The sequence below is a fragment of the Papaver somniferum genome, chromosome 3 (assembly GCF_003573695.1).
Source record: "Papaver somniferum cultivar HN1 chromosome 3, ASM357369v1, whole genome shotgun sequence".
Lineage (NCBI taxonomy): Eukaryota > Viridiplantae > Streptophyta > Magnoliopsida > Ranunculales > Papaveraceae > Papaver > Papaver somniferum.
Genome location: NC_039360.1, coordinates 72,357,820 through 72,429,908, shown reverse-complemented (window position 1 = coordinate 72,429,908; position 72,089 = coordinate 72,357,820). Strand labels below are relative to the sequence as shown.

The following is a 72,089-nucleotide window of genomic DNA, read 5'->3' as shown; positions in this document are numbered from 1 at the left end:
ATTTAAGCCAAGTTTTAATCTTTACAATCAAATTTAAATCATTACCTAACAGTAATATATCATCAACATAAAGAGATATCATAACAAAAGTACTCTCACTGTTCGAAACATAGATACAAGGATCGTAAGCATTAGCTACAAAACCATAATTAGTGCCAGCATCATGAAAAGTCAAATACCATTGAGGAGATCACTGTTTCAGCCCATAAAGAGATTTGTTTAATTTATAAACTTTATCTATATTATTTTTATCTATGTAACCTTCAGGTTGTTCCATGTATATGTCTTCCTCTAAGTTTCCATTTAGAAATGCTGTCTTAACATCCATTTGGTGTATTTCTAAATCTAAGTTAGCAGCAATAGCTAACAAGATTCTTATGGATGTCAATTTAGCTACAGGAGAATATGCCTCTGAATAATCTATATGCTTTTCTTGTGTGAAACCTTTAGCTACTAGTCTAGCCTTATATTTGTCTAGTGACCCATCATCCTTAAAGTTCTTTTTCAAAATCCATTTACAACCTATAACATTCTTGTTTTCAGGTAAATCAACAAACTGCCATACATCATTTTCATTAATTGATTTTATTTCTTCATCTGTGGCATCTTTCCATTTTGAGCATCAGGCAATTTCATAGCTTGTTTAAAGTTTAAGGGATCAACATCAGATGTGTCCTCATCACAAGAAAAATGTTCATCATCATAAAATTCATTCTCATCCAAAACAACTGCATAATCTTTTAAATAAGAAGGTGGATTCCTAATTTTAACAATCTTAGTAATTGTATCATGCACTGGAGGGGACTGAATCAAATTTTCATTATCTAAAGAAGGTGTCTTATCTTTAGGAATTTCAAACAAATCAACCATACAATTATTAGACATTGGTTCCAAGTTTTCTTCAATGAAATATGCATTTCTACTTTCAATTACACTTATAGATCCATCAACATGAACAACAAATCTATAACCTTTAGAATGATCAACATAACCAATAAAAATGCATTTAACAGTCTTAGGGTCTAATTTAGATCTATTTTTATCTAACACCCTAACATGTACATTTGCTCCCCAAATTCTAAAGTGACTTAAGTCTGGTTTTCTACCACTTCACAGTTCATAAGGTGTGCTGGATACAGATTTAGATGGCAATCTGTTCAAAATGTAAACAACATTAGATAAAGCTTCACCCCAAAAATGAGTACCTAATTTTGAGTGACTAAGCATGCTCTTAATCATATCAAGAATAGTTCGATTTCTACGTTCAGCCATATCATTTTGTTGTGCCGTATTAAGCATAGTAAATTGATAAATAATACCATGGTTCTTACAAAAATCACCAAAAATTTCAGAATTATATTCATCACCTCTATTACTGCGTAGAACTTTAATTTTCTTCCTAACTGATTTTCTACTTCATTTTTATATGCGGTAAAAATATCTAAAGCATCAGATTTCTTAGACAACAAATAAACATAACCAAAACGAGAAAAGTCATCGGTAAATGTCATAAAATATGTCATACCTCTATGAGTTTTAACATTCAAAGGACCATATATATCACTGTGAATGATATCTAACAAATCATTTGATCTAATAGCTTTACCAAAAGTTTTCCTAGACATTTTACCCATCACACATGGTTCACATATGTTAAAATCAATTTTAATTTTAGGAATTAAACCATTGCTAGACATGCGAGATAGTTTATCTTTATTAACGTGACCCAATCTCATATGCCACTTAAGCGAATCACAAAAATCAAGAGAATTAGAACACTCATAGGAATAAGCAGAAGAATTAACAACTTTATTAAAATCAGAAGATTTCTGGTTCAAGCGATACAGACTATCAACTTTAGTTCCCCGAAATAAAATTCTATCATGCTTTCCTACAGACACTTTTCCAGGTCGAATTATAACCTCAAAACCCTTATCATCAAGACACGGTACAAACACTAAGTTTCGCCTCATATTAGGAGCGAACAATACATCAGTAAGGACTAAGTTATTTTGACCAGGAAAAGACAGTCTCACAGTTCCGATGCCTAAGACATCACAATAAGTATTATTACTTTGTGTTCGCCAATTTTGATCTTCTTAATGTTAACAAAACAATCCCTAGATTTTGTCACATGTCTTGATGAAGCCGAATTGATCCACCATGCATCTGTATCACAATCAACTAATAGAGATTTTGAGACAACACAAACAATATCCTTAGACCCACTACCACTAGACTTAGAGTTGCTATTCTTTTCTGGGAAGTTGGATTGATAATGTCATGGCTGCTTACAGTAATAACAAGTAATAATTTTTGCATTAAAATTCTTCTTCTTGTTAAACTTGGTAAAGTTCTTCTTAAATGGCTTCTTATTGGGTCCAAAATTCTTGTTCTTGTTAGGTTTGGCAACTTCTTCAGTAACATGAGATTGTGATGATTCACCTCTTTTTTCACGATGTTGCGCTTCAACACTCAACAACATAGGTAAAATAATCATATTGACATCTCTACCAGACATATTAGTAGCTACCACTACAGATTCCCATGAACGAGGAAGACTATGCAAAAGAGTAGAAACTTGCATCCTATCAGGTATGGGGTTTCCTGCAACAGCTAGTTCTTTTGAAATCACAGTCATACGACTGCAATGATCAATAACAGACTCATTTTCTTTCATACGAGTAATATTAAATTTCTGAATCAACAATTGTATATACGTCTCAGACTGTCCCCCATAGTATTGAGTGAGAGCCTCAAACATAACTTTTGCTGTTTGGTAACCTTGATATATAATTTCTAAATATGGATCCATAAAAGTTAACATAGTTGATCTAGCTAGTCTGTCATCCTCTAGAAAACTATCATAACTACGTCTAACAGCGGGACTGGGATTAACAGGTTCTTCTGGAGTAGGAACATCAATAACATATTCTACTTTGTCTTGAAACAGTATATGCCTAATGCGTATTTTCCAAGTTGAAAAATTGGAACCTTTGAGACGTTCAGTCTTACTTAGCTCATGACTTACTGCCTTATATGCCATTGAACACTAAACAGATAATAGAACAACACAAAATTCAGGCAAACCAAAAGTATTAATCACCGATAAAGTTTCTAAGGGGTACTGACCTTTAATTTGGTAGTAAACAAATAAGAGAAGGAAAACCCCAAAAATGGATCTTACTGTGAATTGATAAGTGAGCAAGCAGCAGGTCGGACTCCTCCAATCGATCAACAATGGAATAATTTTATGAAGGAATTAAATAAGCAGGATCCCAGTTGATTCAACTGAAAAAGATTAATAACATCCCCGAATTGAAATAGATCACGTCTTTAGTTAATTGATTGAATCAGCCCACGTCTTGTTATGAGAAACAAAATTAAAAAAAACCCCAAATTATTGTAGCCCACGGATTGATTTGCTTTTCCCTCTTTGAAAAATCAACGAACCATACCAAATATTAAATTGAGACTAGTTGTGAACTTGAATTAATTAATTGGATTCCGTTTCACAACTTGATTTGACTTTGACTACTCTCACAGATTAGTTAAACCTGGCTCTGATATCAATATTAGGTCTAGAGATCTTTTCTAACGGAGAAAGAAAAGTAATCAAATGAAAATACAGAGAAGATAAGAAGCAAAATAAAGAATTGTATTAATGGCGGAGAGATGAGTTACTTTTGATTACATGGTCATTTGCTATAACAGAAGCTTGGGTTCTTATAGAACTACCAAGACGATATACGTTCAACCCACTCTGCCAAATATTTCTCCCATTCCTAAAGAAGTGGTATAACACATAACAAATCTATACCAGATCCAACAACTGTCATAAACCTTCCATATTGTTTATGTTTTGGGCACCCCCTTGAGTTTTAAGGGCACCCCAGTAGTTTTGTTAGATAGTTTTAAACGGAGTTAGATAGTCGTTAGTCGAATTGTATCAACCACACGTGTGTTGTGCACGTTATTCCTGTGAAGGAGTGGTTTTAGTCTGTAGTCGTCTCTGTATGATACATTAAGAAGAATTAATCAAATTTGCTTTTCTCTCTCTCACTTTCTGTTCTCCCCAGTCCAATCTATATCCTTAGAGATTCCGAGTTGTTTTTGTGCTAATTTGTAGTGTAGATCACTACAATTGGTATCAGAGCACTCGATCCGAGTGTTCCCGTGTAATCATGGTGACTCAGAAGGAATTTGATGCCCTAAACAAAAGAGTAAATGAATTATCCAAGGAGCAGAGTGAAGGTTTCAAAGGTTTGAGTAAGAAGATGGATGAAGCTCAGAGTACGATCTTTTCAGAGCTGCTAGCAGGATTTGGGAATTTGTTTGATACTTGAATGGCTTCACTAGAGGCTAAATTTCTTAACCATCAACCGACGGGAGGTGGAATACTTAATACACCAAACAAACCTTCATCTCAATCAGCCGGAAAGGGTTCAGAACCGGAAGGTAACACAGATATTCTCGCTAATCAGATCTCACATTCTCATAAGACAAAAGTCGAATTTCCTAGATTTGATGGGAATAACCCCAGGTCTTGGATTAGAAAATATAACAAATTCTTCCAGCTACACTTGTTAGACGAAGAGAAGAAAGTTATGATGGCCTCTTTATATTTGGATGGTAAAGCAGATGTGTGGTATCAAGACTACCAAGTAGGTAGAGAGGTGATTTTGTGGGAAGAATTTTGTACTGATATAAATTTTAAGTTTCAGGAATTAATCCATGATGATGTAGTGGGTGAGTTTAACAAACTGAGTCAGGAAGGTACAAAGCTAGAGTATCAAGAGATCTTTGAGGAGCTTAAGGCTCTCATGATAGCTAAGAACCACTACCTCACTGAATCTTACTTTACATCAAGCTTTATCAGTAGATTAAAGGAGGAGATTAGAATGGTTGTTCATATGCATTCCCCATCCACTCTCAACCAGGCAATTTACTTAGCCAGAATGCAAGAATCCCTGCTGGAGAAAACGGATAGAAAAGCTAAGTATATTTCCAAACTTCCTCCCTTAACTATATTTGGGAGAAGTTCTAGAAGTTTTGTGACTCCTCGTAAGTCAAACTCTCCATCACCTAGAGGGAGTAGTAGTTCAAAGATACCCCACATCAAAAAGTTGACATATACTGAGATGAGAAAAATGAGAGAGCAAGGTTTGTGCTATAACTGTGATGAAGTTTATCAAAGGGTTCATAAGTGTGTTAAACAACAACTCTACATGCTGGTAGGAGAGGAGGAATAGATGGAGGCAACTAATTCAGAGGAAGCTTCACCAAACAGTTCCCCACTTATACAAGAGCTGGAAGAGCAAGTGGAAATTTGATTACATGCCTTATCTGGTAATGTAGATCATAATACCATTAAGATACAAGGGTTCACTTGGAATAATAGAGACATTACCATTCTGGTAGACGGTGGAAGTACCCACAGCTTCTTAGACCCAAGAATAGTAGGCTGAGTGGCTCAATCATTGAGCCTACTACTGATCTGCAAGTAGTTGTAGCTGATGGAAATAAGGTGTTGAGTGATTCTAGATGCCCACAATTCACTTGGAAAATTCAAGGGGCATAAGTTTGTTTCTGATGTTAGGCTTGTAGACTTAGGTGGGTGTGATGTGGTACTTGTAGTAGATTGGATGAGGACTATAAGCCCTATAAAGTTTGATTTCAAATAGATGACTAGCTCATTCTTTAGAGATGAAGAGAATATTGAGTTGAATGGTAATAATGAAGAGGTGAATATTTCTGCGATGCCAGTTAAGGCTTGCCAGAGATATATCAAGAAGAGCACAGATGGGATTATGAGGCAATTATAGTGCATCACAGCTAAGGAGTGAAAAAGCGGGGGTATAACAACCACACCCAATATTTCGTTTGGAAATCTGAATAGACAAACTCCAATATACTTTCAAGAGAATTAACTAGACAGTTAGACTCAATCTAGAGAAAAGTATATCAAAGAGTTTTATATCTCTATCTCGCAATTCAATCTACAATCAACAAATAGGAATTTTCGAGCCCGATTGAGTATAAGAGAAATAACTTGAACAATACCAAAGACCAATGTTCAAGGATCAATCAATTTCAATCAACAACCAAAGGTTGGATATACTAATTCGTCGATTAACGCGCAACCTGTGATATTTCAATTATATAACAAAATATAATGCGAAAAATAAATAACACAGACACCAGAAGTTTTGTTAACGAGGAAACCGCAAATGCAGAAAACCCCCGGGACCTAGTCCAGATTTGAACACCACACTATATTAAGACGCTACAGACACTAGCCTACTACCAATGAACTTCAGACTAGACTGTAGTTGAACCCTAATCAATCTCACACTAATTAAACGTACAGTTGCACTCCTTACGTCTCTAATCCCAGCAGGATACTACGCACTTGATTCCCTTAGCTGATCTCACCCACAACTAAACGCTGCTACGACCCAAAGTCGAAGGCTTGATAAAGAAATCTGTCTCGCACAGAAAAGTTTATAGGAATAGATAAATTTGTCTCCCATAGAAATACCTACGGGTTTTGTTCCGTCTTTTGATAAATCAAGGTGAACATGAACCAATTGATATACCATACTTATATTCCCGAAGAACAACCTAGAAATATCAATCACCGCAAAATAATCTTAATCGTATGGTAGCGAAACAAGATATTGTGGAATCACAAACGATGAGACGAAGATGTTTGTGACTACTTTTTATCTTGCCTATCGGAGAATAAATCTCGAGCCAATCTTAAAGAAGATAGTACTCAAACACGATAGAAGATGCAATATCATATCACGCAACTACAGAGAAAATAGTTGGGTCTGGCTTCACGATCCTAATGAAGTCTTCAAGTCGTTAACCTACAGGGTTTTGTGAAAAACCTAAGGTTAAAGGAGAATCGACTCTAGCTTATGCAACTAGTATCACACATAAGGTGTGGGGATTAGGTTTCCCAGTTGCTAGAGTTCTCCTTTATATAGTTTTCAAATCAGGGTTTGCAATCTAAGTTACCTTGGTAACAAAGCATTCAATATTCACCGTTAGATGAAAACCTGATTAGATTCAAGCTAATATCTTTCAACCGTTAGATCGAACTTAGCTTGTTATACACAAATTAAATGTACCTTCATTTAGGTTTATGTAGTCGTACCTAAACGTGTACACCATGTTGGCTCAACAATAGTTAACCAAGGTTAGCCATATTATTAATCTCATATCAACCTTATTCATCTTAACCATAACTAGTTCAAATGACTCAAATGAAACTAGTTAAAGAGTTGTTCAATTGCTATATTCTCATAGAAGTATAAAAGAACACAATTGAAGCAAAATCGGTTTGATTCACTCGAATCACTTCATGAACATTATAGCCACCATTTTCTAAGAATGCATTCCTTATTATATAAATGTATTAGTTCATGTACATAACCGAATTTAGAACTTTAACCTTCAAGTATGCAAGAATGTACACAGACTTGAAATACCCAGACTGAATTTGGGTTTCGCCAGTATGGGAACGGGTACGCATACCTCCAACCCCAGCAGAAAATATTGGACATGAACCTTACGCCAGTACGCATACGGGTACACATACTTAGGTTCTCGGACTTCTCAAACCAACAAGTACGCATACGGGACACATACTATGATTCCCGGACATGAACAACATATGTGCAAGAGTATACAACATATCATAATCCAATAATGGTTAAGTGTTCTAAACTCTTATTTCAATCATTGAAACTTTCTTAGAGGATGACAATAGCCGTTTTCACACAGTATTAACATCAAAGCAATTTTCAAGTTATTGAAATAATCATAACGAAACATTTCAAGTCTACACACAAACCATGTAAGATGTTACTCGGCAATTTTCACATGATCATCTTTTGACTTTCGTCAAGAATATAAGATGAACTTGGTCGAAGCGAAAGATTTCCAACACATATTTCGAGAAATATGTAAGCGAGTTAAACTCAGCTCGAAATCTCAAATGTATATAATAGAAAACTATATTGTAACACGACTTATATCTCAATATAGGAGATATAGTAGAAATAGACTTTCCAAGTGATAGATGAGTTTCAGTCTCCACATACCTTTTAGTTAATGAAGTTCCACAATCACTCCTTAGTAATTCTTCGTCTTAAATGATGAACGTCGTGAAGTCTAATGCTCAACTACACAATCTATCCTAGTCCGAGTCATCTATAAGTAGACTAGAAATCAAGACTTCTAGTTTTGATCACTAACATTGACAAACAAGCTTGAGATAGCAACGCTTGCGAGTTCGACCGAGCAGTGCTCTAACAATCCCCCCCTTTGTCAATTTTAGTGACAACTATCAATACATATGGATTACAAAATAAATAAACTTTGTAGCTTCTCATCCAAATTGTTGATCTCCTTTGTTCTTCAACATTACTCGAAATCTTCGTCACTTTTAAGTACTCCAATGATTCCAAATATGTTCAACTCAGATCATAGTTGTTGAAGATCCATAGCTATAACAATGAGAAAACAGTTGCTCTTAACCATTGTTATACGACGTCATAATATCATTATACATCATCAAAGTTCAATTGTATCACAACTTTAACAATAATACTATGTGAAAAAGCGTGGGTATAATAACCACACCCAATATTTCGCTTAACAATCTGTATGGACAAACTCCAATATACTTTTAAGAGAATCAACTAGACAGTCAGACTCAATCTTAATAAAAGTATATCTAAGACTTATATCTCACTTTATCGATTCAATACTTACTCAAGCAAATAGAAATTTGCGAGTCTAATTGAATATAAGAGAAATCACTTGAACGCTACGAAAGACCAATGTTCAGGATCAATCAATTTCAATCAACAACCAAAGGTTGGATTTCCCAATTGATCGATTAAACGCACAATCTATGATATTTCAATTATATAACCAAATATAATGCGGAAAAGAAATAACACAGACACCAGAAGTTTTGTTAACGAGGAAACCGCAAATACAGAAAAACCCCGGGACATAGTCCAGATTGAACACACACTGTATTAAGCCGCTACTGACACTAGCCTACTACAAACTAACTTCAGTCTGGACTGTAGTTGAACCTCAATCAATCTCACACTGATCCAAGGTATAGTTATGATCCTTACGTCTCTGATCCCAGAAAGATACTACACACTTGATTCCCTTAGATGATCTCACCCACAACTAACAGTTGCTACGACCCAAAGTCGAAGACTTTAATAAACAAATCTGTATCACACAGAAAAGTCTACGATAATAGATAAATCTGTCTCCCACAGAAATACCTACGAGTTTTTGTTCCGTCTTTTGATAAATCAAGGTGAACAAGAACCAATTGATAACCCGGACTTATATTCCCGAAGAACAACCTAGAATTATTAATCACCTCACAATAATCTTAATCGATTAGCGGAAGAAGATATTGCGGAATCACAAACGATAAGACGAAGATGTTTGTGACTTCTTTTATATCTTGCCTATCAGAGAAATTAATCTCAAGCCAATCTTACGATTGTACTTAATACGATAGAAACAACAAGATCAGATCACGCAACTACAGAGAAAATAGTTGGGTCTGTCTTCACAATCCCAATGAAGTCTTCAAGTCGTTAACCTACAGGGTCTCGGTAGAAACCTAAGGTTAAAGGAGAATTGACTCTAGCTAATACAACTAGTATCATACAGAAGGTGTAGGGATTAGGTTTCCCAGTTGCTAGAGTTCTCCTTTATATAGTCTTTCAAATCAGGGTTTGCAATCTAAGTTACCTTGGTAACAAAGCATTCAATATTCACCGTTAGATGAAAACCTGATTATATTCAAGCTAATATCTTTCAACCGTTAGATCGAACTTAGCTTGTTATACACAAATGAAATGCACATTTATTTAGGTTTGTGTAACCGTACCCAAACATGTACACTTAGTTGGTTCAGCAGTAGTTAACCAAATGGTTATCCATATGAGCACTTTCATATCAACCATTATTAGAGCATAGCTCGGTTGAACCCACCAAGCATTAGTATGTAAAGTTTGGTTGTCATATTTTAGTGAATCAAAACTCATTTTAAGAGTCACTTGATTATGTACTAGAGTCAACTTCGTATAGGTTAGCTTGAAAATATTAGGATATGAGACATTACAAGTATTGCGAAGACTTGAAGAAGTGAAGAAGTAAGAATCTACAACGACAACATAATCCTTCCACTTGAGGTTAGTGATATTTGACTTGAACTGTTTCATTCCCTAACGTATCTTTCAAGTTGTGCATATTGAAAACGAAACTGCGAAGCATAAACACTCTAGATAGACATAGTATTAAGGAATACAATATGAAGTTTATTGCTTAACCATTAAACTTTGTAAATAAGACATCGACATAATCGTTTAAATGCTATTGTGATTATGTATGGGTATTAGGTGAGTATTTCATCCTAGGAAACAATGTTCTACATGTGTTTTAAGGAAGTAAGTTCATAAACTTGTTTATGAATCGAAAAGGAAATCGCCAGGCGTTATTGGGATTGTTATTCATTGCATATCTTGTGAACATCAAATATGTGTAATTTAGTATAACCGCTCACGACTTGTTTGTGTTCTTGGTAAAACTATTCACAAAGGCCTGACTTATGTATTGGTATGACTTTTATTAGTGAAGCCGATCTTAAGTAATCACCTGAGATGGTATGATCGAGTTTGTGATTTGTTGGACCGAATCTGGGTAAAGGGGAACCGATCCTATGAAGAGGTGCAACACATCACAAAAGGGAATCGATCCTTGTATGAGGTGCAACAAGTTTGTAGCAGAAAGGGAAACCGATCCTATGGGCATGTGCAACACGTTTTTAGGCAAAGGGGAACCAATCCTATGGACATGTGCAACACATATAAGTTAGATACCATATATATGTGGGCAACCGATCCTAGTACCTAGTCAATCGAATTTTGGAAAGCTAGTGTGACTATGCACAATACTCACATGGAGGTAGAACCGAAACTTGTTTTGGTAGAACCGTTAAACCCATGATTTGTGATTGAGTGTTCTTGATCAATCACATAGTTCTTGAAAGTCAGATGAACCAATTCTAAACTTGTTTGGAAGTGTGGTAAATAAGTTTCAAGGTTGTAAGTATGAAAGCGGACTTACAAAGTAAAGATGTCGACATACTTTGAATACGTACGGTAATGTTTATCTTTTATTGTTCAAAATTATTCCTTAATAGCTACAGGAAGAAAATCCCAGGATCGAAATATAAATAAGTTAAGAATCTTTTAATTAAGGCTGCTAATTTTATTTTAGGAAAATGAGAATTAGTAATGTGCATTTACTAGTTGAGATTTTCCAAAGAGATTTTCGGTCATTATTTTGGACAGAGCATTTCCAGGAATTATGGAAACCGAATTTGGAATATATTGAATATCTTTGAGAATATTTTCAGTTTTGGAAATTCCTCGGTGTCCAAACTTCCTTGTCTATAAATACTTGAAGTTTGCATTTCTAGCAAACTAATCCTTCGTGACAACAAACTTCCTCGGTTGTGTTGTTACTGGTGTAGCCGCCTATTCGGAGAGGAGAGTAACCTAATTAGGCGAAATCTCTTACGATCGCTCAGTTTAAAGTCTTCTTTGGGATTGAGAATCTCTACGAGTACCGTTGGTGGGAAACTAGATAATTACGGTTTATCTTATGTTTTCGATTGATTTGATTGACTAACGATGGTTGAACTTTGATTGCACCTAGTTTGTTTATGCTTGAGAATCTTCTCTTCTGATATAAGATTCACTCAAACTAGATCGAAGTTTCGAAAGGGATCTTTAGACTGTTGTTAGTGCTAAAGACAATCTTGTGATAATCCATTGTTTACAGATTCCGTTCTATGCGTGATTGATCACAAGAGATTCAAGTTGTTGTGTGCAAGTGCTTATTGAAGATCTAAGAAGATTTGAAGACAAAAAAGATATTGAATATTTCTGATTTGGGGTCATAATCTTTGGTGTGCACAATACTTGTTTCGGTATAAGAGGATCCAACTATAATCGGTTTATCCTTGTGGTAGATTGGATTGATTAGTTGTGTAGATCGACATCAATACAATTCTTTGTGATTAAAAGTATTAATTGCAAAATGTTAACAATTACCTTCGGTAGTTGAACATAAGATAGATCTAAGAACCTGACGAAGGAGTTTATGTTAAGATAAACAGAAGAGCCTTTGTCGAACTCACATTACTTGGTTGAAGAGAGTTGATACCAAACAGATTTGTTGTTCCTTTACTGTTTGGAATACGAACCAAAGGAATTGTTCCAAGTACGTGACTTATTCATAAGTTGGAGGCATGGGAATACAGACGGAAGTAGGTGAACTATAGGTTTGGTTGCTTGGTCTCAACTATACGAAGTTGGTTTACTTTTGTGTAGCGGCTTAATCCTGAGAGTATTCAATTCTGGACAAGGTCCCGGGGTTTTTCTGCATTTGTGGTTTTCTCGTTAACAAAATCTTGCTGTGTCATTTACTTTTATTTTCCGCATTATAATTGTTTTATTATAATTAAAGTAAATTACACAAACGTTAATTCCTATTTAATTGATAAGCAATCCTATTGTGTTTGGGTATGTCCTAACCTTTTTATCAAGTAAACATACTTCGTTGTTGTATTGTCTCGATCTCGTATCCATGGACAATCACACAAAGTGTGAACCGATTAGTTGCATTGTCTCGACTCAGTCCATAGACAATCACTCTCGGAGACAGGACTTATAGGTAGGAAAAGTTTTAGCTTGAGGTATATTTGGGTACCCTCGCCTTTTCAATTGGTATCAGAGCGCGCAAACACGAAAAGATCTAACATTCTGTGTTTGGTGCGATCCAACCTATAAGAATTGAGTCTAATGAATGATTCTATTAACATAAAGAAAGAGGTAAAGAGTTTTGAATTAACACTTGATGATGGCATCTACGATTCAATATCTGAAGAAATCATTTCTACAGATTCTACGAGATAAGTTAATCTTGTTAATAATGTAGAAACCGATGACGACTGGAAAATACGTCTACAAGAAAGGTTAGATGAAATTTCCGATGATGACGACTCAGATTTTGAACAAGAAGTAGAAGAGAATATCTCAGAATACTCTAAACTACTGGAACCTTTGAAAAATGAAAAGCTGAGAACTTCAAATTTTCTTGGTTTTATGACTCCTCTTTGAGAACAAGAAACTGAGGAGGGTTTTTCATGGATATTGTATTGGTTACCGCACCGGTGATTATCTTCTTAAATATCGTACAAATGAGCTAAATTCTAAGAAATTAGAATGTGAAAATCTTCGAAGAGATTTCTTTTTGTCGAAAAAGAAACTTGTTGAATCTGAAGCAAGGGTTAATCTCAACCAGAGAGTTTTGAAGAGAAAGAAGGTGTATATCTCTCACGAGAAAAACACCTTAAGGCTGATCTAGATGGTGCTCTTGATAAAATTAAGACGTTGGAAGAAGAAATTTTGGACCTTAAAAAGTTCAATGTTAGCTCAAACAATTTAACATCAATGTTAGAAGCAAGTAGAAATCATCGTGATACACGAGGATTGGGTATAAGGGAATAGATGCTTCAAATATTAGCAAAGAGGTAAATTTATTAAAGCTAAAAATTCTTCTAAACCAGAGGCTTCCACTGATGAAAAATATGCTCACATTTCTTACAAATAAGAAAAGTCTGTCAAGCCTAAGAATAGTGTTCAACCAGCAGTAATCAAAGAAGGCATTTCTGCTAATGTCAAGAAAGCAACAACGTTGAACAAAGACAAGAAGAAGAAGAAGAAAACTCGTCGAACTCCAATGCAAGAGGATCCGCAAAAAGGTAACATCAAAACTCATACTTCGTATATTTATACTAAGCATTGCTATTATTGTGGTAATAAAGAACACTTGCAATGGGGATGCAAAGTTCGTAAGATGCAAGATGCACTTTCTTTTGTATCAAACGAATTAGCTAAGTTTTCTCCTCATAAGAATTCAGATCGTTATTGTCCTAAGTTTAGGCAAAAGAATTATTATAATGATAGTACAAATTTTGCATATGACTCGACAAGGTCATCTCATAAAATACCCAATTATAGAAAGAGACATGACATTTCAAATGCAAAGACAAGATCTGATGTTCCAAATTGGAGAAAGGATGTTTCGCAAAGTACTCAAAAGGACAATCGTCCTAATGATATGAAGGAGAAATCCACTCCTGCGAAACCCATCTCTAAACGGGTCCCGAAGTCCTCCATAGCCAAGAAGGAACCAAAAGTTAGTCACAAGAATGACTCTCAGCTGTTAATTGGTGGTGACAATAATTACAAGAGTTTTCTTGAAAGACTAAAGAAAGAAATTTTGTCTGAAATCTCTTGTACTAGTAAAGGTTGTGATAATGACACTCTTCATCACAAGTAAAAGAAGAAAAACAAGATATGGAACAAGAGAAAACAAACCAAGCAAGAGGTCAAGAATGATGATTTTATCTTAGTCACTCATGACGAACAAGACAAGGATCAACTCAACACAACCTAGTTGTGTTAGAATGTGCACATTCACCTTGGTGCTCAATTTTTTGAAAGGTGAGGAAGTACATGAAACTGAGCACATGATCTCTCGGTTATTATATGACTAATTAACATCTTTAGGAGATTTCTTTTCTTCTATACTCATACTTTCTCTCTCTATATTTGAGCTTTTGATAGAAACGGTAATTTTGAGTTTAGGATGTTGATATCTACTGATCATATATGTGTAGCTCCTGTTTTTACGGTTAAAACGAGCCAAAAATCACTGAATTCGGACATTGTATGCAAAAGTTATGTCAAAAACAGTTTAGTGTTATGATCCGTCACAACTAACACTTGGGCTACCGATCCTAGTGATAGGTGCAATATGGGGAACCGATCCTAGTGAGAGGTCCCCACACGAAGAAGTGTAAACTGTTTTTCCCATAACTTCTTCGTCCGAACTCGGAATGACCTCATTATTTTTGTGTTGTTTTCGCAATTCAATTCCCTACCAGATAGAGGTAATTGCAATACTTGATTCTTTATTGAATATTTATGGTGTATTGCATTTGTGTTTATAGGATGTTTGATTTCGGTTTTATTACCTTGATATTCGATCTCATAATGTTGTGAACCCGGTTTGGGTGACTTTTTGATTTAGCAGGATTAAGTTCTAGCCCATGTTGGTAGGATTTATCAAAGGATCATGAGGGGTTCTGGTAGAAACAATATGTAAAAAAGTCACAATATGTTGAATCGGTTTTGGTTTTACATAAAAGCATATGTGTTTCGACGGTTTTCAACTTTTGCTTGCAATTGTTAAAACCGGTTTTCAACCTTTCTCTGGTAAAGGTTGGTTGTTGTTATTCTTTTTTTTTGAATAAGGATGACAACATAATGATATTTCGATATCAATTCTCCATGGAAGATGCAAACATATTTTAGAAGTGGATGCGAAATTTGAGGTAACAATGTTGTTAGTTAATTGCTTTCCTGTTTAAGAAAAGCCTGATTTTATTTCATATATATTTTGGTTTTGCTTAACAAAATTTCGGTACAATTGATGTTTTATTCTATTATGAATGTATGGATGTGTGTGTAATTCAATTGGTTCCAGTTAAGAAAAACTATTGTTATCTTGCTTTACTGTGTGGTATCAATTGCTTAGGCTTACAAAATTTCGGTGCAATTGCGGTGTTGTAATACTTATGTTGATTCAATTGTTTCCGGTTGAGGTGAATAATTATGCAAGTTGATTTATTTGGTTTGTATGAATTATTTATGGCTTAACGAAAGAAAAGGTTTACGGGATGGATTGTTTAGTCCAATTCGATTCCGGATAAGAGAAGCTAAGTTTATCTTAGTTAAACTTATCAAAGTGGAGGTTTCGGTTATTCATGTCTAATCGAATGCCTTAATAAGAAATGCTAGTTAACTAACCTAGTATTTGTCTTGTTTAAAATTTAAAGGTCTAAGTTATATGGAAAATTAGAACCTGATGAGAAAAATAGAGTTATCTTTATTTTGGTCTTATCGAATGAAGCGGTTGTATTTGTACAATCGATTTAGCAAAGGGACTAAGGCGCTTAATTGATTTTGGTTTGCAAAACTAAATTGGGAAAATTTCTTCAGACAATTGTTTCCTTGATAACATATCAAAACAAATTACTTTGTAGTTTCGGTTTTGATATTGGTTATCAAAAATGGTGTGTGGAACCCTCGTGCTTAATTCTATAGGTTTGCAAGTCTATTTTGAGATTTGTAAGATTCTTTTCGTGTTATCCTTTATTTTTTCGTTTCTTTGTCATTTTGTGACAAAAAGGGGGAGAAATATATGGAGTAAATAAGTGATTCTGGTATTGATTTTATATTGATTGGTATCACTAAGGAAAAGAACAATTGTGCTTAAACGTTTATCTAACGAAAGAGTGAAAACATAGACTAAGGGGGAGTAGCATATCATATTAATTGGCATAACAAAGACGTGTGGATTGATGAAATCCACTTATCTCACCTTTAGGGGAGTATTATCTTTGTTATTATAATGTCAACAACGACATTTAAGGATTGAATGAATGCAGGTTATTGTGATGTTGTGTAATGAATTCTTGTAATTTGTTTATCCATATGATTGTAATAGTTTTGTCACTAAAATTGACAAAGGGGGAGATTGTTAGAGCATAGCACGGTTGAACCCACCAAGCGTTGGTATGCCAAATTTGGTTGTCATATTTTAGTGAATCAACACTCATTTTAAGAGTCGCTTGATTATGTACTAGAGTCAACTTCATATAGGTTAGCATGAAAGTATTAGGATATGAGACATTAAAAGTATTGCGAAGACTTGAATAAGTGAAGAAGTTAGAATCTACAACGACCGCATCATCCTTCCACTTGAGGTTAGTGATATTTGACTTGAACTGTTTCATTCCCTAACGTATCTTTCAAGTCGTACATATTGAAAACGAAACTGCGAAGCATAAACACTCTAGATAGACATAGTATTAAGGAATACAATATGAAGTTTATTGCTTAACCATTAAACTTTGTAGATAAGACATCGACATAATCATTTAAATACTATTGTGATTATGTATGGGTATTAGGTGAGGATTTCATCCTAGGAAACAATGTTCTACATGTGTTTTAATGAAGTAAGTTCATAAACTTGTTTATGAATCGAAAAGGAAATCGCCAGGCGTTATTGGGATTGTTATTCATTGCATATCTTGTGAACATCCAGTATGTGTGATTTAGTATAACCGCTCACGACTTGTTTGTGTTCTTGGTAAAACTATACACAAAGGCCTGACTTATGTATTGGTATGACTTTTATTAGTGAAACCGATCTTAAGTAATCACCCAAGATGGTATGATCGAGTTTGTGATTTGTTGGACCGAATCTGGGTAAAGGGGAACCGATCCTATGAAGAGGTGCAACACATCACAAAGGGGAATCGATCTTTGTATGAGGTGCAACAAGTTTGTAGCAGAAAGGGGAACCGATCCTATGGACATGTGCAACACGTTTTTAGGCAAAGGGGAACCGATCCCATGGACATGTGCAACACATATAAGTTAGATACCATATATATGTGGGGAACCGATCCTAGTACCTAGTCAACCGAATTTTGGAAAGTTAGTGTGACTATGCACAATACTCACATGGAGGTAGAACCAAAACTTGTTTTGGTAGAACCGTTAAACCCATGATTTGTGATTGAGTGTTCTTGATCAATCACATAGTTCTTGAAAGTCAGATGAACCAATTCTAAAGTTGTTTGGAAGTGTGGAAAATCGGCTTCAAGGTTGTAAGTATGAAAGAGGACTTACAAGTAAGGATGTCGACATACTTTGAACACGTACAATAATGTTTATCTTTCATTGTTCAAAGTTATTCCTTAATAGCTACAGGAAGAAAATCCCAGGATTGAAATATAAATAAGTTAAAAATCTTTGAATTGAGGTTGTTAATTTTATTTTAGGAAAATGAGAATTAGTAATGTGCATTTACTAGTTGAGATTTTCCAAAGAGATTTTCGGTCATTATTTTGGACAGAGCATTTCCAGGAATTATGGAAACCGAATTTGGAATATATTGAATATCTTTGAGAATATTTTCGGTTTTGGAAATTCCTTGGTGTCCAAACTTCCTTGTCTATAAATACTTGAAGTTTGCATTTCTAGCAAACTAATCCTTCGTGACAGCAAACTTCCTCGGTTGTGTTGTTACTGGTGTAGCCGCCTATTTGGAGAGGAGAGTAACCTAATTTGGAGAAATATCTTACGGCCGCTCAGTTTAAAGTCTTCTTTGGGATTGGGAATCTCTACGAGTATCGTTGGTGGGAAACTTGATAATTGGGGTTTATCTTGTGTTTTCGATTGATTTGATTGACTAACAGTGGTTGAACTTTGATTACACCTATTTTATTTATGCTTGAGAATCTTCTCTTATGATATAAGATTCACTCAAACTAGATCGAAGTTTCGACATGGATCTTTAGACTGTTGTTAGTGCTAAAGACGATCTTGTGATAATCCATCGTTAACAGACTCCGTTCTGTGCGTGATTGATCACAAGAGATTCAAGTTGTTGTGTGCAGGTGTTTATTGAAGAACTAAGAAGATTTGAAGATAAAGAAGATATTAAATATTTACAATTCTTTGTGATTAAAAATATTGATTGCAAAATCTTAACAATTATCTTCGGTAGTTGAACATAAGATAGATCTAAGAACCTGACGAAGGAGTTTATGTTAAAATAAACAGAAGAACCTTTGTCGAACTCACATCACTTGGTTGAAGAGAGTTGATACCAAACATATTTGTTGTTCATCTACTGTTTGGAATACGAACCAAAGGAATTGTTCTAAGTACGTGACTTATTCATAATTTGGAGGCGTGGGAATACAGACGGAACTAGGTGAACTATAGGTTTAGTTGCTTGGTATCAACTATACGAAGTTGGTTTAATTTTGTGTAGCGGCTTAATCCTGAGAGTATTCAATTCTAGACAAGGTCCTGGGGTTTTTCTGCATTTGCGGTTTCCTCGTTAACAAAATCTTGCTGTGTCATTTACTTTTATTTTCCGCATTATAATTTTTTTATTATAGTTAAAGTAAACTGCGCAAACGTTAATTCCTATTTACTTGATAAGCAATCCTATTGTGTTTGGTTAAGTACGAACCTTTTTATTAAGTAAACATACTTCGTTGTTGTATTTTCTCGATCTCGTATCCATAGATAATCACACGAAATGTGAACCGATTAGTTGCATTTTCTCGACTCAGTCCATAGACAATCACTTTCGGAGAAAGGACTTATAGGTAGGAAAAGTTTTAGCTTGAGGTATATTTGGGTACCCTCGCCTTTTCAACCATATTCATCTTAACCATAACTAGTTCAAATGACTCAAGAGAACTAGTTAGAGAGTTGTGTTAGAGCACTGCTCGGTCGAACTCGCATGCGTTGCTATCTCAAGCATGTTTGTCAATGTTAGTCATCAAAACTATAAGTGTTGATTTCTAGTCTACTATAGCTAAGTGTCGGACTAGGATAGAAAGTGTAGTTTAGCTCAAGAACTCCATGGAGATCATCATACAAGACGAATAACTACTCAAGGAACTGGTGGAACTTCATCGAATAAAAGGTATGTGGAGACTTGAACTTATCTATCACTCAAAAGTCTATCTACTTTATCTCATATCTTGAGACAAAAGTCGTTTTGCTATATAGAATTTGATTATATACATTTGCTATTTCGCGCTGAGTTTATCTCGCTTATCTATTTATCGAAATATGTGTTGGTAAGCTTTCGCTTTGGCCAAGTTCATCTTTACCTAGTGACGAAAGTCATATTATGTTTCAATCACTTGAAAATGGCTTTGACGAAAAATGGTTTGTGAATAACAACTATATAACGTCCTTTAAGAATGTTTCAACGATTAAAATGAGAGTTTATATTATATAACCGTTGTTGGATATAAGCATTGTGTGGTAACTCATACATGTATAAGTCCTTATTCCTTGAACCAAAGTATGCGTACTTTGCTGCTCAGGAAAACCGGAACAGAGTCCGCGAACCCAGTCCACTACCCAGTCCGCGTACTGTCGGAGGTTCTCTTCCCGAGAAAATCTGCTGGAGTTTGTGAACTATTTACAAACTTATTCCAGGTACTTAAGTACGCGTACGTAGTCCGCGTACTTAGGTTGGTTATTTTCTAAAAACGATTATTCGTGAATTTATACTTGTATTAACTAAGGAATGCAAGTTTTCAAACCGTGGCTATAAAGTTCATTTCGAGTGAATCAAATCGTTTTTGCTTCAATTGTGTCTTGTATACTTCTATAAGATCTAAGCAATTGAAAAACTCTCTAACTAGTTCATTTGAGTCATTTGAACTTGTTATGGTAAAGAAAAATATGGTTAATATGAAAGTGATCATATGGCTAACCTTTTGGTTAACTACTGTTGAACCAACAAATGTACATGTTTGGGTATGGTTACACAAACCTAAAACGTGCATTTCATTTGTGTGTAACAAGCTAAGTTTTCGATCTAACGGTTGAAAGATATTAGCTTGAATCTAATCAGGTTTTCATCTAACAGTGAATACTGAATGCTTTGTTACTAAGCTAACATTGATTGCAAACCATGATTTGAAAGACTATATAAAGGAGAACTCTAGGAACTGGGAAAGCTAATCCCCACACCTCTTGTGTGATACTAGTTGTATAAGCTAGTGTCGATTCTCTTTTAATCTTAGGTTTCTACCGAGACCCTGAAGGTTAACGACTTGAAGACTTCATTGGGATTGTGAAGCCAGACCGATACTACTTTCTTGTAGTTATGTGATCTGATCTTGCTGTTTCTATCGTATTGAGTACAATCGTAACGATTGGCTTGAGATTTATATCTTCGATAAGCAAGATATAAAAGTAACCAAAAACATCTTCGTATCATCGCTTGTGATTCCACAATATCTTCTTTCACTGCGTCGATTAAGATTATTGTGAGGTGATTGATATTACTAGGCTGTTTTTCGGGAATATAAGTCTTGGTTATCAATTGGTTCTTGTTCACCTTGATTTATCAAAAGACGAAACAAAACTCGTAGGCATTTCTGTGGGAGACAGATTTATCTATTACCGTAAATTTTTCTGTGTGATACAAATTTGTTAATTAAATTCGTCGACTTTGGGTCGTAGCAACTCTTAGTTGTGGGTGAGATCAGCTAACGGAATCAAGTTTGTAGTATCATGCTGGGATCAGAGACGTAAAGAGCGCAACTGTACCTTGGATCAGTGTGATATTGATTGGGGTTCAACTACAGTCCAGACCGAAGTTAGTTTGTAGTAGACTAGTGTCCGTAGTGGCTTAATATAGTGTGTATTCAATCTGGACTAGGTCCCGGGGTTTTTCTACATTTGCGGTTTCCTCGTTAACAAAACTTCTGGTGTCTGTGTTATTTATTTTCTGCATTATATTTTGTTATATAATTTAAATATCACAGGTTGTGCGTTTGAATCAATCAATTGGGAAATCCAACCTTTGGTTGTTGATTGAAATTGATTGATCCTTGAACATTGGTCTTTGGTACCGCTCAAGTGATTTCTCTTGTATTCAATTAGACCTGCATATTTCTATTTGCTTGAGTAAGAATTGAATCGAGAAAAAGATATATAACTCTTTGATACACTTTATTAAGATTGAGTCTAGTTGATTCTCTTGAAAGTATATTGGAGCTAGTCCATACAAATTGCTAATCGAAATATTGGGTGTGGTTGTTGTACCCCCGCTTTTTCAAGTTGTTCAATTGCTTAGATCTCATAGAAGTATACAAGACACAATTGAAGCAAAAACGATTTGATTCACTCGAATCAATTCATGAACTTTATAGCCGCGGTTTCCAAGTATGTATTCCTTAGTTTATATAAGTTTAAGTTCACGAATTATCGTTTTTAGAAAATAACCTACGATACTGGTACGCGGACTTAAGTACCCGGAATAAGTTTGTTTTCAGTTCACAAACTGCAGCAAAAATTCACGGGGTGTGAACTTCCGACAGTGCGCGTACTGGTACGCGGACTTCAGTTCCGGTTTTCCTGAGCAGCAAAGTACGTATACTTTGGTTCAAGGAATAAGGACTTACACATATATGAGTTATCACACAATGTTTATATCCTTTCAAGGTTATATTCTAAACTCTCATTTGAATCATTGAAACATTCTTAGAGGACGTTATATAGTTGTTGTTCACAATCTATTTTTCGTCAAAGCGATTTTCAAGTAATTGAAACTAATATGACTTTCGTCACTAGTAAAGATGAACTTGGCCAAAGCGAAAGCTTACCAACACATATTTCGAGAAATAGATAGGCGAGATAAACTCGGCTCGAAATAGCAAATGTGTATAATCATAGTCTATATAGCAATACGACTTTTGTCTCAAGATAGGAGATAGAGTAGATAGACTTTTGAGTGATAGATAAGTTCAAGTCTCCACATACCTTTTAGTCGATGAAGTTCCACCAATTCCTTGAGTAGTTCTTCGTTTTTGTATGATGATCGCCATGGAGTCTACAGCTCAACTACACTTTCTATCCTAGTCCGAGATTTAGCTATGAGTAGTCTAGAAATCAAGACTTATAGTTTTGGCAACTAAACTTGACAACAATCTTGGGATAGCAACGCTTGCGGGTTCGACCGAGCAGTGCTCTAACACTATGGTGATATGTATTACTCCCCCTTAGTCAATACTTCATTTCATAATGAAAATAACTTACCCTTACATAATGATCTGTAAACCTATTTGTAGTGTGAACTACACATTAATTCTCTCCTTTTTTGTCAATAAAAATTGGCAAAGGTACGAAAACTAGTGGGATCCTCATGAAATTTTCATAGAGATACTTCATGACCAAAAAATAACAACATATCAACTTGTTTAGATGCCATCATATAGCCGAAGCTAAATGCATTCATCAAGGAGTTTATAAAGATACAAGATAACCCCTACAATATTCCACAACCGCACTCCCCACAAAGATTTGGCATTTAAGCACAAGTTCAATTAAGAACTCTCCCCCATAAAATTTCATTCCCGAAAGAACAACAAGAGCGACCTTACTTTTATAAGAAAATAAGGATTTAAATGAACGACACTAGGATACCTAACAGAAATTCGACTACTGAAACAAATGCAGAATTGAAATAAACTGGAATTCCAAACTCAATTGCCCAACAAATCGAGATAAGTGCAGGGGCAAGAGTTTATGAAGGAATAATGAACCAAAGCAACACAAATAGACTGTCGTAAGTGTTGAAAAGTAGCAGTATCTAATGGTTTGGTGAGAATGTCAGCCAATTGTTGTTCGGAAGGCACAAATTCCATATTTATGATACCATTTTCATATAGATCTCGAATAAAATGATACCTTATATCAATGTTCTTAGTTCTTGAGTGCTCAACGGGATTCTCAGTGATTCGAATCGCGCTTGAGTTGTCACAAAAGATCTTCACTAATCCAGTATCAATTCCGTAATCAGCTAGCATTTGCTTCATCCAAAGAAGTTGAGTACAACATGAGCCTGCAACAATATATCTGCTTCACATGTAGACATGGATTGTGAATTTTGTTTCTTGCTATGCCAAGCCACAAGATTCAATCCTACATAGTAGAAACCCCCTGATGTACTTTTTATGTCTTCCACACATTCTGCCTAATCAGCATCTGAATAGGTAGAAAGATCAGTGTTACTATCAAAAGTGTAAGATAGACCATACCCGACAGTGTGATTGACGTATCCTATGATCCTTTTTGCGGCTGCAAGATGAGATTCCTTGGGATTTTCCTGAAACCTAGCACAACAACCAACACTAAAAGCAATATCAGGTATAGTAGTTGTAAGATATATAAGACTTCCAATGATAGATTGATAGAGTTTTTGATCCATATTTACACCTTTCTCATCTCGATGTAGTTTACCCATGGTAGGCATGAGAGTCAGTTTTGGAGTGGACTTATCAATACCAAATCTTGTGACAAGATCCCTTGCATATTTTTCTTGAGATAAGTAAATTCCATCCTTGTGTTGTTGAATTTGTAAACCCAAAAAAAAAATTAATTCACCAACATTGCTCATTTCAAACTCCTTGCCAAGAGAGACTTGAAAATCTTTTGCAAGTTTCCCAGATGTTGATCCATATATGATATCATTTATATATACTTGAGAAATAACAACATATTTCCCACTCCATTTGGTAAATAATGTTTTATCAGCTCCACCTCTCGAAAAACCTTTCCTAAGGAGGTAAGTAGTCAATTTTTCGAACCAGGCACGAGGTGCTTGTTTTAACCCATATAGTTCCTTATTAAGCTTAAGGACATGATCCTGGGAAGTCAGGGTTTTCAAATCCCTTCGGTTGAGCGACATAGACCTCTTCCTTTAAATTTCCATTTAGGAAAGCAGATTTAATGTCCATTTGAAATAGCTTAACCTTTAGAAAACAAGCATGAGCTAATAACAATCGAATGGACTCAAGGCGTGCCACATGAGAAAAGGTTTCGTTAAAGTCGATTCCTTCAATCTGTAAATATCCCTGGGTGACAAATCTAGCTTTGTTCTGACAATGGTGCCAAATTCATTAGACTTGTTCTTGCATATCCATTTGGAACCAATAATATTGATATTGGGAGGACAAGGTACGAGTTTTCATACATCTTGTCTTTGAAATTGGTTTAACTCTTCATGCATTGCACTCACCCAAAAGGGATCACTAAGAGCTTCATCAATGTTTCTAGGTTCTACTTGCGATAGATAACAACCAAAATTTCAAATATTTTGAAGTTATCCTCTCGTCTTAGCTGTAGAATCTCTCCCACTAATAATACTGTTAGTATCATGATTCCTTTAAACCCACAGATGCCATGGAGGTGCGCGTTCTTGTTCAACAGGAATATCCTTACTAGGGCTTTTCTCCTCATCACTAGAAACGTCAGGATCAGTAACTGTTGGAATAACTTCTACTGATTCTGGGATTTCTTTGATTTTCTTAATTGTCTCGGTAGGAGGCAATTCAGCAGGAGAGTCATCATGACGAAAATTACTTAGATCATCAATGATAACATTTGCAGATTCCATCATGACTTGGGTTCTGAGATTAAATACTCGAAAACCACGACTGTCAGATGCATAGCCAAGAAAAATACCTTCATCGCTTTTCGAGTCAAATTTTCCTTTATGTTCACGGTCTTTTAGAATGTAGCACTTACTACAAACACTCTGAGATAGTGTAAGTTGGTTTCTTACCGTACCACAACTCATAGGGAGTGTTTAAGGTCTTTGACCTTAGGTAAACACTATTGATCAAGTAGCAAGCTGTAAAAACCGCCTCTCCCAAAACTTCAACGGTAAGTTTTTGTTATGAAGCATTATTCTTGCAATTTCCTAAATGTTCACACTCTTTCTTTCTGCAACTCCATTTGATTGTGGAGTAATGGGTGAAGAATATTGTTGAATAATCCCCAGAGAATCACAGTATTCAAACACTTTGGTGTCCTTGAATTCCGTGCCACGATCGCTTGTAATTTTCTTTAGTTTGCGATCCTGTTCATTCTGGATTCTATTAACAATAATCTTGAATTCATTGAGGATTTCATTCTTGTGATCCAAAAAAGCTACCCAAGTGAATCTGGTGTAATCATCTACCATAACCAAAGCATACTTCTTTCCACCCACAGTGGTTTGTTGAATTGGGCCGAAGAGATCCATATGAATTAAATCAAGTGGAGCTTTAGTGAGAATATCTCGAGATGATTTATGTGGAACTTTCGTTTGTTTACCCTTTTGACAGGCGCCACATACACCTTCAATCTTAACATTGATTTTGGGAACACCTCTAACAAGTTCTTTGTTAATGATCTTAGTTAGAAGACGATAATTGATGTGACCAAAACGTTCATACCAAAGATGTGTAGATTACACCTTAGTCAAATTGCAACAATTACTGAACTGAGTATCCAACATATAACAGTTATTTTTGCCACGTGATCCTTGAAAAATCACTTTTCCATATTTGTCTTCAATGTTACATCAATTAGCATTGAAGACAACCTTATGGCCTCTGTCACATATTTGACTAACAGAAAGAAGATTATCAGTCATACCTTTAAAGTATACTACATCCTGAATTTCAGGAACACCAGGTAATTTGATCGTCCCCTTCTTGCTTATGTAGCAGCATCTTCCATCGCCGAATGTTACTGGACCACCATCAAAGTCGCTTGTGTTGACAAACCACGAGAGATCTCCAGTCATATGCCTGCTACATCCACTATTAAGAAACTATTGAAAGGGTGATGTTGATTTTAGAGCAAAAGCTCCCATACTATAGCACTACTAACCAAATTAGGCTTTCTTGTTAGTATTGATTGTCTTTTAAGAGCAGACAAAAGTTGTACAACATTCTTGTGAATATTACGTGCAACATTTAATATTTTTCTAAAAGACAAACATACATATCTAGAGTGATCATGAGAATCACAAAACACGCATGTACCAACATCTTTATTCTTGTTCGAAGAAGTCTGAGCACTTTCAGTTTTCACAAAGCCTAAACCTCGTTTATCACCTGGCGTACGACAATTCTTCAACGAAGAATTAGTGGAGTTGCTCAAATCCATTGAAGATGATTTTACAACAAGATCAGAGTTGATCCGGATTTGTTCATCCAACTTATTTTGGAGATCAACAACCTCTTCAGAACGTTTTCGAAGCTCAGAATTTCTTATATAAATATTGCAATGAAGTCCATCAATTTTCCTTATCAGACGACGTTTCTCTAGACAAAGATTATTGATGATTTTTTTAAAATCAGGATTCTCAACCATATCGATGGTTTCTAGAACATTCTTAAAGTTGATTTTATCCATTTCTGGTGAAGCGTTTTTAGAGACAAGATCGTCCATATTCAGATCGCTACAAACACAGACTTATAAGGTCTTTAACGTGTTTGCCTGCTCTGATACCAATTGAAAAAGCGGGGGTACAACAACCACACCCAATATTTTGTTTGGTAATCTGAATAGACAAACTCCAATATACTTTCAAGAGTCAACTAGACAGTTAGACTCAATCTAGAGAAAAGTATATCAAAGAGTTTTATATCTCTATCTCTCAATTCAGTCTGCAATCAGCGAATAGGAATTTGCAAGCCCGATTGAATATAATAGAAATAACTTGAACGGTACCAAAGACCAATGTTCAAGGATCAATCAATTTCAATCAACAACCAAAGGTTGGACTTACTAATTGATCGATTTAACGCACAACCTATGATATTTCAATTATATAACAAAATATAATGCGGAAAAGAAACAATAAAGACACCAGAAGTTTTGTTAATGAGGAAACCGCAAATGCAGAAAAATCCCGGGACCTAGTCTAGACTTGAACACCACAATGTATTAAGCCGCTTCAGACACTAGCCTACTACCAATGAATTTCAGACTGGACTGTAGTTGAACCCTAATCAATCTCACATTAATTCAAGGTACAGTTGCGCTCCTTACGTCTCTGATCCCAGCAGGATACTACGCACTTGATTCCCTTAGCTGATCTCACCCACAACTAAGAGTTGCTACGACCCAAAGCCGAAGACTTGATAAACAAATCTGTCTCACACAGAAAAGTCTATAGGAATAGATAAATTTGTCTTCCACATAAATACCTATGAGTTTTGTTCCGTGTTTTGATATATCAAGGTGAACAGGAACCAATCGATATACCGGACTTATATTCCCGAAGAACATCATAGAAATATGAATCACCTCACAATAATCTTAATCGTATGGTAGCGAAACAAGATATTGTGGAATCACAAACGATGAGACGAAGATGTTTGTGAATACTTTTTATCTTACCTATCGGAGAATAAATCTCGAGCCAATCTTAAAGAAGATAGTACTCAAACACGATAGAAGATGCAAGATCATATCACACAACTACAGAAAAAATAGTTGGGTCTGGCTTCACAATCCCAATGAAGTCTTCTAGTCGTTAACCTACAGGGTTTCGTAAAAAATCTAAGGTTAAAGGAGAATCGACTCTATCTTATGCAACTAGTATCACACAGAAGGTGTGGGGATTAGGTTTCCCAGTTTCTAGAGTTTTCATTTATATAGTTTTCAAATCAGGGTTTGCAATCTAAGTTACCTTGGTAACAAAGCATTCAATATTCACCATTAGATTCAAGATAATATCTTTCAACCGTTAGATCGAACTTAGCTTGTTATACACAATAAAATGTACCTTCATTTAGGTTTATGTAGCCGTACCTAAACGTGTACACCATGTTGGCTCAACAATAGTTAAAAAAGGTTATCCATATGAATACTCTCATATCAACCTTATTCATCTTAACCATAACTAGTTCGAATGACTCAAATGAAACTAGATAAAGAGTTGTTCAACTGTTATATTCTCATAGAAGTATACAAGAACACAACTGAAGCAAAATCGGTTTGATTCCCTCGAATCAATTCATGAACATTATAGCCACAATTTGCAAAGAATGCATTCCTTATTATATAAATGTATTAGTTCATGTACATAACCGATTTTATAACTTTAACCTTCAAGTATGCAAACGGGTACGCATACTTGAAATACCCGGACTGAGTTTGGGTTTCGCCAGTATGCAAACGGGTACCCATACCTCCAATCCCAGCAGAAAATCTCAGACATGAACCTTACGCCAGTACGCATACTTAGGTTCTCGGGATTCTCAAACCAAAAGGTATGCGTATGGGTACGCATACTATGGTTCCCGGACATGGACAACATATGTGCAAGAGTACGCAACATGTCACAATCTAATAATGGTTAAGTGTTCTAAACTCTTATTTTAATCTTTGAAACTTTCTTAGAGGATGACAATAGCCGTTTTCACACACTATTAGCATCAAAGCACTTTTCAAGTTATTGAAATTTTCATAACGAAACATTCCAAGTCTACACCAAATGATTGTATCACACAAACCATGTAAGATTTTACTCGGCAATTTTCACATGATCATCTTTTGACTTTCGTCAAGAATATAAGATGAAATTGGTCGAAGCGAAAGCTTGCCAACACATATTTCGAGAAATATTTAAGCGAGTTAAACTCAGATCGAAATCTCAAATGTGTATAATATAAAACTATATCGTAACACGACTTATGTCTCATATAGGAGATAGAGTAGAAATAGACTTTCCAAGTGATAGATGAGTTTCAGTCTCCACATACCTTTTGGTTGATGAAGTTCCACAAGCTCTCCTTAGTAGTTCTTCGTCTTCAATGATGAACGTCGTGAAGTCTAATGCTCGACTACACAATCTATCCTAGTCCGAGAAATCTATAAGTAGACTAGAAATCAAGACTTATAGTTTTGATCAATAATATTGACAAACAAGCTTGAGATAGCAACGCTTGTGAGTTAGACTGAGCAGTGCTCTAACAAGGAGGTCATCCCCCAAACATCTGAAATTCTTAAACCACTACTTTCCTCCTATTTCAGTATTTTTCAAGAACCCACATCTCTACCACCTCAAAGGTCCCATGACCATCATATACCCTTACAACCCTCAGCTACCCCACCTAACCAGAGGCCCTACAGAAACCCTTTGTTCATAAGGAGGTAGTGGAGAAGTTAGTAAAAGAAATGCTCAAGTCTGGAATTATAAAACCAAGCCACAGTCCCTTCTCTTCACCTATATTACTAGTCAAAAAGAAAGATGGCAGCTGGAGGTTCTGTGTAGACTATAGGAAGGTGAATGAACTGAAAAGATGAGGGTACCCAAATATACCTCAATCTAAAACTTTTCCACCTATAAGTCCTTTTTCCGAAAGTGATTGTCTATGGACTGAGTTGAGACAATACAACAAATCGGTTCACACTTCGTGTAATCGTCTATGGATACGAGATCGAGACAATACAACAACGAAATATGTTTATTTGATAAAAGGTTCGGACTTAACAAAACACAATAGGATTACTTATCAAGTAAATAGGAATTAACATTTGTGTAATTTACTTTAAATTATAATAACAACAATTATAATTGCGGAAAATAAAAGTAAATGACGCAGCAAGATTTTGCTAACGAGGAAACCGCAAATGCAGAAAAACCCGGGGACCTTGTCCAGAATTGAATACTCTAAGGATTAAGCCGCTATACAAAATCAAACCAACTTCGTATAGTTGAGACCAAGCAACTAAACCTATAGTTCACCTAGTTCCGTCTGTATTCCCACGCCTCCGACCTGTAATATGTCACGTACTTGGAACAATTCCTTTGGTTCGTATTCCAAACACTAAAGGAACAAAAAATATGTTTGGTATCAAATCTTTTCAACCAAGTGATGTGAGTTCGACAAAAGTCTCTTCTGTTTATCTCAATAAACTCCTTTGTCAGGTTCTTAGATCTATTTTATTATTAACTACCAAAGTAATTGTTAAGATTTTGCAATCAATACTTTTAATCACAAAGAATTGTATTGATGCCGATCTACACAACTAATCAATCTAATCGCCATGAAGTCCTTGAGCTCAAGTACACTTTTCTATCCTAGTCCGAGACTTAGCTATGTAGGCTAGAAATCAAGACTTATAGTTTTGATCACTAACATTGACAAACATGCTTGAGATAGCAACGCATGCGAGGTTGACCGAGCTATGCTCTAACAATCTCCCCCTTTGTCAATTTTAGTGACAAAACTATTAATACATATGGAATACAAAAAAGATAAACTTTAGTGGCTCCTATTCCATAGTCTAATCTTCAACGTTCCTTGAAATCTTCATCCTTCCAAGTACTCCAATGATCCCAAAGGTTGTAAGTTTAGCACCATCGTTGTTGAAGATCCGTAGCTATAACAATGAGAGAAATCGAGATTCTCGATCATTATTATACAGTGTCATAGTATTATTATATAACATCAAAGTCCAATTGTATCACGACTTTAACAATAATACTACGATGATATGTATCACTCCCCCTTAGTCAATACTCCATCTCGATCATGGAAACCACTCCCCCTTACACAATGATCCGAAAACCATATGTATTTGTAGTGTGAACTACAATATTTCTCCCCCTTTTTGTCAATAAAATTGGCAAAGGTACAAGAATGGGATCATAATGAAATTTCCACAAGAGATATTTCATGACCACAAGAAAAATACATACCAACTTAATTTAGATGCAATCTAATAGCCGAAGCTAACAACATTCATCAAGGAGTTTTAAGATACAAGATAACCCCTATAAAATTCCACATCCGCACTCCTAGCAAGATATTACCATTAAGCACAAGTTCAAAAGAACTCTCCCCAATTTGATGTCATTCCCGAGGGAACAACAAGAGCGACCTTAATTTCGAAAGAAAAGAAGGATTTTTTATTGGACACCAAAAACCATAGGAATGATTTTCTATATCCAAAGCTCAACCAAATTAATCATAAGTAAACCCATGATTAATTCAATTGGAATACGCAACTAAATCAAACTAGAAAAGTGATCAATTTAATTGAAAGTGCTCAACATAAGTAAACTCGCGGAGCTACGACTAAGTGAATCACACGGAGATGACTAACTTAACCGTTCAAATACTCAACATAAGGAAAACCTTACGAAATATATGACTACATTAACCAAAGAACATGATAGTGTAGCCTTTCATATACTCAACACAAGAACTTGTGGAATATATGAAAACTCAACTAGATTAATTGCAAGAGAACCTATAATTAATCTATTTGAAATACAAATAACAAAACTAATCACCTAAGTAATCAGTTTAATTATTTTGGGCTCAACATAAAAGAACTTATGGAATCCCGACTAAGTTCATCATAGAATATGACAACCTTAGCCGTACATGTACTCGACATAAGAAAGAAAACTTATGGAGTACAAACTAAATAACCAAACCGGTTGATTAATTTAGTTCTTAATGCTCGACATATATCATCTTATGGAACAACCAACAAAGCCAAGGTAAATCGACTTAGTTGTAAGGTGATCAACATAGGACACACAATGGAGCCTTCACGGTAAAACATAATAAAATGGATCAATGAAGATCAATACCATGGATAACATACAAGGATCTATTTTATTTTCCATCATAACGACATAATAGACTTTATCCTTGTTGAACAAAAGATTTTATCCTATTTTTCATCAAATACATGATTGCATAGGCATAACTTTTGTATATGTTGAAAGTCCATTCGTCCTTTCATCCATACGAATACCGATTCATGAACGACTTTACTTTTGACTGCAATACGGGACCTTCAAGTTCACTGACGTAAACAATACATATCCCATAAAAATATTGCAATATCACAAACCATTAAAATACTGCAATAAACTTCATCCTCCAAATATTTTTAGAATTTAATACCGATAAACCTAAAAAATAACATAAGAGGATGAAAACAAAAATAACTATGTGTAGTCACAATCATCGCTATTCAAAGCGCTAGTTATTCTTCCTACTAATCCAAAAAGAAGACTTACTAGGCATATAAGACTCAGTTTTCCTTGATGATTTCATACCTATGAAATGGTCCATCAAAGTAGGAGTCACTGATATCCTAGACCCTGTTGACCGTAGAAACACCATGTTCAAAAGTTAGAACGTTGACTTTTCGATCAATAGTGCGAGCATAATGACGAGCCTTTGCACAATCAAGGATAACTTTCTTCTTATTTCTGATCAAGATATTCTGAGTACCAAGGATTTTCGCGTGTCCATCAATCAGCTGGTTTATCTGCAATTGAAGGTTAGTTAGTTCGTTCTTAACTTCATCCTGAACACGAATCAAATCCTTGACAGATTCACCAATCCAAGTGTTATACTCTTTTATTTCAAGCATCTTCTTCCGTATAAACTCTTGACCAGAATCACATCCTTTGAGATCATCCTCAACCATAGGGTTAACTTCTTCTTCGGGAACAGTTTCCATAGAGCTCATTTCTGAAGAAAAATGAGGCACCTATAAGATTTATATATTTTCGTGAATACCCTGGCTAGAAACCCTAGATTTCCTTCAGGAGATACATGCATTTGTGGCCGACCAAGAATGGCCCTAGAAAGAGATACTGTGCAGCTTCCAAAACGTCCACCATCCCAAAAGATCAAAGAGACGAAAGGAAAATGATACTAGAGAAGATCATTACAACAATGAATATACAATCCTAGATAAAATATAGTACAATACTTGAGCATCTCTCAAATCCTCATCCTTGTATCTCTCAAGTTAGACACAAGGATAGAACATTCTGCTGCTAGGTAGCAGAGGGAGACATAGTCTCACCATCGGTTCTGAGAGAGTACCTATAAATTCTTCTAGGATATTTTATCTCAGCAATTCTTATCCTTTCACTACAGCTTCCAGGAAAAAGGGTGTGTCTCGCATTCCTTCTGGGAATCACAGGCGGGAAACCCTATTGATGGCAAAGTCTAGGATCTCTAGAAATAGGTTCTAGGGGATTTTCTGAAATTAGTCTCCACACACTAGTCTTAGATTTATCAGATATGTTCTTATAAGCACATGACATACTTTCATTGGTAGTACGGGAATTTGCAAATGTCCTGTAATGATTTCTAGGAGAGAGATCATTCTTATAAGATACCTGGTTTCCTGCGAAAGGGACATTCACTGTAGTAGTCGTTCGACTATTTACTCCATTGACAGTAGAAAGAAGCAACTTGTGGAGTTCAGAAACACGTTTCTTTCTAACAAAACAGTGGATAGCATAGTGATTTCCTTTTCCACAGAAGGTACATATTCGTGGAGGAGAAGCAACAACTGGCACTTGTTTAAACTTCATAGCCACTGGAGAAGATTGTAAGTTATGAAAACTTTTCTTGACACAATCTTCTCTTGGAGAAAATTTCATTCCGTACGGTAACTCATGAGAATTAGTTTGTGCAGAAGAATTTTTCTTTAAAACAGAGTTTTCCTTTTCCAAGGATTTGCACTGTCCATGGGCTAAGACAAGCGATGCTTCAAGTTTCTCCCTCTCAATACGAAGTCTGTCTAGATCAGATGAATGCGTCTTGATCAAACAATTTTCTCTAATTGAAACTTCTTTGACCAGATTTTCAAGATCACAAATCTTTTCACGCTGTATGTTGTTTTCTTGAAGAAGTTTCTCAATTTCCTTAGAGAAAGACCCTATAATGTTATAGAGTACCTGTTCACGATCAATAGACTTTTCAAATTCATCAATGAGTTTACCATGATCCTGCAGATCAATACACTCAGTAGAATTTTTTGAAATTCTGGTTAGCTCCAATTCAGATTTAGCCATTATATCCAATGTCTCATTGGAGGAAGAATGATTGACACAAGATGAAACATTCTTCTTACCTCGGGATTCGGAAGAATCATCTAAGGAGTGACCCTTTGAGGTATTTCCGAGACACTTGACAAAGTTGACAGCTTTAGGAGGCATTTTAGTATGCGTATGAGATTCTGTCCACAGAGTCAGATCGCTACAAACACAGACTGGTGAGGTATTAAACGTGGTTGCCTGCTCTGATACCAATTGAAAAAGCGGGGGTCTCACAACACCATCCAATATTTCGATTAGCAATCTGTATGGACTAACTTCGAAATACTTTGCTAGAGAATCAACTAGACAGTCAAACTCAATCTAGATAAAAGTATCTCAAGGAGTTAATATCTCTCTCTTGATTTGATTTTTACTCAAGCTAAAAACAATAGCGAGTCTTTATCAAATACAAGGAATACTTGGAAGGTACCAAACACAAATGTCCAAGGATCAATCAATATCAATCAACAACCAAAGGTTGGATTTCCAATTGATGATCACGAACGCACAACCTGTATTATTTCAATTATATAAAATATAATGCGGAAAAGAAATAACACAAACACCAGAAATTTTGTTAACGAGGAAACCGCAAATGCAGAAAAACCCCGGGACCTAGTCCAGATTGAATACACACTGTATTAAGCCGCTACAGACACTAGCCTACTACAAACTAACTTCGGACTGGACTATAGTTGAACCCCAATCAGTCTCCCGTCGATCCAAGGTACAGTTGTACTCCTACGCCTCTGATCCCAGCAGGATACTACAGACTTTATTCCCTTAGTTGATCTCACCCACAACCAAGAGTTACTGTAACCCAAAATCACAGACTTGATAATAAACAGATCTGTCTCACACAGAAAAGTCTATAAGAGTATAAATTTGTCTCCCACATATAAACCCTAGGTTATGTTCCGTCTTTAGATATAAAATCAAAGTAACAGGAACCAATTGATAATCCGGTCTTATATTCCCGAAGAACATCCTAGATTAATCAATCACCTCTCTACAATCCTTCCTGACTACACAAGCAGATTGTCGAGGAATCACAAACAGTGAGACGAAGATGTTTGTGACTTCTTTATCTTGCCTATCGTAGAACTCTCACGATCTCAAGTCAATCAATCAATTGTACTCGTACGATAGAAGATGCAAGATCAGATCACACAACTACGATAAAGTAGTATCGGTCTGGATTCACAATCCCAATGAAGTCTTTAAGTCATTAACCTGATTTTAGAGAAGAAAATCAAAGGTTAATGGAGATCGACTCTAGCGGGCGCACTAGTAGCACACAGACGTGTGGGGATTAGTTTTGCACAATTCTAGATGTCTCCTTTATATAGCCTTCAAATCAGGGTTTTGCCTTAGTTACAAAGCAATCCATATTCACCGTTAGATGAAAACCTGATTTAGATTCAAGCTAATATTTCTCAACCGTTAGATCGAAAAACCTAGCTTGTCACACACATTTTGGTAGACGTTTACTGGGTTCGTGAAAATCATGCCCAAACGTGTACGTGTATGTTGGTTCACCATAGTAACCCAAAAGGTTAACTATATGAGCATTTCATATTAACCTTGTTCTTCTTCACCGTAACTAGTTCAATTGACTCAAATGAACTAGTTAAAGAGTTTTTCAATTTCTATGAGATCTTATGTAACTACACAAGACACAATTGAAACAAAGATGATTCGATTCGATTGAATCGGCTCATGAACATTATAGCCACGGTTTGCATAAAGCATTCCTTAGTAATTTAATGTTTCATGTTCAGAGCACATCTTTAGATCATAACCTCTTAAATTCACAAACAAGTTCGCAGACTTAAGTTAATCGGTTGAGTTTTCCAAACTCAGCAGAAATTCTCGGAAAGAGAACTTCCGTCAGTTCGCGGACTGGGTTCGCGGACTGAGTTCGCGGACTTAGCACACAAACGAGTTTTGGAAAATCCCAGCAGAAATTCTCGGTCGAGAACTTCCGACAGTTCGCGGACTTGGCAAGCCAATTCCACAATACTCCCGATTTCTCTTGATCAACAAAGTTCGAAAACTTCGGTTCAAGGAATACATGGTTATGTAATCTAAACTCACATATCAATCATTGAGACATTCTCAGAGGACGCTATGTAGCCGTTATTCACAGACCGATTCACGTCAGAGCAGTTCTCAAAGTGATTGAAACTTTTCATGAATTTCGTCACTAGGTGAAGATAAACTTGATCAAAGCGAAACGCTTTACCAACACACGATTTTGAGATAAAAGATAAGCAATGAATGCTCAGCTCGAAATTTCAAATGTGTATGATCTAGTCTATATAGCATAGGACTTTTGTCTTATAAGAAGTAGGAGATAGAAGAGATAGACTTTTGAGTGATAGATAAGTTCAAGTCTCCACATACCTTTTTGTTGATGAAGTTCCACGGTTCCTTGTATAGATCTTCGTCGTTGAATGATGAATCGCCATGAAGTCCTTGAGCTCAACTACACTTTTCTATCCTAGTCCGAGACTTAGCTATGTAGGCTAGAAATCAAGACTTATAGTTTTGATCACTAACATTGACAAACATGATTGAGATAGCAACACATGCGAGGTTGACCGAGCTATGCTCTAACACTAAGCACTAGAGTGATAAAGAAAAACAACCAGAACATTGCTCAAGTACTAGTTCAGTGGGAAGGGTTTGCTTTTGAAGAGGCCACTTGGGAGGATAAACAATCTCTAGAGCTGCAGTTCTCAAAGTGATTCTTGAGGACAAGAATCTGGAGAAGGAGAGGGATTTGTCATAAACCTTCCATATTGTTTATGTTTTTGGTACCCCCTTGTGCGTTAAGGGAACCCCAGTAGTTATGTTAGATAGTGTTAAACGGAGTTAGATAGCCGTTATTCGAATTGTGTCAACCACACGTGCGTTGTGCACGTTATTCCTGTGAAGGAGTGGTTTTAGTCTGTATTCGTCTCTGTGTGAGACATTAAGGAGAATTAATTAAATTTGCTTTTCTCTCTCTCACTTTTTGTTCTCCCCGGTCTAATCTCTATCCTTAGAGATTTCGAGTTGTTTCTTTGCTAATTTGTAGTGTAGATCACTACAACAACCTTTAAATGATACGTTATAGTGAATGAGTTTTGCCCGTTGGAGAAATAGACCAAGTTTTTCCCACATTCACTTGATGCACCCAAATCAAGTCCCATGCCTACTGACTTGTCAGCATCTAGATGGCCAAAAATGACCATCTAAAGAACACAGTTATTTGTACCACCACATATATATTGTGCGCACATGCCAGATGTCATTTTGTTAAAACAATGCAAATTAATTTATATAATATAGTAGTAGAAAAGAATGCCAGTGGTGTGTGCAGAGAGTGACGACAATATTTGTGGTACTTTACCCGATGATATGAGGCTTGACATTAATAGCCGGCTTTGTCCGTCAACACCATGGTTATCCACCATTAGGTCGATTGGCCATTCGGTCCAACATGTTATGGGGTTAACATTTGTCTGGGAAAGTCAAGAGTTTGGATCCAGTAAAACCGTGGAGCTCTGCCCTGGAGGGAACAACATTGTTGTCAATAGCTAGAACAGAAAAAAAATAAAAATCAATATGTACATCTTCTTATCCAGCATTTCTTCGTCAAATCAAATCATTTTCTGCAAAGGTTGTCGGCTTTGTAAGCAGAGGCAGGCGAAAAGGTTTTTTCAAGGTATGGAAGAGCTGAAAGATCTTGACTATGTGTTGCCCGGAAGTTGTAAACCCTATCTGTGTAAAAGAGTGGAAAGCACACACGACGTCTTAGGCTACAAAGCAGCTGATGACCAAATTCGCTGGTTTTGGAAGGTACGTAATTTACGAATTAAGTTTTTTCTGAGAGAAATTTGTAGAAATTTATAGGAATTGGTTTTGATATAACAACCAAGCACCAAAGGTTCACATCTAGTAAAAATTTGTAGAAAAAGGTTATCTTGTGTTACCAAATGGAGCCAATTTTTTGTGTCCAATTTAGGTTGCTTTTAGCTTCTTTCCTTGGTATTTTACAGCTTGAACGTTTGGATAAGTAACACAAACAACAACTTGTGCACTCGAAGGAGTGAGATTTAACAGACAATAGCTCTCCCATGTGCCCTGTTGGAAAAAAACGGGTTTTTGTTTTGTAAAACCAAATGTGCATGGACTATGATTTGATCCCTAGACCTATTGCCCAGTAATTGTTTTTTCATGTGAATAGATAAAACAATAGTCCCCCATAGACTAAAATCTAAAGAGTTTTAGACTTAAATACCATAGAATTGGCTAAAGGGCATGGCCCTTTGGGTCAACACACTTTTGTGTGACGGAGAATACCTAGACTAGGGCAAGGTTTCATTTCCCGTACGCGCGGTGCTTCGCACTGAAGCACGCACGCCGTCATCCGTCTGGTCGGGTTCGGGTCCTATCTTTTTACTGAAATTTTCATTCGTGCTTTCCGCACATGTAGAAGAATCTCTTAGCCTTTTGTTTGTACGTGTTTTGTCACACACATGAAGAATCTCACTCTGTTTTTTGTCTGACACGCGTGCTTTGACTGACAAAAGCATAAATCTTATCACTGCTTTTCATTTCAGCTTTTTTCAGAAGTCAGATACTGTTTTGTCTGTTGCTTTTCAGCTTTTGTCAGAAGTCAGAAAATGTTTTTGACTTTGCTTTTCTTTTCAGCTTTAGTCAGAAGTCAGAAAATATTTTTATACGCATGGGAATCTTTCTTTGTTAGTAACGGGTGAATTTTTGACTGACTATAAAAGGAGTTGTTAAGCTCAGTTTTTAAAAATACAACAGAGAAGAAGTAGCTTCTTCCTCTCTTATTATTCTCTGCTACTGTTTTAGTTTCTCTTTAACTATTTCATTTTCTTCTTAAATCTCTGCCAAGCTCTTAGAGTACCTTCTTTGTATGCTACATTGAGGGGTACTATCAGTAGTTGTATCCTGGAGGTGACTCTCCAACTGCTATATCATCTCAGAGGAGTAACAGACGATATTGCCTTTAGGTCAGCGTATCTCATACGTGCCTCTACTAGTTCCTGCTACAATTATCTGTACATCTCCATGAACATCAGTCAAGCGTTGGTTTTGAGCTAAGTATTTTTTTTTCTCTATTATTACGATTGTTGTTACATTTTATCCAACAATCTAAAGGCAATATCCTTCATTACTATATTTTTGCTGTAACAACATGGGAAAGAGTATTGTAGACAAACCCCCAAAGTTTAGTGGAAAAGACTTTAAACGATGGCAGTCCAAAATGTTATTCTTCTTAAAAGACCAAATGTTAGATAAAGTTGCCTTAGAAAGACCCTCGAGAAGGCTTCATGACTGTGGTTATGAAGATAGACTGGATAGGTGGACTAGGAAGAATTACATGTGCAAAAACCATATTCTTAACTGTCTGGATGACTCCTTGTACGACTTTTATAATGCAAAAGAAAATTTTACTGCTTTTGATTTATGGGAAGCCCTGGAAGAAAAATATCTTGTTGAGGCTGCTGGAAGCAAAAAGTTCTTGGTGGCTAGGTTCCTGGAATATAAGATGACTGATGAAAAGCCTGTAATAGAACAATTCATCGAACTCCAGCTAATCATCAACGAAATTCTTGCAGAAGGCATGCATATTGATGAAGCTTTACAAGTATATGTAGTGATTGAAAAGCTTCCACCCTCATGGAACGAGTACAAGAGGAGGCTGCGACACAAGAATCGTGAAATCACCATGATAGAGCTGGGGAAAAAGATCCAAGTTGAAGAACTACTGTGCTGCAAGGACAAGAGCCTGATGCTGAACAAAGACATTCCAACAAAGCTCATGTCCTAAATGATAATGCTGCAACTAAGAAAGAGCATGATGGAAAATCTGCATCCAGCAAAAATGGTAAAAAACGTAACAAACGTCGTAACTCCAAAGGTAACCATCTTAAACCAAAGGGTGGTGTCTCCAAAAACACCATCAAAGGTGACTACTATAACTGTGGTAAGACCGGTCATATGGCCAAAGACTGTACGGCGCCTAAAAAGACCAAAAATGATCCTAAACAAAAAAATAAGGCAAACATAGTAGACGATTCTGGATATTTTACTGGCATGGTGTCTGAAGTCAACCTTGTCTCAAATGTGACCAATGTGAGAGACTGGTGGTTAGATTCTGGAGCCACCAGGCATGTCTGCAAGTTCAGAAATGATTTCTCCTCCTATGACAAAGTAGGAGACGATGAGAAATTGTTTATGGGTAACTCTTCCACCGCGAAAGTGGTGGGAAAAGGAAAGGTTGAATTGAAGCTCACTTCAGGAAAAACTCTCGCATTGAATGACGTGTATCACGTCCCAGACACATGCAATAATCTTATCTCAGAAACCATCTTACTTGGTAAAGGTTTTAAATTTGTAGCCGAGTCTAACAAAGTTGTAATCTGTAAGGGTGGTGACTTCGTAGGAAAAGGTTATGTCACTGAAAACATGATTAAGCTTAGTGTACTTTCTTTGAACTTGAATGTTAATGCATATTCTTCTGCTTATGTTTGTGACTCCTCACATGTATGTCATGATAGACTAGGACATGCTAATTTCAAATCCATTGAAAGACTTGCTAATTTAGGCTGCATTCCTAAAATAAACATTGACAGAGGTCATAAATGTGAAATTTGTGTTGAATCTTAATATGCAAGAAAACCCTTTAACAAAAAGGTTGAACGTAGTACAACTCCCCTAGAACTAATCCACTCGGATTTAGGAGATTTGAAATCAACACCAACTAGAGGTGGTAAAAAAATGGTACATCACTTTTATCGATGATTACTCACGATACTGTCAGTTTTATCTTCTTAGAAGTAAATATGAAGCCTTAGACGCTTTCAAATTATATAAACTTGAAGTAGAAAACCAAAGAGGTGTTACAATTAAAACTCTTAGGTCAGACCGAGGCGGTGAGTATGTGATACCTATAGGAGAATTTTGAAAACTTAATGGCATCATTCATGAAACTACTGCACCTTCTTCACTTGAGTCGAATGGAGTAGCTGAAAGGAAAAACCGAACACTCATAGATATGGTGAACGCTATGTTAGCTAGTTCAGGGATACCTACAAACTTGTGGGGGGAAGAAATTCTCTCTGCTTGCTATATCTTGAACCGAGTTCCATTTAAGAAATCTGACAAAACTCCATATGAGTTATGGAGAGGTAGACAACCTTCCTATGCATTCTTTAAAGTGTGGAGGTGTGTGGCCAAGATGGTCATTCCTCGCTCCAAGAAAACCAGAATAGGACCTAAAACTGTGGATTGTGTTTTCCTAGGCTATCCTGAGCACACTAGTGCTTATAGGTTCGTGGTCATTGGTCAGAACACCATAATGGAATCTAGAGATGCAGTGTTTTTTGAACACATTTTTACTTTAGGGTCTGGACCTCGCAAAAGGGTCCACGATGACCTCTCAGATGTTCCTTCAACTAGTCAGCCCCCGTATCTAGATGATGAGACCGAACCTAGAAGAAGTAAGAGGGTAAGAACCGAGAAAAGTTTCAGTCCAGATTTTGTGACTCTTACTGTAGAGTCTGAACGCCAAACCTATAAGGAAGCTATGAGTTCTCCGGAAGCTCCCTTCCGGGAAGAAGCTTCGATTAGTGAGTGGGATTCCATTCAACAAAACGAAACTTGGGAGCTTGTAGACTTACCTCCTGGTAGTAAAACCATAGGTTGCAAGTGGGTTTTCAAAAGGAAGCTTAGAACAGATGGAACTATAGAAAAACACAAAGCTAGGTTGGTAGCTAAGGGCTATAGACAACAGGAAGGATTAGATTTCTTTGATACCTATTCACCGGTCACAAGAATCACTTCTATTAGGATGCTGATTGCTATTGCTTCTATTTATGATTTGCATATACATCAGATGGATGTTAAAACTGCATTTTTATATGGTGAATTGAATGAAGAAATTTATATGGACCAACAAGAAGGTTTTGTTGTGAAAGGGCTTGAAGACAAAGTATGCAAATTGAACAAATCTCTGTATGATTTAAAACAAGCACCTAAACAGTGGCATGAAATTTTTTATCATGTAATGATATCTAATGGATTCAAGGTTAATGAATCTGATAAATGTGTTTACATTAAATCTGTGGATGATTCTCATGTTATTGTATGCATGTATGTTGATGATATGCTCATATTAGGCAGCAACCTTAATATTATTAATACCACTATAAGCATGCTTAACGAAAATTTTGACATGAAAGACTTAGGCCCCGCAGATGTAATCTTAGGGATGAAAATCAGAAAGACGTCTGATGGATATAGTCTTAGTCAATCTCATTATGCTGAAACTGTACTTAAGAGATTTGATCATGAAAATGCTAAACCTGTATCTACTCCTTATGATCCCAACTGTAACTTGAAAAAGGACAAGGGTGAGGGAATTTCTCAACTTGAGTATTCTCGTATTATCGGCAGTATTATGTATTTGATGAACTGCACAAGACCTGACATTGCCTACACTGTGAGTAGATTGAGCAGGTACACTTGCAACCCTGGGCAGGATCACTGGAATGCTCTCTACAGAGTTCTATGGTACCTGAGAGGAACTTCAAACTGTTGCTTAAGTTTAGGGAAGTATACTGCTGTGCTAGAAGGGTATTGTGATGCTAACTGGATATCAGACTCAGATGAGTGCAAATCCACTAGTGGGTACATCTTCACACTTGGAGGTGCGTCTGTGTCATGGAAGTCTTCCAAACAGACATGTATAGCTCGATCCACCATGGAGTCTGAGTTTATAGCCTTGGAGAAAGCTGGTGAGGAAGCTGAATGGATACAAGGTTTCCTGGGAGGAATTCCACTCTGGCCCAAGCCTGTGTCTTCGATCGCAATCCACTGTGACAGTCAAGATGCTATTGGTTGTGCAAATAATAGTGTATACAACGGAAAGTCTATACATCTACAAAGAAGACACAAGACAGTGAAACAACTACTCTCTACTGGTATCATCTCTATAGACTTTGTGAGGTCTAAAGAGAATATTGCAGATCCTTTGACGAAAGGATTATCTAGAGAGGTAGTTAGATCCACATCGAGGGGGATCAGACTTAAGCTCATAGAATAAATCGCCATGAAGGATACTCAACCTTGTGAATGGAGCTCCAAGATCAAGGTTCAATGAGACAACTAATTTTTGGTGATGTCGGGACAACATTATCTTAGTCCCTCCCTATGGTGTAACTGTGTGATAGTGTTACCTGCATGATTTAGGATGATCCGTTGAGATCTTAATGAGTACCATGGCTTTGCTTAAAGCAGGGTGTAGCAGGAAACTCTTAATGGACTCACGTATGTGGATGTTGGAAGTGGGGCCGCTTCCTATGAGAATTTGAGCTGATTCTCTAGAGACATTCATTAAGTCCGGGATTTAGCCCACGGCCAAAACGGGCACAACGGCAAGAGCTTGGCAGCTTTTCTTTGAGACATCAGGCGTGGTTGTTATTTCTGAATTGCATTCACTGTTGGCGGTTCAAGACATTGTGTTCATCGTTTCAACAAGCAGTTCCGGTAACCTCTCACTAAGTTAAGGTTCAATCTCTGGGACACCTTAGCCTATTTTTGATGTATTCTGTTTTCTCATATTTTTGTCGACATGTTTTATCATTCATGTGGGGGATTCTTGGAAAAAAACCGGTTTTTGTTTTGTAGAACCAAATGTGCATGGACTATGATTTGATCCCTAAACCTATTTCCCACTAATTGTTTTTTCATGTGAATAGATAAAACAATAGTCCCACATAGACTAAAATCTAAAGAGTTTTAGACTTAAATACCATAGAATTGGCTAAAGGGCATGGCCCTTTGGGTCAACACACTTTTGTGTGAGGGAGAAGACCTAGACTAGGGAAAGGTTGCCTTTCCCATACGCGCGGTGCTTCGAACCGAAGCACGCACGCCGCCGTCCGGTCGGTCGGGTTCGGGTGTGGGTGTGGGTGTGGATAAGATCCTATCTTTTTACTGAAATTTTCATTCGTGCTTTCCGCACATGTAGAAGAATCTCTTAGCCTTTTGTTTGTACGTGTTTTGTCACACACATGAAGAATCTCACTCTGTTTTTTGTCTGACACGCGTGCTTTGACTGACAAAAGCATAAGTCTTATCACTGCTTTTCATTTCAGCTTTTTTCAGAAGTCAGATACTGTTTTGTCTGTTGCTTTTCAGCTTTTGTCAGAAGTCAGAAAATGTTTTTGAATTTGCTTTTCTTTTCAGCTTTAGTCAGAAGTCAGAAAATATTTTTATACGCATGGGAATCTTTCTTTGTTAAAAAACAGGTGAATTTTTGACTGACTATAAAAGGAGTTGTTAAGCTCAGTTTTTAAAAATACAACAGAGAAGAAGTAGCTTCTTCCTCTCTTATTATTCTCTGCTACTGTTTTAGTTTCTCTTTAACTATTTCATTTTCTTCTTAAATCTCTGCCAAGCTCTTAGAGTACCTTCTTTGTATGCTACATTGAGGGGTACTATCAGTAGTTGTATCCTGGAGGTGACTCTCCAACTGCTATAGCATCTCAGAGGAGTAGCAGACGATATTGCCTTTAGATCAGCGTATCTCATACGTGCCTCTACTAGTTCCTGCTACAATTATCTGTACATCTCCATGAACATCAGTCAAGCGTTGGTTTTGAGCTAAGTATTTTTTTCTCTATTATTACGATTGTTGTTACATTTTATCCAACATGCCCATCTCGGTATTCAGCTTAAACGCTTCTGCTATAAGTGGGGAGAGAAGTTGTAATTTCTTACATAGACTGCCAAAAGCTGCAATATGAGGGTGCTTTCAGCGTCGCCAGATTCGGAATGCTGGCCAGTGAGTAGGGCAGCAGCAATTTGGATCATTTCCATTATACATACAAAGTGTTTGAGAAGTAACAATATTTGCATGTGCTGACACATGATTTAAGGACTTTACAAGTTTGTATTGTAACTTTTAATGGTCTCCAGATTTGGTGGAGGCTCTCTGGAGGATATCATTAGTTTCCAAATATGGTTCTGCTGGTTTTGATAAGGAAACCAAAGCTCCTAAATCTGTCCGTGAGTCTAGTTTTGTTTTATAAACATTTAAAATCCTTTAAGAGGAATTGCATTCTTCAGGCTGGAGAAGGGAACACCATTTGTTTTTGGGAGGATCTGAGTGATGCTGACTTCTCAACTCTCTTCTCAAACATCTACTCTATTAGCTCTACGAGAAGTGGGCTGTTGGTGATTGTGCTGCAACTCTTCAAGGAGGTGAAGCCTGGAACTTAGGCTTGGATAGACGCCTTCTGCAGACTCAAGTAGATGAGGTATGTTCTCTACTAACTGGTATTGTTATGGGTGATAATTCAATCAAATGGAATATGGATAAGTCTGGTATCTTTCCGGTTAGGTCATGTTATGTCCTTTGCTGTGAGGGGGAGTCAGTCGAACACCTCTTGTCTTGTTGCCCATAATCTGGCTCTGCCCACATATGGAAACACTATCCCAATCTGAGTCTTTGGAATGCATCGTTCAATGCCTTCACTTTGCACCCTTGTATCCATCTGTACATTCGATTTAACTAGATAGTGATTTTTTTTTTTGAAGCATACTAGATAGTGAAATAATATGCACCTAAAAACATCTTAGTCAGTATTAAATTTGATGTCAGTCAGTGTCGACTTGACTAATCAACAGTTGACTAGTCAGAGAAAGAAGAATTTTTGACCATCAATATTTCATGACCCACTGGACAAGAGCCAGAATTTGGATTTTAGAGACAACAGAATTTGCATATCTCAATTGATATTTGAGAAGAAAATTCTTCATTTCTTTGGGTGGACTTGATCCACCCTATTCAACACGCAGCTCTGCCGCTACTTCTATAAATGGATGGACAATTTATTATCACTTGGCATTGGAATATTATCAACAGTTCAAAACAGGTTAGGAGGCCATGAAAAACTCGATTGTCAAGTGTTATAAACTTGGTACTCTTTTACTACTGCTCTTCTTCGTTTTCCATTTTTTAGGAGGCCATGGGATAACAGTGATGGCCGAAGATGCAAAACAGGTTGACGAGTTTAAAGTTGGAGTTGATTCGGATGTACCCGAGGTTAAGGCTTGCCTGACTTCCATAAACATGGCTCTCGCTGACCTGAATGCATCAACTGGCAAGAGAAGATTGTCTTTCCATTTTAGGAATTCTAAGGAAGATATAGTAGAAGCAGCTTCTGCTGGTACGTATACTCTCTCTATCTCTGTTTACCATATTTCTTCCCTCTTGTGCATTATGATTACAAGGAAAATGCAATCATTCTAGCAATTTTTCTTGTTTTACTCTTTAAATATTTTATCTCTTTTAATACCACAGACACAGCATTTTAGATAAGTACTTATGATAAACAAAGAATTTCAATAGTTTCACTATTCTCTAACCGAACAAACATATTTCGGAGGAACAAAAAAAAACAGACAAGCATATTTTAAAGGGATGGAAAATTTACCAATAGGCCATGCTTGCGAATCAAGATGAAGGTTAGCTAACTTAAGAAAGTTGGACATTTGTTGAGAAAATTGCAAAACAAAGTCCCAGGCAATTTTGGATTTTCTAACATTCCAAAGGAACCAAAGCTTGGAATTCGTTTTCTTATTCTATAAAGCCAAAACTTATAATTTGTTTTTTTTTTAGATTCTTTATAAAGCCAAAACTTATAATTTGTATTTTTAGATTTTTTATAAAGCCAAAACTTGGAATTTGTTTTCTTATTCTATAAAGCCAAAACTTTCCACGTGATTACTCCTTGTGGCCCGAGGTCTGGTGTCTGCCCTTCTATAACATTTCTTTACCACGAGACTACGAGCACAACAGAAAAACCGAATTATGTGAGGGAACGGTTTTGGAATTGTTATGTTAAGAATTTTTGTCGAAATTGAAAGACCACCACCAGAAATAATATAATAATTAAAAATCCATCCATTGAATGTTTAACAACCCACGGTCAAATCCACTGAACACTTACATGTGCGAGTGGGGACGATTTCCACCAGCACTTGGTATATTTTTCCAAAAGAGAAAGCTTTTAATTGCTACCTCAGCAGTGGGTTTGACGGTAGATTTGATGGGGTGTATATATAGGAATTGGATGCTTACATTAACTTTCCCTTCATTGAGAATCTGAGATATATCATGACTAACGACTCAATATGTTTCTATTGAGGGCACTTTGCAGCTATATATCTGATAAGAAAGAAAGGAGTGCAAGCTATCATTGGACCAACAACATCAGCACAAACTGTTTACATGATGCACCTTGGAAACAGATCTCACGTTCCAGTTATCTCTTTCAGTGCAACAAGTCCTTCTATTTCGCCAGTTGAAAATCCTTATTTCATTCGCACAACACTAAACGATTCATCTCAAGTGGGCGCTATTGCTGCCATTGTTAAATATTTTGGATGGACAGAAGCTGCACCTCTTTACGCAGATACCGAATATGGGAAAGGTATTATTCCATATTTGGTAGACGAGCTTCAAAATATCAACACCAGAGTTCCTTATAGGAGTGTATTTCCAAGTGCAGCTACGGATGAGCAAATAGACGATGAACTTAATAGATTAATAAGAATGCAAACTAGAGTATTCATTGTGCATATGACCGCGCCACTCGGAGTGCGTATTTTTGCTAAAGCCAAAGAACTTGATATGATGGCTGAAGAGTACTGTTGGGTAATCACGGATGGATTGGGCGATTACTTAAGTTCATTTAGTAATTCTGTTCTTGATACAATGGAAGGAGTAATAGGCATAAGACCCTATGTTCCAGAATCAGAAAAGCTCAAGTCATTTAGAGTTCGGTGGAAAAAAAGGTTTCAACAAGAGCACCCAAATATGATGGACAGGAAATTAGATATGTTTGGCATATGGGCATATGATACGGTTGTGGCATTAGCCAGCGCAGTTGAGAAACTTGGAAGTCTTAATCCTAAATTCAACAAGAGAAATCTAACAGCTTTAGATTCAAGCGATGTGGAGAGAATGTGCGTTTCGCAAATAGGCCCTGAACTGTTGGGAAAAATTTCAAATATCACACGCAAAGACGCCATGAGTGGGACATTCAATATCGTCAAAGGGCAGTTGCAGAACAATACCTTTGAAATACTCAATGTCGTTGGAAATGGGTATAGACAAATTGGAACATGGACACCTTCAGATGGTATTATAAATAATACTCCTGGCACAAATAAAAGCAAAACAGCAGATACAGGTAATTTAGGCACTATTATATGGCCTGGAGATCCAAAGTGAGCTCCAAAAGGTTGGGAAATCCAAACAAGCGGGAGAAAGTTACGAATTGGGGTTCCAGTAAAAAAAGGTTTTACTGAATTCTTGAAAGCAACACTGAATTCAAGTGATGTTAGTGGTTACACTGTAGAAGTGTTTAATGCTGCAGTAAATAATCTGGGCTATGACGTTCCGCATAAATTTATTCCTTTTCCTATTAATAACAAGAGCAAACCTGGAAGTTACGATGGTCTTGTACAACAAGTGATTGATCAGGTTAGACGGTTACTTACTTAAGTGCTCTGGATAAATTTTCTGCATGTAGGATTTGGGAAGACCATGAGATGTCTATTTTACATTTTTCTTTGATTTTCTTTTTTTTACTCAATGCATATTTCTTATGCAGAAATTTGATGCTGCGGTTGGAGATATTACTATCACAGCCAAACGATCAAAGTTTGTTGATTTTACATTACCGTATAATGAAGGTGGAGTTTCAATGATTGTGTTAGCAAAACAAGATTTGAGTAAGAATGCTTGGATATTCCTCAAGCCATTAGAGTGGAAACTTTGGGTAACAACAGGTGCTTTCTTTCTTATCATTGGTGTTGCAATTTGGATTCTCGAACACAGAGTGAACCGCGAGTTCAGAGGAGGGCCACATTCTGCTTACCAGTTGGGCACAATGCTTTCGTTCTCCTTCTCAACACTCGTTTTCGCTCAAAGTAATTGATGAAATTTCAATATTTATTCGCCTTGTTTTACACACAAACTGTGCATATCATATATTCTCCAAACCTTTCTGTCAGTTCATCGGTGTGTATTCGCACTAGGCGGATTCACAATCACACTAATGATTGTATCATTCTATTAATTCCAATACCTGTTGATAGGTAGAATTAGAAAACAGACCATGTTATTGTTAGCGTTAAGATAGGGCTGGTATAGACTGCACAAGAACCTTATTTACACCATATTCACACTAATCTAATTGTCTTGCAGAGGAAAGGGTGCTAAGCACTTTGGGTAGGATCGTCATGGGAATATGGCTTTTTGTCGTGTTAATTCTCACACAAAGTTATACAGCTAATCTGGCATCCATGTTGACAATAAAGCGACTTGAGCCAACCTACACCGATGTTAAGGAACTTATCAGAAATGGGTACAGTGTAGGTTATCAAGAAGGTTCATTTGTGTTGGACCAGTTAAAGGGAATGAAATTTCATGAGTCACATTTGAAAACTTACAGCACCCCTGATGAATTTGACAAGCTTTTCTCCATGGAGCCAAGTAAGGGTGGTATTGTGGCTGCTTTTGAGGAACTCCCTTACATCGAACTCCTCCTCGCAAAATATTGTGATAAGTACATGATGGTTGGCGAAATCTATCAAAATGACGGATGGTCGTTTGTAAGTCTCTGTCAAATCTCTTCCTTGAATGTAATACTGCAAATTTGTTTGGTACTAACTTAGCTGAACATATGAGCTTTACAGGTCTTCCCAAAAGGTTCCCCTTTAGGTCCTGATATTTCGAGATCAATTCTACAATTAAGAGAGAATGGTACAACAAAAAGCTTAAAAAAAGCTGCTTTTAGTTCTGGGAGCACCTCAAAAAGATATTGTCCAGACATTGACCCTTTGGGTTCCTCGACTAGTCTCAAACTAGACAGCTTCCGGGTCCTTTTCTGGCTTACAGGAGGCTTTGTAGTTTCCGCCATTTCTGTGTTCTTTGCTATGTTCTTGTGGGAAAACAGACAAATCTTGGTTGATTCCAACACTGCAGTTTCACAAAAATTCGTCCATTTGCTTAACGAGTTCTATAAATATGATGAAAAGCGCTTGATCACGTATTTTGAATACCAACATGTGCGTAAAGATCAAAACAAAGCTGTTGTTCATGCATCAGATACTAATGGCTTAGGCGAATCTGCATGCGGATATTTACCTAGTGAAGGTGTTGTTGATAATGAAGGTCCTCTCATACAAGCTGTGCATCAAGATTTCGGCTTGGTCTGTAGTGGAGATCATGGAGCAGATGGTGACAGTATTTCAGATGAAGGTGTTGATCCCTTTTTGCATAATATTGTAGGTGGTGGAGATCAACCTACTCCAGGGGATGCCAATCTACATCAAATCCAATTGTCCGAAATTCGACATCGTAAACCTTAAACGATGCCTTGATTTTGAAGGGGATTTGTCAGAAGAGTATCATTACAATTTGTTTAGGTCGTCTATTTTCGTTGTTTTCTTTAAATTATTTTTGTTAATCATATTGGAAAAGAAAATTGTGGAAGAGTGGCTTGGTGACCACTCTGTGATAGAGGAAAATACGGAGGAAAATACGGAGGAAAATAAATTAAAAAAACAAACAAAAAGTTACACCTATTTAGCCTCCGGAGATTGGGGTATATCCAGAATAATTGGTACCTGAGATAAAATCCGAGTCATTTTGAAGTAAAATATGACACCCCTTAATCATGTATTTTTTAAATGGCTAGATTGTCCATGTAATGATTAACACTAATTTAATTGAAATGATTAGATTAGTTAAATTAGTTAGATTAGTTAGTTGATTTATATGAGTGGACTAGGTATCACCCGGCCTACGGCCGGGCTCAACTTTTTTGTGGTTAGCTTAGATCATGCTCGTCCTTAATCTTTTATTCCTTAGCTAGGCATTGTCTTATTCTCATTTATGCAAATATTTTTGTTCCGATTTTCGAGGAAGTTCATGAGCTTCAGGATATCGGATGCCCATTTAAAGATTTGCAGGATATTTTAAGCTTTCATGTGATAGTGAAAATTTAAGTATCCAAAACCTGATAAGGAGTTTAGAAACATATGGAAAGGAACCATAGGGTTCAAAGAATCTCTGAGAATCGGCGATAAAACCGAGTCAACCCAGTTTCGAAATTCCTTCGTATTTCCATTAAAATTCTTCCATTTTTTCGCAGAAAGTTTCACTTAATTTAACATGTCTTCCCTTTCTTCGTTGCTAGTCTGAAATTCCTTCGTATTGTTAATTTATTTAAGATTTTCCTCTTTTTTCTCCTTGAATCGGTTTCTAGGTTTTCTTTAGTTATTCTTAATTCCTCATGTTTGTTAGATTTAGAGTGTTTTCAAAATCAATCGGTTTTCTTAAATTTCTTTTTACTATTTCAATTGCGGGATTCTCTTCTTTAGATTTCCAATTCAAGACTTTATCTCTTCCATATTTCAATCTTTTTCCTTCAATTTTGGTTTTGTTCGACCTAAATTTAAGCATGAGTAATTACCACATCAATAACCTGTTCACAATCTTTTGTTTGCTTTTCTGTATTTGCAGGGAAAGCATTATTGGAGCCAATACTCAGTTGAGGCCATCTTCGGTCAATACCTCCGTTCAGAGAAGGAGCGATTCGCTACAGTGTTTCAGAAATCTATCTGGTCAGCAAAAAGTACACACTTTGGGTACAAGAAAAGTTTCAATCATCTTGAGTAAGGACAATCCCCAAAAGACAATTCCAGTCTATTTTTTATATGAAATAATCATTGCTTTCAGACATATATATTACTTGATAATTTCATCAAGAAAAGAAGCTAGCATCAGCAATACAGTTCATGTCGGTGACTATATAAATCAAAACTTTGGTTATAAAGAACTTTTACTACAAGTGTCAATTCCCTTGAGAAGTAGTGCTTCCCCTGAAATACACAAGATAAAACTTAGCCCTCAAGGATCAGAAATGCAGAGACATTCAATACAAGTGGAAAAATTCTGCAGATTCTACAGTTCTAAGATTGCATGCAACCAGAAAATCTGCAATTACAACCATTTCATTCCTCAGTCACCTCCTTGAAAACACCTACAAGTGTCTTATAAACCCAGTAAGCTTGCTTATATATACACTAGCAATTTAGTTATTTCTCTCACAAAACACATTAAGAAAAAACCTGCAGAAAAGGATTGCAAAACCAAGTACAAAAATTCTCTTCATCCTCTTCACAACAATGCTCATAAACTCCTATATCTTCTTAGATTAGGAAATATGTTTGATGTTCCAACTAGGAACTATATTTCTCATCTCACTGATATTCTAGAAGATGAAACTCAACCTCTTACAAGTTCTGTTAAGAAATATATCGAATTTCTTAGAAATGCTGCTGTGGATATTGAAAACAGGAAATATCCTAGAGTTATCGTGAATCTTTTCAAGGAGATAAAGAAAGGTGATGATCCTAGAGGCCTAAAAAAAGGGGAACTATTTCATGCTCCGAACTTGTCTTGGTCTCCAACTGGAAGAATAATAGTGAGAAAGGCAGCAGACCCAAAGGTTTTCATCATCAGATATTCAAATGTTGCGGATTTTGTTGCTGCAATATATTGAATCCCGAATAGAGCTCAAGGTTTTCTTCTTTTCATGGGAATGTGGAACAATGAATCTAAAGTGGAGAATGTAGACTTTACAACTCAGGATTACTGGGTTAATTTTATTTTAAGGGGAGACTTGGTTGAAAAAGAATTTGTAGTGAAACAAGTAGCTGAGAGGATTGGAAAATTTCTTACTCTGATTGGTCCACTGAACGATAGAGGAGAGTATCAAGCTCATGTTGTTGTTGATATTTCACAAGAAACGTCTCTTGTCCATGAAGTTAAGGTCATCATCATTGATTCAAATGACAGAGAGACGATTAAGGTGAAAATTTTCTTTTTGGAAATCCCGCATGGTTGCTTCAGGTGTTGGCATGTTGATGCTTCTCATTCTGAAGAGAAATGCAAAGCTAGAAGAGGCATCTACAACAGGAACTGCCCCAAAGTGTTTGTTTACAATGATGAAGAAGAAATAGGAAATGAGAAGGATCAGGATAACCAGACAAATACAGGAGTTGAGAATTTATCCAATGCAGCTGCTGGAATTAGAATATATGACAGTGAGATTGATAGAGAAGATCAGCAACGAAGGGGTACAAATAGGAGAAGGTTGAATGATGACAACAATTTCAGCTTCAACAATCTGGAAAGGACATGAGTTGGTGTTACTGGAGACGGAAGGAAGGTTGCTTGTGATAAGGAAGGAGCTTCAGGTGTTGTCAGTGACATTGGAGAAACATGCAATAGTAACATGGAAGAAAGGCTGAATGAAGAAATAAGGATAATTGCTAAAGGAAAATCTCCCATGATAGAAGGCAGTGGATCTAAACCAAAGGAAAGTATTCATAAGAGAAGACAAGAGAAATGGTTTAGACTTCTGGATCACTACTCATAATTGGAAAAGAAGAATGAGAACTCATGGGTCTTGATCAATAAGAGGAAAGGTAAATTTGAAGTTGGTAAGGCTGGGGTGACTAGGAAAAATGCTGAAATAATTACTGATGAGCCTGAAAATGCTCTTTGTTGGAGCATAATTGAAGAAGAAGCTGAAAAATACGGCGAGGTAGAAATGGAGATGGCCAACGCTGGTATTAGCTCTGATAATACTTCCCCTGTGGATCATGCTACAATTCTCGAGGTAATCATCGGTTACCCCCTTTTTAAAAAGCATACTTCTAAATGTTCTTCTAACTTAGATGACTACATTTTTTTACCCTATAGTGCGAAACAATCTCTACTTAATTTACTTCAATATTTGCTTTGTTACTTAGTCTTCTTAAATTTGTTAAACATATTTCAGTTCTTTTTAGAAATTGTGCAATAATTAGTGCCTATTTTATATGCTTATTTCTGAAATGTTCCTGCAATAGCTTTTTACCTTTCTATCAGAAATTACTTTTTAAAAATATGGTTATGGATGATTCGAAATATGGGAATGAATTTAAGGTGTTATCCTGGAATCTTCAGGGAATTAGAGCAAATCTAAAACAAGATCATCTAAGTCATCTCTGTAAAACTCATAAACCAGACATGTTTTTCCTATCCGAAACTAAAGTTAACATGCAAATAGTAGAAAAAGTCCTTAACAAAATGCATGTTAAAGATTGGTTTGGTATCCCTTCTATTGGAAAATCAGGAGGTTTTGCTATTGCGTGGTATCAGGGAGTATCTGCAAAACTTGTTTCTTTCATGCATAATGTTTTTAACTTTCATGTTACTAAAGATAATTTTAGTTTTAATATTTCTTTTGTTTATGGATCTCTTGATAAAAACTTAAGAGTTAAACAGTGGGATTTTATTTCTAGTTTTAGTAACTTAAATGAACCCTGGGTTATTATAGGACACTTGAATTTCATTCTGCATCGTGATGAAAAAGAAGGAGGGAACGATACTAACTCTAGTTTTCTAGACTATGTCTATAGTTGCATTCAGAAGCTCGGGTTAGTGGATCTAAAGTTTACAGGATTGCCTTTTACGTGGACTAATAAAAGATTAGGAAATAATAACATCTAGGAAAGAATTGACAGATCTCTAGTTAATCATAAATGGTTAGAACTTTTTCCTAGATCAGTCACACAACATTTGACTAGAATTATGTCTCATCATTCCCCTATAATACTTGAAACATTACCAAACAGAGAGAAAGGCAATAATCCATATAGGTATATGAAGTGTTGGCAAGAACATAACGATTACGAAAACCTAGTTGGAAATTCCTTGGAGGTCAATAGAAATAGGGAGGCCTATTTAGGAGGTATTCTAAATAAACTAGAGAACAATTTTAGAATATGGAACAAGAAAGAATTTGGAAATATTTTTAGAAATATCACTAGTATATTGAACGAGATAGATAATGAAAACAAGAAAGATTTCAATTTTGAAACTAAAAAGAGACTAGAACAACTTCATAATGAATTAGATTCTTAGTATACTATAGAGAAAATTTACTGGGGGCAACATGTTAAAGAAAAGTGGATTAGAGAAAATGAGCATAACACGAAATTCTTTCACCAAAATGCTTCTGAGAGGAAAAGAATTAATAGTATTTATGCTCTTAGAGACGATAGAGGTCTGTGGATTGAAGGTCAAGATAACCTAAATGAACTTACTACAAAACATTTCAAAAATCTATATCAAACTAGTGACCAAGTTATTGACCCTATATTTGAAAGAGTTTTAGAACGAAAAATTAATATGGAGGATAATAGAAATATCTGTAAAATTCCTGAAGAGGAAGAAATAAAAGAAGCTCTTTTAAGTATGAATTCTTGGGGGGCTCCAGGGCCAGATGGATTTCCCCAAGGTTTTCATCAAGAACACTGGAATGAATTAGGTATTGATATTGTTTGTTGGGTTCAACAATTCTTTAAAACTAGGAAATTTCACCAAAAGGAAAATCATACCTTCATTTCTTTGATCCCAAAGAATAATACTCCAAAACCTCCTGGAGAATTTAGACATATTAGTTTAAACAATGCTATGTACAAAATAGTTGCTAAGATTATAGCAAATAGAGTCAAACCTCACTTGGATAATCTCATATCTCAAAACCAGTCGCCTTTCATTCCAAAAAGACAAATTACATATAACATAATAGTAGCACATGAAATCCTGCATACTATGAAAACTAGTAAAAGAAAGAATGGGTACATGGATATCAAACTTGATATCTCTAAAGCTTTCGATAGGCTCGAGTGGAACTTCATCATTAATTTTTTTAGCTGTATGGGTTTCTCTTATGACTTCTGTGATATTTTATGTGCCTGCATATCTTCTGTTTCTTATGTTGTGTTGGTTAATGGTATCCCAGGGGAGTCTTTTATTCCTACTAGGGGTATTAGGCAAGGTGATCCTCTATCACCTGTCATTTTTATCATTTGTATGGAATCTCTCTCTAAATTACTTATGTATGAAGAGCATATAGGCAACATTGAAGGGATAAAAGTAACTAGAAATTCTCCGTATGTTTCGCATCTTTTCTTTGCGGATGATTCGTTTATATTCATTAATGCTAACATTAAACAAGCTCATAACATGATAGACATCCTTAAGATCTTTAGTATCTCGTCTGGTCAGCTTATTAATTATAAAAAATCGAGTATTTATTTCAGCAAAAAAGTGCAGAACAAACACTGTAAACTGCTAGCTAGGATTCTCAAAGTAGGAAGAATTACTAGAACTGATATCTATTTAGGTACTCCTCTTTTCTTTAATAGATCGAAATATTTTAACTACCAACTTCTGCTAGATAGAGTTTATAATAGAATACAGGGTTGGAAGCTAAGTTCCTTTCTCAATCCGGTAGAACTACGCTTATAAAATCTGTCACTAGTGTTATGCCTATGTTTCAGATGATGTGCTTCTCTCTTCCTAAAAAAACCCTTGATAGAATAGATGCTCTGCAAAGAGATTTCTGGTGGAAAAAAACTAAAAATAACAAGGGTGTGTATCTTAAGGCTCGGGATGCTATGTGTATTAGTAAAAAAATGGGGGTCTAGGCATCAGAAACCCTCGTAAATTTAACCTAGCTTTGCTAATTAAATTGGCTTGGAGACTCGTCAAAAACCCTGATAAGCTTTGGTCTGTGATACTTAGGTGTAAATATTTTAGAAATAGGGATCCCTTAAACTATAAGAAAAAGAAGATTAAGTCTTGGGTTTGGACTAGTATTTGTAAAGGTCTTGACATAATAAAAGAAAATCATAATTGGGATATTGGTAATGGTAAAAAAAAATGGAGAAATGGAAAGAAAAATGGCTTCCAGAAAACACTATACTTGTTCCTAAAAATAACTACCCAATTGATTTGAACAACAAGGTTTCGATTCTCATTAACAGTAATGGTACTTGGAATGATAATATGTTGCAGGATATGTTTGACTCTAGAATTATTCAACAAATTAAATTGTTAGAACCTAAAGTGGAAGGTGGGAGTGATAGTATTAAATTGATAGGTACTCGTGATGGTGAGGTTTCTGTTAAATCTGCCTATAATTATCTGTGTAATAGGAATCATATTAATATCAAGGTTAACTGGATAGGGATTTGGAGCTTAAAAGTCATTCCTAGAGTTCAGATGTTTTTATGGAAGGCTTGCAGTGATTGCTTACCTGTTAAAGATAAACTGGGTAGACATATACTAATAAATGTTCAATGTGTGCTTTGCAATAAAATTGTTAGTGAATCTACTAAGCACATGTTTCTAGAATGTCAATTTTCTGAAGCTATATGGAGAGGCATGTCGCTTTCTTCAGTCTTTTATAATGGTAAATCTATAGATTTTAATAGTTGGTGTATGCAGTGTCTCAAGGATAAAGAAAATAGGGAAATGTATGCTTATATTCTCTGGTTCTCATGGAAGTATAGATGCAGAGTGGCTTTTGATGACATAAAACCAAATCCAGTTGATCTGATAGAAAAAATCAAAAGAGATCTTAATCAATATATAGGCAACACTTCTAAGGTTAAGCATAAAAAATTTCATAAGAACAGCTCCAGCTGTGAATGTTCTCATCCTGGTTGTAAGTTTGGAAAGGACAACTATATGTGTAATAACTCGTGCTACATTGCTTTTGATGCTGCTTTCAACAAATCTAACTTAAACTTTGCTTAAGCCATTGTCATGTTTGACTTTAAAGGAGTTATTATGGACTTTGCAGGAGGGACGGGTGCTGCACAACAGCAGAAGAAGCAGAATCAAGAGCTTGTCGAGAAGCCACTAGATGGGCCAAAGATATAGGAGCAACAAGGATAGTCTTCCTTAATAAAAATCTCAATGTCATCAACGCCATGAGAAGAAGAAATTTTGTTGTCAATTGGAGAAGCTACGCTTTTATAGACAAGGCTTTAGAAATCTCTAATTCTTTTGCTTCCTATTCTTTCTATTATATCAAAAGGGATTGTAACTTTTTAGCGGATAGGTTTCCAAAATATTTGAACAAGTTTGGTGTGTCGGAAGTAAACTCTAAGAGCTGGTTCAGGACTAGGAAGATAGATTTCTTTTCAAAAGTCTGTAATATAAACCAAAATGTAATGTTTTCTGCTTAGTTGAATGAATTTTCCTTTAATCAAAAAACCCCCTGAGAATATGAGTATTTTGTTTGGAATACACTTGACGGCCGCAGCATTATCGATAGTACATAGGACCTGTGAGAGGCCGAATTTGGGCTTAAGCTCGGATGAGCCCCTTAGGTCCACTACCTAAAATTTTCGTTCACAAATTTTCTTGGTTAATTTCCGAGTCTCCTTAATTATGACGACTCGATATATATTTGTTGTATTGTCTATGGAATAAATTTCAGTGTTGTTTTCAATCCATTTGACGACAGTTAGTATTGCCATACATATTTCATGGTAAGTATTATCTTTGAGTAGGCCTAGACATAAGTTAACAGGTGTAACAGGAAGAAATCAAGTTGCAGCTGCAATGGGTGTCTATGATCCACAGACAACTTGTTTTAGCAAAATATAAAATATCTAAAATACTACCATTCCTTTTAGTATTCTGAAATGAGGTCCTCCATCTTTTCTTTTTCACATTCATGCAACCAAATCACTTCTTGGATTGGTAGAAGGAAATATAATATGGTAAAACATTCTTACCTCCTCTGCATAGTCAAGGAAAAACTTTTATACAATATCAGATCATTATTGCCCCATTCCGATCAAGAAAATGAGTTTTTCCATCCATCATTTAAGTTATGCACACCCTAGCTTTGTAAATATCAGATATTTCCTTTTTTTCTATCATCTTTTTTTCTTTTCCTTCGGCGATTAGTCCCGGTCCTTATCTTTTCTGTATACTTGGTATTGAAATTTTTTGTTTGATTTTTTTGATGAATCTCCTCCTGCATACTTGGTAATATAATTTTTTTAGTTTTATTTTTCGATGAAATTTGATGTGATATGTCAAATTCCTACTGTATTTTCTTTTTTTTTTGCCAGAAAATTCCTACTGTACTTGCTGACATATGTATAGATACTCTCTGTGCCAAAGTTCAAGCACAGTGGTGCAGGTGGGAAATCAAGTGACTTTGCATATCAGTCAACTAATACATAGAGAGGCAGTGATCGTGCCGGCGGCCTTTCGAGCTCACATCTCTGCTTAAGATGACCTTTTGGTTGGTAGGATCGTATGTCTCCCTTGGATCAAGAATCATAGCTAAGTAATATATACTTAGCACTACTCTCATCATTCCCTTGATCTCCAACAACACCTTAAAATGGGCATTCCATGCTTGGTGCCTCTAGTTTTTTTGATGATTCTCGGCTCAATATTTTCACCTACGGATATATTTCGAAGTGAGCCAAGCTGTTACAAACACACCGCTTAAATATAGAACGGTAAAAATAATATATAAAGTGATCAAAATTGCATAAAAGTAAGGCATTACAATCGCTAATGACATATCTACTTTCACTACCGTGAATGATACACCTCACAAATTTTTGAGGTGTACGTGATGGATAATTAAGCACACCAAATTTAAAGCAACATTTAATGGAAATTTAATTAACGAAAAATGGGTCATTTGTCCAAATATTTTTAAATCACGGTTCAAATGGACGAGTAAAAATAGTTTGGGTGAAATGGCCAAAAAAAAATAGTAATGAAACTGGTTTCATCCTAGTTTAAATTTAAAAAATAGCAAGGATGAAACTGGATACATCCTGTGTAAATTAAAAATAAGAAAAAATATTTGAAAATGGGCACGATAAAACTGGTTACATCCCGCCTATTTTTACATTTTGTCCATTTAAACAGTATCAAAATCTAATTGTCCATTTTACCCAGGAATTATTGATTTTGGTCTTTTTAACCAATTTTGTGTTTAATTAAAGCGGCCAACTCAAATATGTTTAAAACGACACCAAATTTGAAACGACATTTAATGGAAATAGATAATAAAACTGTTTGATAGAAAACTGTTAAGAGTCAATCATGGAGAGATGTGTTAGGATTAGGAAACTCTTCGGTAGAAATGGGTTACAGATAGGTTGAGTAGAATAAAAGGGTCAGAGGATCAAGGGTAGCCAAAGGGGTTTGGGACCGAGTCCTAATCTCATTTTCGGTTGTTGTTCATGGGATACTGAAGACCAAGGAAAGTGTAGGTTTCCTTATTCGGCTATAAAAATTGAGACGACTCTAAGATGATGACCATAACCTTAAACTTAGTATTATACATCGTTTTACTTTTAACCCTTAATCCCGTGTTTTTTATCTCTAAAATGTTTAGTAAAGAATGTATCTATCTCTATTGGTTATTGCCAGGATCCTAAGAGATGTATTATAGCTTTTTGTCACCGTGCTTATAAAATACTTATTCAACTTCAGACAAAGGGTATCAAAGGAAACCTCAAATCAACTTTCAACAAATGGTTCTAAATCTGACATAACTTATGATGATTAACATGGAACTGAAAACTTCAGGAAAAATCTGTTCAAAACAATTGTTGTTCAAAACCATAAGAAGGGGTGCAACGAATGACAACCACTCTGATTTATACGTATAACAAATAAAATTGGAATGAATGTTATAAAAATGGGGGCGATTTTTATCGATATTTGCTAGCTAGCAGTGGAGAGAGAATAATCGACGAAACAAAAGTTGTTGTTGTTCCACGTACATTCACATGGATGAGTAATGATCAATTACAGGGATAACCTAGGTTTTAGTGTTCGAGAGGAAAACAGGAGAAGCTAGCGGGGTTTGGTGACAACAACAACAACAGTAAAGAAAGTAGGGGCAGCTTGAGTTACAGTGAAGGAAAATAAGGGAAGCTAAGGTTACAGTGATTATTGGACATAACCACTGGTTAGGGACGGAGCAGAGCTTTGTTAGGTAGCGGGCAGATATATGGTTAGGTTAAGGTTAGCGGGGCATATATATGGTTAGGTTAAGGTTATACATATATAGTTGGGCCGTGGAATGATCTTTGTCGTCCAAAATCCCAGACGATCTTAACCGCTCTTTGACCAAGATACATGCACACCACCTTTTCTTAGAACATTGATTTGGAAATAACTGAGAGTAAGAAAGAGAATGAAGTAGTAGAGGAAGTTTTGGGGGGAAAAGTTAGGGTTTTTGAGAAATTTGTGATATGAGTGATTCTAATCCTGATTTTGAAGTGGGGGAGTCTTCTAATTTTCCTCCTACAGATGAGTACTTGTATGATGATATACAAAATCATGGTCAAATGGATTATATGCATGATCCTCACTTTTATTTTCCTCAAACTCAAGATGGATATGGAAGTGATGAATGTCTTGAGACAAACGTAGAATCCAAATACCCAGAAGAAGATAAGGGAGCTGCAAGTAATCAGGTACCCAACTTACGTGGTGAAGATTGTGATTTTTCCATGCAAATGATCGAATTTTTTTCACTTTTGCTGCGCAGTATCAACAAGGTCGACGATTATCGACCTTGCTGACTGTAAGCGTAGGCATGGTTTTTATGACCAAATTGTTAGAGAATTGCTCGGTCGAACTCGCATGCGTTGCTATCTCAAGCATGTTTGTCAATGTTAGTGATCAAAACTATAAGTCTTGATCTCTAGTCTACTATATCTAAGGACTCGGACTAGGATAGAAAGTGTAGTTGAGCTCAAGAACTCCATGTCAATCATCATACAAGACGAATGAATACTCAAGGAACCGGTGGATCTTCATCGACCAAAAGGTATATGGAGACTTGAACTTATATATCACTCAAAAGTCTATTTATCTCCTATCTTGAGACAAAAGTCGGTTTGCTATATAGACTTAGATTATACACATTTGCTATTTCGAGCCGAGTTTATCTCGCATATATATTTCTCGAAATATGTGTTGGCAAGCTTTCGCTTTAACCAAGTTCATCTTTACCTAGTGACGAAAGTCATGACAAGTTTCAATCACTTTGGAAATTGCTTACTTTGTCGAAAAATAGTTTGTGAATAACAACTATAGAATATCAACATCCTCTAAGAATGTTCCAATGATTGAAATGAGAGTTTAGATTATATAACCGTTGGAGGATATAAGCATTGTTGTGGAAACACGTATATGTATAAGTCCTTATTCCTTGAACTGAAGTTTGCGAACTTTGTTGATCAAGAGAACCGGCATGGTGGCGTGAGCCAAGTCCGCGAACTGGCGGAAGTTCTTGTCCCGAGAATTTCTGCTGGAGTTTGTGAACTCCGTCCGGGAACTTAAGTCCGCGAACCCAGTCAGCGAACTTGAGTAGGTTATATCTAAAAACGATGTTTGTGAACTTATTCTTATATAAACTAAGGAATGCAAATTACAAACCGTGGCTATATAGTTCATGAACCGATTCGAGTGAATCAAATCGTTTTTGCTTCGATTGTGTCTTGTGTAGTTACATAAGATTTCCTTGCAATTGAACAACTCTATAACTAGTTCATTTGAGTCACTTGAACTAGTTATGGTGAAGAAGAATATGGTTGATATGAAAGTGATCATATGGCTAAACATTTGGTTGACTATTGTTGAACCAACAAATGTACAAGTTTGGGTACGGTTAGACAAGCCTAGAAACGTGCATTTCATTTGTGTGTAACAAGCTAGTTTTCGATCTAACGGTTGAAAGATATTAGCTTGAATCTAAATCAGGTTTTCATTTAAGGGTGAATATTGAATGCTTTGTTACCAAGGTAACATTGATTGCAAACCCTGATTTGAAAGACTATATAAGGGAGAACTCTAGCAACTGGGAAACCTAATCCCCACACCTTGTGTGTGATAATATTTGTGCTAAGCTAGTGTCGATTCTCCTTTAACCTTTGGTTTCTTCTTCTAAACCAGGTTAACGACTTAAAGACTTCATTGGGATTGTGAAGCCAGACCGATACTACTTTCTCGTAGTTGTGTGATCTGATCTTGATGTTTCTATCATACGAGTACAATTTTAATAATTGGCTTGAGATTGATTTCTCCGATAGGCAAGATATAAAAGAAATCACAAATACTTCGTCTCATCGTTTGTGATTCCACAATATCTTTTTTCGCTGCGTCGATTAGGATTATTGTGAGGTGACTGATAATACTAGGATGTTCTTCGGGAATATAAGTCCGGTTTATCAAAATACGAAACAAAACTCGTAGATATATTCGTGGGAGACGGATTTATCTATTACCGTAGACTTTTCTGTGTGATACAGATTTGTTTATTAAACTCTTCGACTTTGGGTCGTAGGAACTCTTAGTTGTGGGTGAGATCAGCTAAGAGAATCAAGTATGTAGTATCTTGCTGGGATCAGAGACATAGGAGCATAAATGTACCTTGGATCAGTGTGAGATTGATTGGGGTTCAATTACAGTCCAGACCGAAGTTAATTTGGAGTTGGCTAGTGTCTGTAGCGGCTTAATACAGTGTGCGTTCAATCTGGACTAGGCCCCGAGGTTTTTCTGCATTTGTGGTTTCCTCGTTAACAAAATTCTGGTGTCTGTGTTATTTTTTTCCGCATTATATTTTGTTATATAATTGAAATATCACAGGTTGTGCGTTGTTCAATCAATTAGAATATCCGACCTTTTGGTTGTTGATTTTAATTGATTGACACTTGGATATTGGTATTTGGTACCATCCAAGTTATATCTCTAGTATTTGATAAAGACTTGCAGATTTCTATTTGCTTGAGTATATATCAAATCGAGAAATTGAGATATAAACTCTTTGATATACTTTTTATCTAGATTGAGTCTGGCTGACTAGTTGATTCTCTAGAAAGTATATTGGAGTTTGTCAATACAGATTTCTAAGCAAAATATTGGGTGTGGTTTTTATACTCATACTTTTTGAATTAGTATCAGAGCAGGCAAACACGTTCAAGACCTCACAAGTATGTGTTTGTCGCAATCTGACTCTATGGACAGAGGTGTTATCTCAATTAACGTACCACCAGTCTTCGATGGCTCTAATTACTTATGGTGGAAAATTGTTATGCGAGCTTTTCTTCAAGCACGTGATTTTCAATCATGGGTATATGTTGTTAATGGCTATAATGCTCCCGTCGTGGCAGTTGGAGATGTAAACGTTGCCAAGACTATTGGTGAATACACCCCTGCCGAGATAAATGTTGCAAAACAAAATTCCGACGGTTTGAATGCCATTACCCCAAATCTTCAGCACCATGTGTCAAATTGCACGAGGTCTAAACATGCATGGGATATCTTAGAAACCGTATTCGAAGGTAACTCCAGTGAAAAGGAAGCTAGGCTTCAAAACCTTAATTCCGATTGGGAAAACCTTCGTATGGAAGATGAAGAAACATTTGATGAGTTTAATCACAAAGTGTCTGAAATTGTTAATGCATCCTTTGTATTGGGTAAGACTATTCCTGAAAAGGACATTGTGATGAAAATTCTCAGATGAGCTGCCATCTAGATACGACTCTAAGAAGCATGCCATCATTGAGGGAAATAACCTTGATAATCTCTCCAGAAATACGCTGGTTGGGAAGCTTAAGATCTTTGATCACGAACATTCATCCAAAACTAAGGATGCTGCGTTCAAAGCACAAAAGGACACTAAATTACTTGATAAGAGTAAAAAAGTGTATATCTCTGAAGATGATCACTCTGAGACAGATTCATCAGATGAAGATCTTGACAAGTCAGTCTCGATGATCACAAGACAGTTTAGGGATCTTCTGTTGAAGAGAAGTAAACGGTTCTCCAGAGATAATCCTAAAGCATCAGTTAAACTCATAATTGTATTCCTCCTAAAAACAGGGAAACAAATGAAACTGATGATGAGGATATGCCTCAGTGCTTTAAGTGTAAGGGATTTGGTCATTTTGCAAACGAGTGTCCAAATCGTAGAAAATACACCGGGAACAAAGGTCTTGCTGCAACTCTTGATGAAATGTCTGACAACTATGATTCCAATGAAAACGAGAAATCAAGTGTTGCACTTATTGGTGAAAATATTGATTTTGATAACTGTATTAATACATACATCAATCTCAACATTCTTTCAGAAGAAAACCCAACTAATCTGGAAGAAAAAATTGACCCATTTCTTGGAAACTCTGTTTGTAATGTTTCAGGTTCCACCATGTGTCTAGATGCGTGCGCATCTCAGAAGCCTGACTTTTATCCTAGTTTGACGTGCTCGTATTGTTCTCTAATGGGTCATGAACTTTCAAGGTGTTACAAGTACAAACACCAATTGAGGCACGTCAACAAACTTCAACGAAGAGCAAATCAACTAGAAAATAAGCTTAAACTTGCTCAGAAGACCGCTGAGGTACGTAGGATCTTGTCTTCATCTAAGAAGTTAGTTTCCAAGCATAAACCAAGATCATTAGAGAAGAGAGTATGGTCGAATCATTTTGATAGACAGAGGTCTGTGGATTCCTCTCAAGAGGAAAATGGTGGACAAATTGTTGTTCACCGCAACGCAACTTGATTGTATTGTTTTGAAAATCTTGTCTCATGTGCGTGATCAAAAAAGACAATGATTTTGTACCGCTCAGGCTTTAGGAAAAGTTTTCTTGCTTCTTTTCTTTGTTTTTGTTCTTCCTTGTCTAGCAACAAAGGAGGGTTATTATCGACAATTTTACTCTTTATAGGGTTGTGAGTTGGACGTGTACGAACCTGTTTAAATATTTTGAAACCCTACATTTTTTTCCTTCCTCAAAACCTCTTTTTATCTCAAGACTACTTGTTGAGTTCAATTTGTGATTTCCTCTCACAAACTCATTCGTATGGATACTCCAAGCATGATGTCTTCTGATGGAAAAGATGTTAATATGATTGTTAAGCCATCAATCATGAAGGAAAAAGAGAAATCTCCGTTACCTCCTACCTTGAAAAGAAAAAGAAGGAATGTGAGGAAGGCAAGAGCAGTTCCTTCAAACTCTCAGAAGTTTCTGGTGTTCTTGAAGAGTTGAAGGAGATGTGAAAGGAGATTCAACAAATAAAGGCTTTTTTGCATAAGACTCATGAGATTCAGAAGGCTCTGGTTCGACAACATCAGCCGCGAAAGTTTATTGATATAAACTCCTACCTTAATGAACCTTATGTCCCAATGGTTGTTGACGACAAGGAGTTCGGGGACGATAAAGAATTCTTCAAAGGTCTTATTGCCTAGTAAATCTTCTATTTTCTTTTTGTTGGAAGAATAACTAGAGTTTTGAATAGCCATTATTGTGATTACACATAGCTATGTCCAATGTTTTCATCTTCCTGTTTTTAGATTTATTGGTTTAAATTCTAAACTTGTTTGGAAGATGATTTTTGCAGTATTAATCTTTATGGTTTTATATATTGCAAATTTGTTATGGGATATGCGTCTTTACGTCCGTGAACTATGATTGTCCCATACCTTGTCAAAAGTAAAGTCTTTCGTATGTCGATATGCATGTATTGATAAAATAATGAATAGACTTTTGACAAATATAAAAGTCAAGCCTATTATGTCAATTATTGATGGATAATAGGTTAAAATCTTTTGTTTGCAAGGATTATGTCTATTGAATGTCGTTATGCGAATAGTGATGGAAAATAGAATGAATCCTTGTGTATTCCACAGTATTGATCTTCCCTGATCCATATTTTATGTATTACTGTGAGGCTCCCTAAAGTGTCTTATGTTGAGCATTGAACGACCAAGTTGATTATTTTTATGGTTAGCTATGTTTTTGTTCCGTAAGGTACTTTATGTCGAGCATATTCAACTAAATTAATCATCTTGTTTGGTTATTTAGTTGTTGCTCCGTAAGTTTTCTTATGTCGAGCATGGCCAATTAAATTGATTACTTTTGTGATTAGTTTGGTTGTGTATTTCGATTAGATTAATTATGGGTTCTCTTATGATTAATCTAATTGTATGTTTTTAGGTCTCCATAAGTTCACTTATGTTGAGCATTTGTCGATTAAATTAATCATGGGTTCTCTTGTGGTTAGTTTAATTGAATATTTTTGGATTCAAATTCATAATTGTATGTGATTTGTTATGTCCAAAGAAATCCTTCTTTTCTTTCGAAATTAAGGTCGCTCTTGTTGTTCTTTCGGGAATGACATTTTGTGGGGGAGAGTTCTTAATTGAACTTGTACTTAATTGCCAAATCTTTGTGGGGAGTGCGGCCGTGGAATATTATAGGGGTTATCTTGTATCTTTACAAACTCCTTGATGAATGCATTTAGCTTCGACTTTATGATTGCATCTAAATAAGATGATATATTTTTGCTTTCTTTTGGTCAAGAAATGTCTCTTTCGGAAATTTCATTAGGATCCCGTTCTTGTACCTTTGCCAATTTTATTGACAGAAAGGGGGAGAATTAATATGTAGTTCACACTACAAATACATATGGTTTTCGGATCATTATGTAAGGGGAGTGGTTTCCATGTGAGATGGAGTATTGACTAAGGGGGAGTGATACATATCACCATAGTATTGTTGTTGAAGTTGTGATACAATTGAACTTTGACGTTGTATAATGATACTAAGACACTGTGTAACAATGATTGAGAACTCTTGTTTTCTCATTGTTATAGCTATGGATTTTCAACAACGATGATGATGAACTTACAACATTTGGGATCATTGGAGTACTTGGAAGTGACGAAGATTTCAAGTAATGTTGAAGATTAGGCGTATGGAATAGGAGCTACAAAAGTTAATTTATTTATTTTTTGTATTCCATATGTATTGATAGTTTTATCACTAATATTGACAAAGGGGGAGATTGTTAGAGCATTGCTCGATCGAACTCACATGCGTTGTTATCTAAAGCGTGTTTTTCAATGTTAGTGATCAAAACTATAAGTCTTGATCTCTAGTCTACTATAGCTAAGGTCTCGGACTAGGATAGAAAGTGTAGTTGAGCTCAAGAACTCCATGACAATCATCATACAAGGCGAAGGACTACTCAAGGAACCGACGGATCTTCATCGACTAAAAGGTATGTGGAGATTTGAACTTATCTATCACTCAAAAGTCTATTTATCTCCTATCTTGAGACAAAAGTCGTTTTGCTATATAGACTTAGATTATACACATTTGTTATTTCGAGCCGATTTTATATCGCCTATCTATTTCTCGAAATATGTGTTGGTAAGCTTTTGTTTTAACCAAGTTCATCTTTACCTAGTGACGAAAGTCATGACAAGTTTCAATCACTTTGGAAATTGCTTATTTTGTCGAAAAATAGTTTGTGGATAACAACTATAATATCAACGTCCTCTAAGAATGTTCCAATGATTGAAATGAGAGTTTAGATTATATAACCATTGGAGGATATAAGCATTGTTGTGGAAACACATATATGTATAAGTCCTTATTCCTTGAACCGAAGTTTGCGAACTTTGTTGATCAAGAGAACCGGCACAGTGGCGTGAGCCAAGTCGGCGAACTCAGTCCGTGAACTTGCGGAAGTTCTTGTCCCGAGAATTTCTGTTGGAGTTTGTGAACTCCGTCCGGGAACTTAAGTCCGCGAACCCAGTCCGCGAACTTGAGTAGGTTATATCTAAAACGATGTTCGTGAACTTATTCTTATATAAACTAAGGAATGAAAATTGCAAACCGTGGCTATATAGTTCATGAACCAATTCGAGTGAATCAAATAGTTTTTGCTTCGATTGTGTCTTGTAAAGTTACATAAGATTTCCTTGCAATTTAACAACTCTCCAACTAGTTCATTTGAGTCACTTGAACTAGTTATGGTGAAGAAGAATATGGTTGATATGAAAGTGATCATATGGCTAACCATTTGGTTGACTATTGTTGAACCAACAAATGTACAAGTTTGGGTACGGTTACACAAGCCTAGAAACGTGCATTTCATTTGTGTGTAACAAGCTAGTTTTCGATCTAATGGTTGAAAGATATTAGCTTGAATCTAAATCAGGTTTTCATCTAACAGTGAATATTGAATGCTTTGTTACCAAGCTAACATTGATTGCAAACCCTGATTTGAAAGACTATATAAGGGAGAACTCTAGCAACTAGGAAACCTAATCCCCACACCTTGTGTGTGATACTAGTTGTGCTAAGCTAGAGTCGATTATCCTTTAACCTTTGGTTTCTTCTTCTAAACCATGTTAACGACTTAAAGACTTCATTGGGATTGTGAAGCCAGACCGATACTACTTTCTCGTAGTTGTGTGATATGATCTTGTTGTTTCTATTGTACGAGTACAATTTGGAGTTTCTACTTTCTCTTGCTGGGATCAGAGACGTAGAAGCATAACTGTACCTTGGATCAGTGTGAGATTGATTGGGATTCAACTACAGTCCAGACCGAAGTTAATTTGGAGTAGACTAGTGTCGTAGCGGCTTAATATAGTGTGTGTTCAATCTGGACTAGGTCCTGGGGTTTTTCTGCATTTGCGGTTTCCTCGTTAACAAAATTCTGGTGTCTGTGTTATTTCTTTTCCGCATTATATTTTGTTATATAATTGAAATATCACAGGTTGTGCGATGTTCAATCAATTAGAATATCCGATGTTTTGGTCGTTGATTTAAATTGATTGACACTTGGATATTGGTCTTTGGTACCATCCAAGTTATCTCTCTAGTATTTGATAAAGACTCGCAGATTTCTATTTGCTTGAGTATATATCAAATCGAGAGATTGAGATATAAACTCTTTGATATACTTTTTATCTAGATTGAGTCTGACTGTCTAGTTGATTCTCTAGAAAGTATATTGGAGTTTGTCCATACAGATTGCTAAGCGAAATATTGGGTGTGGTTGTTATACCCCCACTTTTTCACAAATGCCACGACTTTTCATGAGCAGTGTTTAGTCGGCAAGGTAGAAAATATGAACCTTGCCGACTATAAGATTTTTGCAGTTCAGGAGACGTGATTTGAGACATGCTTAAGCCGGCATTGTTGTGGATACGTCAACACTGCCGACTATAGTTTGGTCGGCACTGTTTTATTCTTCGACCGTGCCGGTTGTGCTTTGGTCGTTGTTGTTTTATATATCAACCTTGCCGACTATTGTAGTACATATCAACTAACTTGTGATGTTTTGTAGATTGCATTGGTATCGACGATGGATCAGCCTCAAGCTGAAAGGGTTAGGGGTCCTGATACTTCCGCACATTATGCTAATGATTTAGAATGGAAGGAAAAAGATGACGCAGTCATTTGAATTGTTGAGAAAGCAAAAGAGAAGATATGCATTCTAGTGAAAAACTCCCAACAAAAAGGTTCACGGTTTGAAATGGTATGCGAGTGTAGTGGGTCAGACGCAAGTCACAAGAGAAAGGGTTATGTGTATGATAAGAAGACGACTAAGGTGTACAAGACGAAGTCAAAGAAGCGTGGATGCCCATTCAAGATTACTTTTTGGAGGAACAAAGAAACCGATGACATGTGGAGAATGAATAGAGTTGATGTTGGTTGGCATAACCATAAAGATCCGCAAAGTCTTGTTGGACATTCCTAAGTTGCCAAGTTGAAACCGCACGAGTTCGAAAAAGTAAGAATAAGTTTAAACCTGCAGAAAAAGGGCAAGATCGAGCATTCAAACCATGCCGACTTACCGCAACTCTTATATTGTTTAAACCTGCAGAAAAAAGAATAAGTTTCTAAAGCAAGTGAAACTGAAAATTAACATAAGTTTAAGAGTCACTGACAAGTCTAAAACCACAATCTAAGGGTTCAAAACATAATATTGGAAACATAATAACGCAAACATAATAAGTTTAATAGTTTCATGGATCCTTCTCATTGTTGTTATCTTCCTCCACATCACTAGCTTTTTCAGCATCACTAGGTTTTTCACCAACATCAGCTTTTGATTTTCCCTTCACTGTACTTATGTATTCACCAGCCTCATCGTAATAGGGGTTCACTCCAGAAAAGTCAGATGCCTTGGAAAAAGTTCTTGGATCAAGCTCTTCTTCTTCCTCCTATGATGATGTGCATTCAACATAGTTGAGGGGATTGCTAGAACTGTTCATAAACCTTAGAAATTCTTCAGGATCTTTCTTACCCATCAGAAGTAACTTTCTTATAGGGAAATTCTCTTCAGTTTCATCAGCAGGATTTTCTAAAGTAGGATGAAGCTTGTCAATCCATTCTAATAGCTCTGCTGCATTGTTAGGACAAGGGATATATTTTATGTTTTCCTCTAGGAACCTAAACAATACACAAATAAAAGATATGAAAATTTTACACATTGAAACATGGTTCTGGTCACCTAGTCGGCATGGTCGATAATCTAAACAGTGCCGACTAATACTTAGTCGGCAAGGTTGTATTCATCTACAACGTCGACTACAACACAGTCAGTATGGTCCTATTCAAGAAAGATGTCGATTATTAACTGAGGAAAATCAAGTTTCTGTGACGTAAAGTCGTAACGGTACAAGTCTAAGAAGATGCCTACTAGAGAAAAGTCGGCATGGTTGGTTATTGATTACCATGTTGACCCTGGTTAATATTTCACAGTCGCCATGACAATTATGAAAAGCCGGCATGTTATTCATGTTACGACCCTGCCGACTACCACTTAC

At 36.2% G+C, this 72,089-nt stretch overlaps 2 protein-coding genes across 2 annotated transcripts; both read left to right on the top strand.

The window, feature by feature from the left end:
• The first annotated feature begins 43,757 nt into the window (after positions 1-43,757).
• On the top strand, positions 43,758-49,459 carry LOC113359590 (glutamate receptor 2.7-like). Its single transcript, XM_026603199.1, has 9 exons — positions 43,758-43,806; positions 44,680-44,789; positions 44,897-44,975; positions 45,460-45,545; positions 45,696-45,883; positions 46,342-46,418; positions 46,506-46,712; positions 47,694-49,033; positions 49,164-49,459. Exons 1-8 carry the CDS (start codon positions 43,758-43,760, stop codon positions 48,779-48,781), a joined length of 1,884 nt encoding a protein of 627 aa, XP_026458984.1. The 3' UTR covers positions 48,782-49,033; positions 49,164-49,459.
• On the top strand, positions 49,158-51,141 carry LOC113359589 (glutamate receptor 2.9-like). The gene is made up of 3 exons (XM_026603198.1): positions 49,158-49,482; positions 49,760-50,166; positions 50,251-51,141. The coding sequence occupies exons 1-3, from the start codon at positions 49,158-49,160 to the stop codon at positions 50,923-50,925; spliced, it is 1,407 nt and encodes a 468-aa protein (XP_026458983.1). The 3' UTR covers positions 50,926-51,141.
• The last annotated feature ends 20,948 nt before the right edge of the window (positions 51,142-72,089 follow it).

Coding starts and splice junctions, on each gene's coding strand:
- LOC113359590 (XM_026603199.1), top strand. CDS start 43,758: ATGGCTTTGCTTAAAGCAGGGTGTAGCAGGAAACTCTTAATGGACTCA. Junction 44,790..44,896: donor CTTTCTTTGTTAAAAAACAG/GTGAATTTTTGA, acceptor CTACTGTTTTAG/TTTCTCTTTAACTATTTCAT. Junction 46,713..47,693: donor AGTAGAAGCAGCTTCTGCTG/GTACGTATACTC, acceptor GTTTCTATTGAG/GGCACTTTGCAGCTATATAT.
- LOC113359589 (XM_026603198.1), top strand. CDS start 49,158: ATGCAGAAATTTGATGCTGCGGTTGGAGATATTACTATCACAGCCAAA. Junction 49,483..49,759: donor AACACTCGTTTTCGCTCAAA/GTAATTGATGAA, acceptor ATTGTCTTGCAG/AGGAAAGGGTGCTAAGCACT. Junction 50,167..50,250: donor AAAATGACGGATGGTCGTTT/GTAAGTCTCTGT, acceptor TGAGCTTTACAG/GTCTTCCCAAAAGGTTCCCC.